The 72,089-nt window shown below is 38.8% G+C and overlaps 1 protein-coding gene across 1 annotated transcript; it reads right to left on the reverse strand.

Annotated features, from left to right (window-relative positions):
- Nucleotides 1-7,880: 7,880 nt before the first annotated feature.
- On the reverse strand, nt 7,881-29,674 carry LOC110609169 (ubiquitin-activating enzyme E1 1). Its single transcript, XM_021748554.2, is given in 7 exon segments — nt 7,881-8,685; nt 8,949-9,381; nt 9,470-10,338; nt 10,568-11,362; nt 28,268-28,485; nt 29,162-29,572; nt 29,575-29,674. Coding segments are annotated over 7 exon segments (3,408 nt in total). The 5' UTR covers nt 29,660-29,674; the 3' UTR covers nt 7,881-8,088.
- Nucleotides 29,675-72,089: the final 42,415 nt, after the last annotated feature.

Raw genomic sequence — 72,089 nt, forward strand, 5'->3', positions numbered from 1 at the left:
GTCTCAAATGTGGGAACATTCAACCTCAAATAATCTGTCATCTGTACCCTACTTCCTCCAGGTGAACTAGACTTAGGTGTTTGGCCAACTGGGGCTACTGATCTACTGGTGGTGGAGGAGGTGCAACATGCCCTGAGGTAGAGTTTGCTGAACTTGGATAACCAAAGAAAGGTGGGAACATGGTATACTGTGGATATGGTGGGTAAAAGGGAGGATAGGGCATAAAGGTGGGATATGGGTTATACCTAGGAAACTCTGATGTACCACCTATCAGATACTCTGCCCCCCACGGGTAAGGTGGATACTGAGGTGGAACAAATCTCGAGGCCTGAGTGCCTCCTTGGGACTCACCCATATCTCCTCCTAACCTACTCACGCCAAAGCTACCATCTCTGCTTTGCTCATCCTCCTCTACGACTCTCATATCCCCTGACATACCACCCTGAACAACACCCCTTCTACTCTCATCAACAGACCTTCTAGGGTCCCTTGATGTACTTCCTCTGCTTAATCTATCTGATGTTGCCCTTTGCAGAACAGGGAGATGGGCTTCCATGCCCTCATTCTCTAGCGGAGCTCCTGTCAATCTAGCAGATCGATGAGTTCCTCTCATCCTGTTTCTGAAAGCACAACATCACGCAAAACATCAAATGATCCATGTAAGAACACATGAATCCACAACACATATAGAAAACATATCAATAATGCACATGTATCTCATCATGGCATTCCACATTAGCATACAAGACAAAACTCCACATCCTATCTTAGTGGACATGATTTTTACCTATTGTGCTTACCCTCCTATACAAAACAACACCTCATTCCGATGTGAACTAGCTCTATTCCTTGAACAAAAATGCTCAACACATCGTACTTTTGAGGCCTATGCTTTGATACCAATCTGTAACAACCCGGAAACCGGTACCCCTCTGTAACGGCCCGAACCATTACTGGCACTAGGATCCAGATCGGCTTAAAGCCGCCGGGACCCGTAGCAAGCCGACTATACTCTCTGTGTTCCTGATAAATCCCATACATGAGACAAAACAACTCAACAATCCTGTAAAACTCAGTAGGCTTAACTACTGCTTCTCAGATATGTCAATCTGAAATGGCCCTCCGGGCCTATACCAGGGACTACTATCTGCTGTGGTTCAAGGGATTAAAACCCTTTTTAATCTGTAACACATTCCACTGGTATCTCATCAAAGCCATACATTAAGCCTAACTCACACATTTCTCATCAAGAAACGTAAAACAGGATCCATGTACAAAGGGATAGATCATACACCACACTAATGGTAAATCAAACAGTAGGGTAAAGCACAATTCTATCCAGTATATGACAGTACATATCTATACATGACATTACAACTAATACATTAATTACATCATGTCCACTATGCTATTACAACATACATTCATGCATAACTTTCCTCTGTACTCTTGCTGACTTTGACTTCCCATAGCTATCTTAGAACCTGCAAAACTGGGATTAAGGGAGTGGGATGAGCTCTAGAGCCCAGTGAGAAGGAACAGTAAAACAGTTCATTAATTACATGCTTTTATGAAATGCATCACATCACAAACATATCATCTCAAGGATGAACTTGTCACCAATAGCCCTTTACTGTATACATATAATAATATGTCCAACTTGCCAGGGGCGATTAGGCCTCACCTGGACTTCTCTTACCTGACTCCATCACAAGGCCAACTATGCCAGGGGCAATTAGGCCTCACCTGGACTTCTCTATCTAAGTCAGGTCAAACTGTCTAACTCATAGTACCAGGAGCGACCTGAACTATCCAGGAGCGACCTGGTATGGCTATCTCATGCCATATCTCATCTGATCTCATAGTATCGTACTGATATCAGGGGCTATGGATCATCCAACATTCATCCACACAAATACAACCTTATGCAATGCAGCATATTCGTGAATTCTAATGCAACACAACCTATTACATAACACGGCATTTTATGATGCATAGATCATGCTAAGAGCGTGTCATTTCTCAATTTAAAATATAAGGTTTAGTTCCACTCACCTGTAGCCACTGTTTGGCTAACTCTGGGCTACCTCTAACTCTGAAGCAGCTACTACTGCTAAAAACCTCGGTTCCTCGGGTCCAACCCTACAATGAAGGACTCAAATGAGGTACCAAACATACTCTATACAAGTGATAAACAACTCTTATTCAACTCCTCAAAACCCCTCAAAACATGCATGCAAAACAATCAAAGGAAGGCTAGACAGAACACTTTCGGCGGCAGGTTCGGCGGCCGAATGTCCTATCCAGAGCCGAAACTCAAGCACCTTCGGCGGCCGAATCTCCACTTTCGGCGGCCGAACCCTTTCGGGGGCAAGGTTCGGGGGCCAAAACACGCTCCAGAGACGAAAGTCTCTATCCTTCGGCGGCACCTTCGGCGGCCGAATCCTCCAAACAGAGCCGAACCTCAAAAACACTCAGGGGCAAGCTGTGGCAACCAAAGCCACCATGCAAGGGGTTCGGCGGCCGAATGCTCCTTCGGCTGCCGAACCTGAGTTCTTCAAGAACTCAGCTTCAAGCTTCAACCAGCCTCCCAACTCTTTCCATACTCCCCAAATCATGCATTCAACCTCTCAAACTATGCATATACTCATGTACATGCTCCAAGGGGTCCAAAACTAACTTAAAACCCCAACCAAACAACACACAACACACATATACAAACTTTCACCATTAAAACACTAAAACTAACCTATATAAGCAACTATACCCGTACCCTTTTTAAAAGCTGTTATAAATCATTAAAACAAGTTAAAAGCTTCCCTTACCTTTGGAAAACAGAAGCTAAACAATCTGAACTCAAAGCTATGCACCAACACCTCTTCTTCTTCACTAAACTACCAAAACTCTCCTTTTTTTTCTCAAAAATGTTTAAAACACTTTACCACCCTCAAACCTGTGCATGGGTGATTAAAACTTTGCAGATGAGTCATAGGAGACGTGGCCTAACTCTCCATCTGTGATTTGAAAACAACACCTGTCCATTTCACCGGCTGAGGAGTGCACAATAGCTGGCTGTCCAACTCAGCTTCGGCTGCCGAATCGCATGCAAAACCATGCAACATTCGGGGGCCGAACTTGAGCTTTCGGGGGCCGAACATTGGGCACTTTCGGCGGCCGAACTTACCTTCGGCGGCCGAACTTGGCCTTTGTCCCCATAGCCTTTTCTCTTCAAAACTCAATCCTATTCTAGTCAAATCCTTCAAAATACTTAAAAACATTTAGAAAATCTTCTAATACCCTTCTAGAAATCTCTGACATCCCTGAACTCCATCGGACGATAGGAATTCCGATGCCTGATTTAGCCGGGTATTACCAAATGTTTTTCTGTAGGTTGACCAACTGAGGTGATAGTCTTTCTCCTCTGGTAACATTTGCCACAGGGTATCTGGACCTGGCTGCCTCGAATTCTGGATCATATCTCCTGGGTGGAATTCCTCTATTATTCCGAGGGGGTAGGACATATTGGCCTATTTCAGAAACCTCAAGGGAAATGGGTTCAGTAGTAAGGTTATTAGAACCAGGGGAAAGTTCAGATTCACATACCTCAGTTGTGTGTTTCTCAGGATATTCTACGGTGTCAGGTTCTGGTTGTGATGTTGAGACCGAGGACTGTACTAGATGGTCAGTGTCTCCCAGTTTTGGTGTAGACTCAGGAAGAGAAGAATGATCAAGTTCTGGCCCCTCCTAACTAAGCCAATTTGGCAGTGGTGGTGATTGTGCCGTTGTCTCCCCTTCACTGCTAGTTGGCAAGGGAAAAAAATATTCCTCTTCTAGAAAAGTGCAGTCCATGGTAGTGAAGAGCCGTTTAGAGATTGGGTCAAAACACCGATAGCCCTTTTTATGGACACCATAACCAAAGAAAACACACTTAAGAGCACATGGATCAAGTTTAGTGCGGTGTGTTTTAGGAATGTGAACATAAACTGTACAGCCAAAGATTTTAGGTGGAAGGTTGAGAAGGGAAGGAATGGTGTGATGAGAGGACAAGGTATGCAAGGGAGATTGGAAATTAAGGACGCGAGACGGAAGTCGATTGATGAGGTAAATGGATGTGGCAACTGCTTCAGACCAAAACTTAGGAGGAACTTGGGCTTCAAACAATAGGGCTCGGGCAGTCTCAAGGATATGTCAATTTTTCCTTTCAGCAACCCCATTTTGCTGTGGTGTATAAGGACAAGTAGTTTGGTGAAGGATCCCATTATCCCGGAAAAAGGTTTGGAGATGGTTATTGACAAATTCCCCCCCATTGTCAGATCGGAGGACTTGAATGGTCTTGTGAAATTGGGTTTTAATCATGCGGAAAAAATCACAGAATTTCTTAGCCACTTCACTTTTTTGTCTTAACAGGTAAACCCAAGTAACACGAGTGCAATCATCAATAAAAGTCACAAAGTATCTATAATCAGGGGAGACAGTTTCCGGGGCAGGCCCCCATACATCAGAGTGTATTATTGAGAAGGGAGTATCAGATTTATTTGTGGATATATGATAAGTACTCTTATGACTCTTAGCAAGCACGCATGAAGAACAAACTAGAATGTCAATGGATTTAAACTCAGGAAACAAAGTACGAAGATAATCACTTGAGGGATGGTCGTAGCGCCGGTGCCAGAGCCATAACTGTCGGGTTGAGGACCCTTGAGCTAAATGAGTTGACCCAGTACTTGAGATCTCCTCCACATAGTACAGTCCATCTTTCTCAGTACCACAGCCCAGTACCGTGCCCTATGAATATCCTGCAAAACACAAAAATGAGGATACATGAGTACTCTGCAATTTAACTGTTTGGTGATCTGACTGACAGAGAGTAATTTGCAAGATAAGGAAGGTACATAGAGGGTGTTGGAGACATTTAAAGTGGGGGTTATAGAAACGGTACCACCACCAATGACCGGGAAAGAGCCACCGGTAGCGTTTAGAATATTGGATTTTGAGGGTGGGGCTGACACAACAAAATCTGAAGAATCATTAGTCATAGTGTCTGTGGCTCCTGAATCAAATATCCACCCACTAGTATTTTGTACCTTGTTAGAATTAAAACAAGCAGAGGCACATTTAGATTTATTTAAAGAGACAGGGGTAGAAAGGTCATTTGCCCTCCTTTCTAACCCTAAAATACCTCCTTTCCGATCATAAGGGACACCCGTGCCTCCTCCTTTTGCGGCTCCTTGTAGTGCCATGATAAACATCTCCATCATCTTTGCCCATACAACATAATTGGAATCATTCAATTTTATGTCGGACGGTGGCTGTGCTGAATTAAGAGTGAATTGGTTCACTGATTTCTGATTTCCATCTTGGCTATTCTGAATTAACTGGAATAGTTTTTGTGACAGGTCTGCTATTGGATCAATTATTGCCTGGGATTGGTCAACCGGGCTGGGGAGGTCGGCCATTGTTGTTTCGGTGAGAGAAAGAAGTTGGGAAGGGTATCTGGTAAAGGATTATTGCAGGATGGCTATATTTTAGACCGGAACCTGCTTTGATACCATCTTGAGATTATAGGAAGAAAACTGTTTTTATTTTCTTACCTCTTGTGTAGTAAGTTACAGAGTTTATATAGTATATGATATGAACAATTAGACCTTTGATTGAGCCCTCAATTATGTCCTAGAATCGTGCTATGCTAAATATAGTAAGATTTGATCACTAACTGATTTACAATCATGACAGAGGATCACTGATTGATTTACAATCATGGCAGAGGATTCTTTCCAACAACTGATTGATTTACAATCATGGCAGCCGAACATGAGATTCGGTGGGCGAACCTGAAAATGTCTCCTTGGTCTTTTTCATTAAAAACTCAATTTCCTTTTTAATTAAAAATCATAAAATACATTAAAACATTTCATAAAAACATACTTTTACACTTCTAGAGGTTTCCGACATCCGAGATTCTACTGGACGGTAGGAATTCCGATATCGGAGTCTAGTCGGGTATTACAAGTCATGTCACATTCGTGTTATAGCTGACTCTATTCTCTTCTTTTTCCAATTTGTATTCTGATAATGTGGTTAGGCATTTTTAGATATCTGGATTCATTTTATGAGACTATGGTTTCTTTGTCTTATACAAGATATTGCTATCACAACTAAGGCAAAACTATTGACATAATCAAGGACACAAATAAAGTTTTTTTAGGAAAATTTGAATCCATGACAACTTATTTGAAGCATCTCATGTAATAAATTGCCTAACTTTTATAGTGGAGTACACAATCATTAATCTTTTAGAACCTTTCATAACATATTGTTTTCCCTTCACAAATTGCATATAAAATCAAAAATAGACTTTCTAATTCAACTATATAATCAATTTTCAAAGTTATAAGATTTAGTAGTTATTCTTCCTTTTTCTTGTGTCAAAAATATTTCAAAATACTTCAATAGTATTTATAGACATTATAAATAAGTACCCACAATTTTAAATTTGGGTGTTATCACCGTATGCTATTCACTACAAACAAATTGATGTGTTATTAAGAGTCAAGGCACGTTGAAAGTTTCAATATCATACTCAATAACAAATGCTTAGAACAAAATCGTCATTGCTTTTGCTCTAACTCATTAGACACAAGAAGCCAATGATTAATTTTTAAATCCTTAGGTCTTGACGAAAAAGGACTAATCTAGTTTTGTTTACGAGCACTAATTTGTTAATTGTCATATTTTATTAATAAAATATCTCTTTGTACATTCATAAAGTAGCTTCCACCAACCTCATTATATATTTCTAGCACCTTGTTGTCCTTTATAATTTCATATGACAAGTTTAGTTTCTCAAATTTTATTTTAAGAATTCCAAAATTTCCTTTAGCTAACATATATTTGAACATTTCTAAGATTATATATTTCTTCATGCTATATTAAGAAATTTAATTTTGACAATCCTTATCAAAATTAAAAACTTGTGTACAAATATATCTTTCCGAAAAATATAAATAATCAATTTTGAAAAACTAATGTTAGAGACATCAATTAATGAGATTAAATTCTACTAAAATGATTTTTAATCCTTTTAATTTGTTGGTTAGATAACTCTTTATCTATTTTTCATTTTCCATAACCTCATCAATCTTCTTGTAGAAACTATTTCTCAAGAATCATAATTTTCATATTAAAACAACTCTTTGTTTTATAGGAAAATTACTTTAAAATCCTAAATCTTATTTAGGAAATGAAACAAACTTATTCTTATTAAATTTTATTTCAAACACCTCTAATCTTAATACTTTCGAGATTTTGTATTCAACCATAGATTATCTCATGTAATTGGTAGAAATTTATATTAAATCAAATATAATAGTAAAGGGATCATAACTATGCATTTTATGCATATTCTTCATAACAAATACAATTTTATAGTTCATTAAATCTCATATAGTGTCCAACACTGTTTTAGTATCAATCCATACATTGTGGTATTCTTAATAAGTTTTAATTGTGACTTATATTTTCATAAAGATTATATCAAATTAAACACTTGACTATCTCTTGTTTTGATCATATCAAAAATCTTTATACTCTTTCTAAATATATTTCTTTATATTTTAGGCTAGAATCTTTTTCTAAATATATTTCTTTATATTTTAGGCTAGAAATCTTTTAATTGTTCACAGAATTTATATTTTATCTTTCAAAAACACAACACCTCAAAGTATTTAGAAGTAAAATCACTCCTATAATGGACTGTATACAAGTTTTAAAAGCTCTTTGATTTTGTCCCTATCATACAAGACTATATCATCTTGTATTTGGAACGATCATTAAAACTAAATTTATTTTAAATTAAAAATGAATTTTGATGAATGTATCAATTAGAAGAAAATAGTCAACCTTTGGATCATAAAATTAATACAAAGGTATACATGGTCCGCGACAGTCTCCATTTAATTCCACAAAGGGAAATATAGAATCTTGTGTACTCTCAGATACAGCATTGAGGAAAGACTATTATCAGATCAAAACGAGTTGTCATCCTAAAAATCACAGCCCCAAGCGAGCATGCAAATGGGAAAACACAACTTAACGGTAGTATATGGATACTGTAGGAATGTCAATGTCATTGTCCTCATCATCTTCACATGCCACAACAACATCGAAATGAGAACGGTACGGAGGCAATTCTACTTTTGCCACTTCCCTAACCAAATCCACAACCTTCCTGTCCATTCTCTCTCTGTGCTTAGGGAACAAGCTATTGTAGAGCAGGCAACTCCCACATGATATGCTATAAGCATTCAACCCCTTGTCCTTGAGCCACTGAAGGAGTTCCCTCAAAGTTGGATTGTTTTTTATGATCCACCTGTCCCAAACAGTCCATTTCATGTCACGATGCTTAATAACCTTAGGTGGGACCGGCTCAGCCATGGAGAACAAAGGTAGTGCTAGATTGGCAAATGTATTGCGATAGTCCTCCAGTTTGTGCCTCCCATCTAGAACCTTGTAAAGCTCCAAGCACACAAGACCAGTTGCCATTGCTGTCGAGGTTGCAATAGCAGGAATGATCCTTCCGGCAATAAACTTGGCTTTCAGCTTGTCGACCTCAGGAATGCTGTAATTTCTTGCTCTCATGTTGGCAAGCGCGGCTATCAGATCCATATGGAAGTTGGTATCATCATCCTGTAGAATCATAGTACGTGAGTTGCCGTGCCAACAAAAAAAGGATTGAATGAAAATAGGACAGAGATTAAGGAAAACAAATGTAAAACAGCATTTTGGTCCACAAAGTGTTTTCTGGTCATTTCTAACAGGATAATTTTAACAACTCTGACCATTTCATACATTCCATGATCAACAGTGATGACCATCAGAGATGTAGCAATCAACACTTTGATAGGGTAATAGAACTGAACAGTAAATATGTTAAGTTGCCAAGAGTGGACCTTCTCAAACTGAATTGGCTTCATCCGGAATCCTCGTGGCAAATTCTTCCTACACTGCTCTAATCTCATGATTAATTCATTGATAATTACTACATCATCTGCAGATGCAGCGGCAAGACTAGTAGCCTTCTCATCTGTCACAATTTTCACGTTCTTCTTTGGTTGAAATTCTGGTACTATAACCTTCTCAACTGCCTCGGCCAGCATCTTAGGATTCTTGACCCAGTCAGGAAGTGGGATGCCAAAAGTCTCTGCTCGAAGTATGGATGCTGACATGATAAAGTGGAGGTGACCAGGATCAGAAGCTGAGAACTCAAGTGGATGAGGAAACCGCTTTGGCGCAGACCAGAACGGAGCCCCAGTACTGGTTGCAGCATCTTCAGGAAATGTAAAAATCAACTGCTTCACACGATTAGCAAAATAATCTTCAAACCTGAGACACTAGCAGCATAGTGTCAGCAACTACAGAAAAAAATATCAACAATCATTTTTCTTAATGTAAGTTTAAATTGGAGATATACTTCAATCGAGCCCATGTAATGCAATCCTGGAATGTCTCACACTTTTCCTTGTCAAAACACTCAAGGACACGTTCCAAGGTATCCCTTGCCTGAGCATCCGCGGCATTAGTCATAGCAGTTGTATATTCGACAGGATTTGATAGATAGGCATTAACTTCTGCTGGAGTTTTCTCAAGCAAACCTTCAAATTCGGATCGAGCCCATGTCAAGCAGTGGTCAATATTGTGTGGGAATGAATGGACTGTGCACATGGGGGCTTGCTTCTCAGGTGGGTCTCTAGAGGCACCATAGTTTTCGGTCAGGTGAGGAATGACCATCTGGGTGTTGCATTTGGCACCCAGGGTTCCGGACTCGAGAAGTGGCTTCTGGAAGTATAAGCATCTCTGATCAACATATAGTCTTGCATTGACATTGTCCAAAGCATTTATAACAACGGTTAAATTCTCCCAGAATGCATCATCAAAGACATTCTCAGTTTCAGGACCCACACGATTTTGCAATGCTTCAATGTTGAGATTTGGATTTATTGAAGCAGCAGCAGCTGCAGCAACTGTGGATTTGGCCTGCCCAATGTTCCAATCACGGAAGAGGAACTGTCTGCTTAAGTTACTTTTCTCTATCACATCATCATCAGTTATTGTCAGCTTCCCTTCCTTACCACATGAAACACCCATTAATGCTACATTTTTCAAGAATTCACAACCTAATGCACCAGATCCAACAATAAAAACATTGGCATCCTCTAATTTCTTCTGGAGCTTAGATCCAAAAACTGAAATTTGCGCATCATAACGACCATTTATCGGTTGAAAGTCACTAGCATCCAAATTCTCTGTAGGAAGTGACTCCACCGAGTCAAAATAGAAAAACTGTGACAGGAGAGAGAGCGAGAGAGTTCAATTACCAATCAAGCAATTAAAAATAAAAATGAAGGCCAACTTCAGCACTGGTAAGGAGAGAAACATGAAGGCAAATCAAAGGCATTACCCATGACAGCAAAAATAAAAAACAGTAAGAAAGAATGAGGGGGGGGGGGGGAGAGAGAGGGGAACAGAGGGGTAGAGAGGGAAAGGGAATAAGTGGAAAAAGAAAAACCACCTGAAATAGAGGGTGAAATTTTCCAGAGCATGCTTTGACAATCTCTTGTCCCACAATACCACCAAACATAGCAGCCATGGGATTCAGTACAGCCCTGGCACCAAAGGCAAACAATCGCACAAGTTTTGGATCGATGTCTTCCACTCTTCCATCTCCCGAGCTATCATTGATGATAGCAGCAAAAGATATAAGCTTCTGTGCATCCTCTTCTGAACCAGCAACAGGGAAGCGACCTAATTCTGACAAAAACTTATCCAGTGCTTGAAATGCTAGGTGTAGGAGAGGCGGGCGATCAAACTTGGAAAAATCACTAAGAAGGAAGTCACCAGGATCTTTAAGTGCTTCCCGCAATGGCTTAAAGTTCAACACCTTTGGTTGTTTCACCTGTGTTACAATACCACCTTTCTCATAGGTAGCAAAGTTTGTGGCATCCTCATCAAGAGTGAACGAATATGGCCTAGCATTTATAATCTTCCTTGGTTTTCCATCATTTAGCTCTGTCATTCCATGAACTTCAGAAAATACAACAAGATCCCCATCCTGAAACTCCAGTCTCTCGTCATCCACACATGACACTAAAGCGGGGTTGTCATTGCTTATGGATGCAATGATACCCGTGTGTGGATCCTCTCCATCAACATCAAAAACGGTGAATTCAGGTCCGAAGTCACAAAACACAGAACCAAAAAGACCTCTAACCTCAGCCTTAATAAAAGAGATAGGAGGCTGATGACTGTGGCAATAGTCATTAAACTCGATGGCTTTCTCAAGGTTGACATCGGTAAAAACAACAGCCTGCACCAATGGAAAAAAAAAAGATATATGCAAAATAAAAATAAGCAAAAACCATTGCATAAAGAACATCCACAAGAGAGAAACTGCATTAGCAAATACACAAAAAAAAACCTTTAAAAATAATACAAATAAACTAATCATGCAATTCTCATTCCCCCAAAATATAGTAATTTGTATAATATAATTACACTGATACTTATTTACCATTTTGGGATAAAACCCACAATCTTGGGGCTCAAACTAACTTAATTCTACTCCAACTGTTCAGTCAGACAAGAAACTGTTGAACATAGTTATTAAAGACTCAAGGTGCACTAAGGCGCTAGGGCATCTTCGAGCCTAGGCACAAGACCCCCTGTGAGTGGCTGCATCTGCAATCTGGGTGGGAAAAAACAGCCATCTTTGAACAGGTTGTGCCTTGCTTGGCTGAGGCGCACCTTAAGCCTGGGTGCGCCTCATTGAAGTCGCCCACCTCAGCTGGTGCAAGGCGCAGGACTCAGCCTCCTCCGCCTTGGGCCTGAGGTGGACCTTTCACAACTATGCTGTTGAACTTTTCTTAGCAGCCATCAGATTAGCTCTACGATCTGAAAGTGGTTATCCAAAATTAGTAGTTTCAGATACAAGTGTCCTATAGCCCTGAACAAGAGGGAATAGCTATTAATTAAAGGTAAAAGGCATAAGAGCCATATGTTGATGCCCCCATCTGTCCAGAAAAATATAAGAGAAAGGCAGCATTAGTAACTGACTTTTACTGTTAAAATGTAGAGGACAGTCGTTACCACCAAGTAACATGCATAACAGCAATTGTAGATTTTCTTTTTTTTCCATAAATAATGGGGATAAGAGTAATGGGGGCTTAAGAACCTGTAATACTGACCATAACATTATGTGACAGTCATTATCTAAAACCGAGCCACAAATATTTTTCTAGAAGTTGCAGCTATTATCTGCATAAAATTACCCAAGTTCCAACTTCTCAGAAATTGCATTCTGGAATCGCTTGACCAATAATGCCACATTAGATTGTTAAATTGATGAACAACATGAGAAAACTAAAATCCCTAGCTATATATCTATAGTGTTTTTGTTTCAAGAGGAAAAAAAAAATTACAAAGAAAAAGGAATATTCATCAACAAAAGGTGTAAAAAGGGACACATCCATGTCCATTGGGTGGACTGAAGCACACAAGTTAGCAAACTAAAAATAGAACTTTCTATAACCAATGTGCTTTAGCTTAGTTGTACTAGAGTTGTCTCTAGGGCTATAAGGTCTTTAGTTCGAGTTCTAAAATAAATAAAAAACTAAAATTATTCATAAAATATACAAGAAAAAAAAATGAAAAAGTTTTCAATTCAGAAATGGGCACTGAATAGCAATTTTTTTTTATCTTAAAAACATTTCCTTTCAAATGTAGTCATATTATGTTCTCTCCATGTGATCAACAAAGACCAAGGGAATGGCATCCCATGGTTGTATTGGCCTTGTTCCAAAACAAGGACTCCCATTACTAACAAAGTTTCACCCTATGTTATTTAGACTTGGATACAAGTGTTAAAAATGAGTGCATATCCCTATCTCTAACTTGTCAACTTTCCATTATGGATCTAAGTTTAGACACAGGGTATTTGGACACTTTATGTTATATAAAATAAACTAGAATAAAAAAATTATAAAATTATATCGTAATAATTATAGTCTAAATAGATTATCAAATACAACCAAATACATCATCCAAAATACAATCAAATAACTATTTCTATCCAAATATATGCTCTTCATCTTAAGAGAACAAAAATACTCTATTAACTATGCATGAATATGCCACTCAAGTAAGTGCATAAATATGTCACTCAAGTGATGTTCTTCATCTTAAGAGAAAAAAAAGTACTCTATTAACTATGCATGAATATGTCACTCAAGTGAGTGCATGAATATGTGTTGAACACACGTCCCATTATTCCATGAAGTGTTGTGCCAAAACTGATACAGCATATGCAGGGTTGGAGTATCAGAGCTTTTACCTTTAAATTTTGTACACAAGTCTAACAAAAACATACCATGCACTAATCATCATAAGGTTCTCACCCTATTATAATAAAGAAGCAAGTATTTTAAGGGATTGCATTTGCACCCGATTCTCAAATAAGAAAAAGAAAACAAAGGAGAGAAAAGCCCTTCACCTAAACTTATCCAATCGCAAAGTGCCTTTGCACCCAACATCATAAGCCCAAATGTGGAAAGGAGGGAATTTTTTATAAATTTGTCTACAAATAGCTTACAATGGAAAAATATTTCTTGAATGGTTTGTTAGTGTGATTGCCCTAAGCCATTATCTTGGACCTTTTATATGTCATTTTGTTTATTAATAAAAGAGATTTTATTATCATTATTATTTGTTTGCATGTTACATAATAATGATTAACAATCCCTGGTTACCTATTATTATAATGATAATAATAAAATAAGGCTAGTATGATTATTGATTGATAATCATGAGATGATTATGTGTATGTTGATATAAATCAATATTTATAGATACTTGTTAGAGAACAAAGTATTGAATAGACCCACATTGAAATCACTACATAAGTTATTGTCATAAGTGAATCTCAAGATAGTTATGTTTTAATCCTTTGATTTGAGATTGTCATAGTTTCCAACATAAGAACTGTTATGTTTTGACATAACCAAACATTGTCTTTAATCAGATAATCATAAAGGTTATGATTGAGTATTATGTAGAGGATTTTGAACAATTAAGATAGAATTTGTCCCTCTCTTTGAGAGAGATATCTTCTGGGCCCCTCAATAAATGAGACTGAGAAATACATGGCCGTACTCAAATAAATTGATAATGTGATCAATATCATTTGGTTTTATCAGTCTACTTAGAAATCGAGAAATCATAAGTTTGAACATTATAAGTTTGATATTGACCATGACTTATGTTCAAACTAGATATCGTGTGACAAAAGATTAATACATGTTCTGTTTATTAAGCTTTATCAGACTATCAATCCTCACATTAATTAGATAGTCATAATGTATTGCAAGAGGCCGCTTATGATTTATGGGCCTTGTTGGACTGGGCCTATTGTCAATTAATATGAGCCTATTGGGTCACACACAAAAAAACATCATTGATGTACTATGTCATATTAATAGACTAAGAGCCCGTTAGTATAATTAATAATATTATTAATAAAGATATTATTATTATTAATATTAATTATTTGTAATTATTATAAAATAATAATATTTTAAAAGATCTGCAGCTTATCTGTAATGGTTACAGATAAAAAAATCTTTTCGTTTTCTTTTAAAAAGTACTTATCGCACAGATATATTGGTATCTGTGATTCTGTGCCTATTACAATGATCACAACTCTTTTACGAAAAGAAGAGTGTGAAAACGAAAAGATTGAGAGAAAACAAGTAAACAATAAACACCTTCTTTGAGAGATTTACAAAAGTGTGAGAAGGATTTTTGTAATCGTTTTTTGTGATATGGATTTAGAGCACATAGCTAATCCATCCGTTCAAAGAGCTAGCACTCCAAACGGAAACATTCGCGTGGATACCATTGAGGGTGTTCATTTCAGAAGCAACACCATCAATCCGGAACAATTTCTTTTCATAAAAAAAAAAAAACCGTAAAGTTATAATCCTGCTAGGATTTTTGAAAACTAAAGGTTAGTTTCTTTTTCCTTCCTTTCAAATTAAAAGAAGCACTCGGATCCTGAAAGGAGAAGTAGAGATCTTTTATTTTTTTGCTGCATATTTTTGGGTTGCACGGACCCATATCCCAAACCGATATGAAATTCAACACACACACCCTCACACCTAAGAATAAACTAGAGTGTGAAATAATTAAGGGAGGCCCAACATTGACTGGGGCCCAAGAATAAACTGGAGTGTGAAATACTTAAGGAGGCCCAACATTGAACGAGTACTCTGATATCATGTTAAATTTGGATTAGATCTAATTCAACCCAAAAGCTAGCTCAATGGGAAAGAGTGCCCAAGACCCTTATGGAGCACACAACCCCTATATCCTAAATGATGACTCAGCAGAAATCTTTGGAGCACACAACCCCTAGGGAGAGACAATTGTTAGTAGATCAAGGATATAGGAAAATAAACAAAGGAGAACAATTTCTTATATTAATGGCTGTAGTTAATCAAGAACAGGCTGATTACAAATAACTAGCCACTCTTACTAGAGTTTACAAGAAAAGACTATCAATGACATGCCCTTCTCATTCTCAAATCCTTTATTTATAAACAATTCTCTCTCCCTAGGATTAGTTATCCTCTCCCCAAAGATTCCTAATGAGTCATCATTCTGTTACTCCCTTTAAGCCTTCTAGAACACACTCTAAATGGTTTGGACTCCTTTGGATCAATAGGGCGACATGATGTACTGCCAAGCTTGAGAATGAGCTAGCAAAGGCTGCAAAAGACCAGGGCTAGCTCAATGCTCTGATTTGCATTCCTTAAACAAATAAGGTCAATAAAAGTGCCTCTTGCACCTCAAATAGGTAGCATGAACGCCCAAATGACCTCCCAAATAGGAGTCATGGCCTCCCCTAACAACATTGCTTGGTTCAGTCTCCACAATAAAAGGCCGAGTGAAATTAGGTTGTGCTAAAACAAGTGTTATAATCATAGCCTCCATGGTGCTAGTGGATACCCGTATAATGCTTCAAAAGATGATATACCAATGGTACTGTGGAGGTATTTATTGTACCACCATTCAGTCAAAGACAGCCAATTGCTCCATTTAGTGGGAGCATTGAAAGTCATACTCCTTAAATACCTTCTATACATTGGTTAAGCCTTTTTGATTGATGGAGTGATGGTATGCTAAACTGAAACACATAGAAGTTCCCAATAGTTTAAACAACTCTTTCAAATAGGCCGGTAAAAATTTTTTCCTCTACCAATGACTATGGACAGGAGTACGCCATGTAATTTTACTACAACATCCAAGAACACCTTAGCAACATCAGTAGCTGAGAATGGGCAAGACATAGAAATGAAGTTAGCATGTCTGGAAAACTCACAAATCACAACCAGTATAGTGTCTTTCCCACCAGATTTAGGCAATTGCTCTATCAAGTCCATAGTTATGTGATGCCAAGCTTGAGAATGAGCTAGCAAAGTCTGCAAAAGACCAGGGCTAGCACAATGCTCTGATTTGCATCCACAATTTTTTACCAATTCCAGGACTACCTTAAACAAACTAAGTTAATAAAAGTGCCTCTTGAGCCTCAAATAGGTTGCATGAACACCTGAATGACCTCCCAAATAGGAGTTGTGACCTCCCCTAATAGCATTGCTTGCATCAATTTCCATGATAAAAGGTTGAGTGAAATCAGATAGTGCTAAAACAGGTGTTCTGGTCATAGCCTACCTCAAAGCTTCAAAGCCGCATTGCGCTTCTTCACCCCACTGAAAAGCATTCTTCCTTAATAAGTCAATTCAAAGTCTGCTATAAGACCATAGTGGTGCACAAATTTTTGTAAGATCTAGTCAGCCCTGAAAAACGTCCCAGCTCCTTAATAGATTTTGGTACAAGCCAAGTGCACATCACATTTATCTTTGTTGGATCAATGGCCATCTATCCTTCGAGATAATATGACCCAAGTGATCAATTGTTTTGCCAAATAACACTTCTTTCTATTAGCAAATAATTGTTGTTGCTAGAGTACTTAAAACACAATAGTTAAAGTGTTGCAAATGTTCTTCCCAACTTAGACTATAAACCAGTATGTCAACAAAAAAAATACTAGGACAAATTTCCTAAGGTAGGGATGAAAATATAGTTCATAAGAGCTTGGAAGGTGGCAGGGGCATTAGTGAGCCCAAAAGGCATCACCTTAAATTCCAAGTACCATGGTGAGTTCTGAAGGTTGTCTTTTGATCCACCATAATTTGATAATAACCTGCCTCAAGATCTATTTTGTTGAAAAGATTTTAGCTCCATGTAATTCATCTAACAAATCACCTATGATAGGGATTAGAAATTTCTTTTTAATAGTGAGGCTATTAAGCTTTTTGTAATCCACACAAAACCTCCATGATAAATAAAACTGGTGAGGAAAAAGGAGTGGTACTAAGCTGAATTATGGAATTATCCAGAATTTCAGTGACTACTCAATCTCATTTTTCTGAAAATGTGGGGCATCTATAAGGTCTTATGCAGAAGGGTTAGGAGTTTGGTAGCAAAGGAATAGAGTGGTTATAGTTTCTAAATGGGGGTTAAGGAAGTAGGTCTTTAAAATACATTTTGGTATTTAACTAACAATAAGTGCAGCTCTTTAAGATGAATACTTGGGTTTGTAACAAGACTTGCCTGGTTCTCCTCCTGTGGAACAACAATACAAAACAGTGGAGACCGGAAATCTGCTCAGAATTATTGCAAGGGAGCAGTTTGGAGGTAGAAGCTAAAGCTCTCTAGACCCTGTAATGTCTTAGGTTTCCCTTCCCTCCTAAAGCACACTGTTAAGTGATAGAAATAAAAAAGGATTGGATAACTTCATCCAATTCACTCCTAATATAATGACAAAGTTGCCATATCCACCACCTTGAGATCAAAGGTAAACTTGAGATGTTGAACCCACCAAGAGAATCCTCGGCACATGTGAGTGTTGGTCTTTTTCATACCATCAACCACTATTACAGCTATCTCAGGGACCTCTACCCTGGCATCCATGATACTGTAGTACTCCCATTCTCTATCAATATTATGAGCTGCCTATTGTTGTATTGCCCAAGAACTCTTATAGTTGCTCCCCTTTCATTTTCCTCCAATGCATTTAAGAAAATAGTCATCTCTTCTTGCTTCTCTATACCATCCTCCCCTTCTAACACCTCATGCCACTCTTCATCCACCTCTACTTCCTAATTTTCCCCTTGTAAAGCCATTAAGGATCTTTATTTGCATTGATGCCCAGGGAAATATTTTCCCTCACATTTATAGCATGGTCTAGGATGCCTTATTCCCCCTTGCAGTTGCATAACATTGGGTTTGTTTTTTATTGAAGTTTGGCTATTATTTGGTTAACTTTTGGTGGCAGTAGTACTTGGTTTGGAACTGGTTCCAGTTTCTTGATTGGGCGGTTTAGGTGGATAAGGATAACTTGTATGTGTTTGGTTGGGCTTGTATTAATATGAAGTTTGGTGTAGGTGTTTGGTTTGGAATAGGATTGGGCTGATTCTTGGAAATAGGCGGTTGTCTTGGCATAACCTAAGAGTTGCTCTTGGAATCTAGCAATATCAAAAGGCATGAGAGAGATCTACAGGTTTTAACATTCGAACCATAGGCCTTATCACATCCCTCAATCCACCAATGCATCCACAAAGTAAATAGTCTTCCTTAAATGAGACATAACACTTTCCATCCTAATTCTTAAATCCTCAAATTTGTATCGGTACTCCACAGTACCCTCTTGCCTCATCTTCATAAATTCTTCCACAATGTCTTCCAACACCCCCAAACCTCACACACAATTCACTCTCAAAATCATCCCAAGAATGAGGACACCTACCTTTAATCCATTATGATACCAAGCATCAGCTCTATCAACTAAAAACAGACTAGCAATCCCTACCTTCTCTTCATTAGGGACCTTGTAAACTTCAAAATTCTCAACACATTTCCTTACCATACTCTAGACTCTTTGAGATCAAAAGTAATTAGTTCAATTTTAGGGAGATATTTCTCCATACCTAGAGATCCAAACATTGCTTATGTTGTGTTTCAGTACCAGAACTTGATCCCTGTTTCTGGTTCCCCATCTCCCTTGGTATGGGTAGAATACCCTAACCTCCGACACCCAAGTTGGTACTGTTGCCTATACTATCTTCATTAGCCACTTCTTTTCCTTTTATCATTCATTATCCAAGTGAGAAGGGATCAAAATTCCTCCATAATGGAGTTCTTAGTCTCAACAACACTGTTTAATCTCCTCCCTCATTAACTCCAGATTTCTTCTAGACTCTTCCTGCATAATTCTCAATTGTTCCTCAAACCCATTCAATCTCACAAAATCGGCACTTATCACCACTGACCTAGTCATATTGCAACACTACTGGAGAAAAAAAAAATTGGCAACAAAACCAGCTTCATAACACAACTCTAATACCAATTGTACTATAGCAGATTGTCAAACAATACAAGAGAAGGGAATCAAGAGGGAGAGAAGAAGAATTTGGAAAGAAAAGTCAGAAATAGAGAAAATAGAGAGGAATAGAGATTGAGAGTTGTATTCATTAATTTGATTGCCTCTCTACAAGTGTGATACTCACTAACAAACTATCAACAGTTGTCTAACTACTTTATAAAACTATACACATATTACCCTTATATTTCCCTCCATAGCTAATTACATTTACTCCCGCCAACATTTCTCTTATTTTTCCTATAATACATGACAGTGGACTTGTTGGATTTATAAGGCTTCTCCTTTACCTATAAAAAGGAAGAGCTTACTGCTGCAAAAGAGAGAGAGAAAGTGAGTATTTTCTATACAGTGTTGCCGAAAAGAAGGGAAGAATTTTTTTTTTGTACTCTATCTTTTATTTATGAAATCTCTAGTTTTTTTCTCTCCATCTTTTTTCTCTCTTTAGTTGTGCGATTTTGAATCTTTGATGATGGAATTGTTAGTGAAGTTTCTAGCTTTTGATCTTTGGTATTGTTGCTGCAACTTTGATGCTGAACCGTGACTCTACGCCCAACTATATGCTTGTAAACTGCCAAGGGCAAGTTTAACTTCAAAATCAAATTCAGAATTTGACCTTCATTGGCATCACAAAAGATCAAATGGAACCTTTAGCATAAAAGAGGCGAGAAACATCATCTACCTCTTTAAGCAATCCACCAATCCTAAACTCATTCAACAACCACCCTTAAAAGAATAACTCCAGACAAGATAAATTTTGTTGCTAAAATTCTACCAAAAAGAAACTAGTATGAGATCCATTAATACGAATTGAGAATCCTGCAATAAATATAAAAACCTCAGACTGTTAACTTAATCCCAAAACCCTTTCTGTTTAACATAGCGAAGAAAGAAAAAGGGGAAAGAGAGAGAGCTACTAGTTTAAAAAGTTGTTTTTCTCAAACATCTGCCCTTCTTCTCATGAATATTTAAGTCCAACTAATTGCCAATTGGAACAGTTATCACTATCAAGAAGCTTCATCCATACAAAAACAACTAAACCTTAATACAAATTAGTTGGAGTTAGCTATATGGATCATTTTGAGCTATTTAGCTCATCTGAAACCAATTCCAAATCAGTATCCAGAATTTATAGATCTTTCAACACTACTTCCCTGCATGTCATTTTATGTCTTATCCTCTCAGGCTCCTTCCACCAATAACTTATCCAACTTCCATTATGAAACACTCCATTCTCTACATTAGATATGACCAATCCATCTTAATCGATTCTTTCATTTCATCAATAATACATGCTACATGCACTTCCGAATATAAATGGTCATTTCCTAATCTTATTCATTAGCATAGTATCAGCATCCATCTTATTATCTCAACTTTTGCCATACTCATCTTATGGGCTTCTTGTACCTTAAATGTCCAATACTTCCTTACAACATAACTAGGCTAACCACAGTTTTGTAGAACTTGCCTTTCATTGTTAGGAACCCAAAAATAACATAGCAAACCAATCACACTCTTCTATCTCATGCATAAGGATTTGATCACATGGTTACATCCTCATTTATTACTGAATTATTCCAGATGATATGCTGGATCTACATGTCTTAATCCTTATTTTGATGCTAATAAGCAATTAGTGTGCTACTACTTGATTTTGGAAGTATTTGTGTGAGCTTGTAGATTTCCAATATAAATTAATGGAATTCCTTTAAATTCAAAAATTAAAAATGCAAATATTGGAAGCTACTTCAAGAAAGGAATCAAACATAATTTCCTAGTTTGTCCCCTGTAAATTTCAATTAATTAATTGTGATAGCTCAAGTTATGATTTATCTTCTTAAATTTATAAATAGACTATTTTTGGGACCAAAATGAAATTTTGCATATGAAGTATTTTCTAAGTTATTTAAAAAATAAAAGGTTTTAAAATGCAAGTTATAACAATTCAAATAGAATGAAAATTGAAAGCCTAAAACCTAAGTTTTTATTTCATAACTTTTAGAGAAACCCAAATAAAATTTTAAAAATGGAGTACTTTTTAATTATTTTTCTATAAAATGGAAGATTTTAAATATAGGTTACAGCAGTTCAAATGGATTGAAGAAATTTTGTAGTTTAAGTTATGTTTTTTCAAAGATTTAAGGAAGAATCTTTTTTGGCCCCTAAAATGGTGGAAGTTAATAGGAATAGAGGCAAAACGCCAAAATTTTGCATTATAAGGGTTTAGTTTCTTGCCTCCAAAGGCTTTGGCACCTAAAGATGAATGTTTGGCCGCCGAACCTGAGTTTTTTATAACCCAAATAACAACTATTTAAGTGCTTGAATAGCATTTTTTGCACTTAATGTACCCCAACAACTATATTTATGTTAAACCTATAAATTGAAATTGATTTTTATCTGAGTAAAGTTACAAGAACTATTTATTCAAGCATTTTATAGTTTTTTTCTAAGCTCTATACGCTCCTCTCTTTAGAACATGAGTTACACCAATTAACTTCCAAAGCTAGTTTTGAGATGTAATTGTTTTTTGTTGAGATTAAAAGAAGGTTATTGAGTAAGTTTATTGAACTAAGTGTGATATTGAGCAAAATTTCCTCTTGTGAGAAAGAGAATTGTAAAAGAGCAAAGGGTTTACTCTAGAATTGTAAAGGGTTTAATCTTCACCCAAAGGAGATTGATTGGTGGAGTTGAACTCATAAGAAAGGCCTTGAGAAAAGGACATAGACTTAGGATAGCCGAACCTCTAGAAATTCATATGTCCATTATTATCTTTCTTCCTTTCCACCCCTTTTAGCTTGTTTTTTTGGCCTTCAATTTTTTATAAATCCAAGTCACCCGCCCTCCGAGTTGCCTCAAGGTACAACATGATAGATTCTAAATACTTGATTTGTTTACATTTTGGCACCAACATTCCACCCAATCAAACATTGATCCCATTCCTTATGTGAGAATTAAACTTGTAGCACATATAATTCATTTTATACCTACTTAATCTATAACCCTTACTCTCAATAGTCATTCTTCACAACTGCAACATTTGATCAACTCATGTACTAGTTTCATCCACTAAAATTGCATAACTTGCAAATAACATGCACCATGGAATGTCATATTGATATGAATAGTTAGCTCATTTATGACCGAAAACGATGATGAAAAAAGGAGAGGGAAGCAGAAGTTTTGAGAGAAAAATGTTTGATGATTCCCCTCAAGCCAATTGGGATATATATACTACTTACAAGAAAACATATTGGATAAGAAAATAAATTAATTCCCTAATTATAGCCTAATCATATTCCAATCATATCACATAATCATATCCCTAATTATGTACACAATCACTACAAATCTAGACTATTTACAGAAAGTATCTCAACACTCCCCTCAAGCTGAAGCGTACATATCATATGCTCCAATCTTATTACAAATACATTTGATTCGTGAACCCAGAAGAGATTTTGTGAAAATATCAACTAGTTGATCATTTGAGTTGATAAAGCTAGTAGAAATGCATCCCGACTCAATCTTTTCCCTAATAAAATGGCAATCCACCTCTATATGCTTCGTTCTCTCATGAAAAACTGAATTTGATGCAATATGGAGGGTAACCTGATTATCACATATCAGCTTCATTTGGCCAGTATCGCTATATTTCAATTCCTGAATTGGCCAGTATCGCTATATTTCAATTCCTGAAGGAGTTGCTTCAACCAAATGAGTTCGCATGTGCCAAAGCCATAGCTCGATATTTTGCTTCTACATTTAATCTTGCAACCACACCCTATTTTTTACTTTTCCAGGATATAAGATTCCCTCCGATCATAATACAATATCCTGAAGTAGATTATCACATATCAGCTTAATTTGGCCAGTATCGCTATATTTCAATTCCTGAATTGGCCAGTATCATTATATTTCAATTCCTAAAGGAATTACTTCAACCAAATGAGTTCGCATGTGCCAAAGCCATAGCTCAATATTCTGCTTCTGCATTGATGGAATTGACTAAACACACTTACAACAAAGGAAATATCTAGTCACGTGATAGTGAGATAATTGAGCTTGCCAACTAATTTTCTGTATCTAGCAGGATCTTTAAGTGGTTCCCCCTATTCAAGAATAGGTTTGACATTTGGATCCATGGGAGTGTCCAAGTGTCTACAGTCTAATATGGATGTTTCTTAATATATATCCAAAGCATATTTCCGTTGAAAAATCACAATACATGTTTTAAACTGTACCACTTCAATCTCCAAGAAATACTTCAATTTCCCCATGTCTTTAGTTTGGAAATGACTAAACAAATATTACTTAAGCTGAGAAATTCCATTATGATCATTTCCTGTAATAACAATATCATCAACATAGACCACTAAGTAGATGTATTCATCGCCATATGACAAAAAAATACGAAATAATCAGAATTACTTCGAGACATTCTAAACTGTTGAACTATAGTGTTGAATCGTCCAAACCATGCTCTTAGAGACTGTTTTAGACCATACGAGGAGCGTCAAAGAAGACATACTAAGCCTAACTTCCCCTGAGCAACAAACCCCGGAGATTGCACCATATAGACTTCTTCAGCGAGCTCACCATAAAAAAACGTATTTTTAATGTCCAGTTGATAAAACGTCTAGTGATTAATTACAGCCAATGAAATAAGGAGGCGAACAGAAGTTACTTTGGCTACTAGAGAGAAAGTATCACCATAATCAAGCCTAAAAATCTATGAAACCTTTATCTACAAGGCGAGCTTTAAGGCGATTAATTTTGCCATCCAGTCCCATCTTAACTGTGTAAACCCACCGACAACCAACAATAGACTTGCCAGGTAATAAAGATACCAGATCCCAAGTTCCATTATTATGAAGAGCAGCCATCTCCTCAACCATTGCATTACACTAGCTAGAATGATCCAATGCTTCTCTAACTGTATTGGATATAGAAACAGCAGACACGGTGGAAACAAAAGTATAATAGGAAGGAGACAAATGATAGTAACTCACAAAATTATAAATGGAATGAGAATTTTGAGAAGAGCGAATACCTTTTCGAAGAGCAAGAGGAGGAGTAGCTATTGTTACTGAAGACATGACCGAAGTAGGTGATAATGGAACTGGAGATGGGTCACTAGAAGTACCTGCATCAAGGAGAGGAATATCATTGTTATTAGCAGATGGATGAGGCCAACATGTGTAGACCTCAAGAGGTGGTGTAGGAGTGGGAGATGGACTAACTTGAGGCCAAGAAGAGATAAGAGTTGAAGGTAAAGGTAAAGGCAAAACTTTAGGAACAAAGGTTTTGTGCGTTGGACTAGAAGAAAAATAAAGGAAGGTTTCAAAAAAGATGACATCTGCAGAGATAAAATATCTGTTAGTAATGGAATCATAATATTTGTAACCTTTTTGAAACCGAAAATAGGCGAGAAAGACACATTTAACTGATTTGGGCTAGACTTTGTCTTTACTAGGGATATGATCATGAATAAAGTATATACATCCAAAAACTTGCAGAGACAACTAGTTGGAGATCTGGTTAGGAAAGAGAACCAAATGAGGACTCTGATGCTGCAAAACAGAGGAAAGCATACGGTTGATCAAGTAGCAAGCAGTAAGGACTACCTCGCTCCAAAAACGCAGCGGAACATTATGATGTATGAGTAAGGTGCAGACTGTTTCAATTAAATGCCGATTTTTTCGCTTGGCAACACCATTTTATTAAGAAATATGGGCACAAGAAGTCTGGTGAGCAATACCCTAAGTAGACAAGAAATGAGATAAAGAAGAGGAAAGATATGCTCGTGCATTATCACTACGCAAAACCTTAATGCGAATACCAAATTGATTATGTATTTTAGCACAAAATTTTTGAAAAATGGAGAATAACACAGAGCAATTCTTCATAAAAAAAAGCTCAAGTGCAACGAGAATAATCATCACTAAAAATAACAAAATATTAAAATCCCAAAGTTGTACTGACACGACTTGGATCCCAAATGTCTGAATGAACAATGTTAAAAATTGAAGTGGCCCTGTTATTGACTCGCTTGGGAAATGAAACCCGAGTTTGTTTCCCAAGTTGACATGACTCACATGCTAGAGAAGACAAAGAAGAAAGACTAGGGACGATTTTCTGCAATTTGAGAAGACTAGGATGTTCCAAATGGTTATGAATAAGCTCAGCAGAAGTGGTAGAAACAAAAGCAACTGGAGAGGTGGAGAAATGGTACAATCCTTGACTCAGATCCTGTTCCAATCATTCTCCCAATACTCTGATCCTACACAACAAAATCAGCAGTAAAGGTTACTGAACAATTAAGATTTTTGATCAATTTGCTAATGGAGATTAAATTATATAGACATTTAAGAGTGAACAAGACAGTAGTTAAGGTAATAGAAGGAAGGAGTTGTACTTTTCCTATTCCTTTAACTTGAGTTTGTGAACCATTAGCTAAGGTGATTTTAGATGGTGTGAGAGGTGAAACAAGAGTAGAGAAAAAATTGTGATTACCAGAGATGTGATCAGAAGAACCAGAGTCTAGAATCCATGAACCAACAAGTAAAGACTTAATTAGACAAGCAAAGGAATTACCGGAGTGAGCAATGCTGGAAGATGAAGGATGTTGCTTAGCTGTTTGAAACTGAAAGTATTTTTTATAGTCTTCTCCAGTTAAAGTGATTGGATCTAGTTCCTGAGATTTATTGGTAAGTTGTAGAAGCGGGCCTTCTTCATTAAATTAGTTAAGATGCACTGCCGACTTGCCAATAATATCAAGTTGATTAGGCTGTGGATGTTGACCATGCAATGCCCAACATGCATCCCATGTGTGATCATTCTTATCACAATAGGAGCAATGGAACTTCTTTCCTTTACCTTTGCGATTTCCTCCTTGTCTTTGATTCCCTTGCGGCACAGCCAAAACTAAAGATTCCATGTCTATACCGTCACTCTTACTAAGAGAAATACATAAGAGCCTAGCTAACACATCTTCTAAAGTTGGAATAACTAAATCAGTCAAAATTTAATCTTTCACATAACAAAGATCAGATCGCAACCCAATTAATGCCAAAACCATAAAGAATTTATCTCAGTTGTTCTTCTAGCGCATCAACATCATCAGTAAAAGATATAAGAGAATTAAATTCATCTTTCCGAGTTTTTACCTGACCCAAATAACTACCCATATCCTGATGATTCTGTTGTTATTGAACTATATCTGACACAACCTTATAAATGTTTTGTACATCATTAGTGTACAATTTTTTTGCCTTAGTCCAAAACTTACAATAAGTTTTGCAAGACTAAAACAAAATAAGTAATTTTGGGTCTATTGAATGCCATAAAAGACTACATAGTTGAGCATCAATCTTAACTCAGTTGGGTTTATCAATAACAGTGATTTCAGTAGCATTTTTTGCTAAATGATCATCATACCCGTCCTAAAAACCATAACTCTACCGATGCAGCCCAAGAAGCATAATTATTACTTCCTTGCAACTTTACAGTAGTAATTGAAAAGAAAGGTTCAAGGGACTCAGAACCTATATTGAGGGTGTTCTGCTTCTCAAAAATGTCGAGAGAGATTCTAGAACAACAAGAGACTGAATAGGGGCTTGATTCTACAAAAAAAAAGATCTGTGCCTGTGAACAGTAAATTCGAAGCTACTGTTCACAAGGGACGTGTGAAGATGAGCTGCGCAAGTGACCGAACCTAATGGACTTGAGTCGCCGGTGTCGGGCGATGCTAGAGGAAGGGTCGCTAGCGTGAAAAGTTTGCCGGAGAACAGTTCACAGTTCACGTGCCGGCGCGTATACCAAAGACAGACAGCTTGAGCAGCACGTGGAGATGTGTGGAGCCTTCCTGTGGCGGCACTTCACCGGGTCGCTGATCGGAAACCGGCGAGAAAGGTGGGCCAGGCGGTGAGACCAACTGATTTCCAAAAAGTCTCCATAGCAAGTTGGCAGATCTGCCACTCACAGCTGAACCAAGTTTCTTGGCTCTGATACCATGAAAATGATGATGAAAAAATGAGGGAAGCAGAAGTTTTGAGAGAAAAATGCTTGATGATTCCCCTCAAAGTAATTGGGGTATATATACTACTTACAAGAATATATACTAGGTAAGAAAATAAATTAATTCCCTAATTATAGCCTAATCATATCCCAATTATATCACATAATCATATTTCTAATTATATACACAATCACTATAAATCTAGACTATTTACAGAAAGTATCTCAATAATGACAATAAAGCATATAACTCATACTGATTCCCAAATCCTCAAAACACCCATTCATATTTCAAATAGCAATTTTTCAAAAATCAAATAACCATCACCCCATCCCCGGAAATGGGGGAAATAAATAAAACCACTATATTGCATCTACTATAGATCTCAAATAATGGGGAAATCCATATTTACCAGCATATCCATACATGCCTTGGTAGTAAATTAGATCACAACCAGTATGCAAATAATGGGATCAACCTAGAGGTTATTTGTCCTTTATGGTAACCTTGATAGATAACCACTAAGAAAATGGCAGAATTATCCAAGAGGTTACTCATCCTTTCTAATAAAGATGGCGTGATCCATTTATTGAAAAAGAAAAAGATTCTCTGGAATATCATCAAAAAATCCAGAACAACATAAATGTCTTTCTTTGGAATAAGACTACTAACAAGAAATTCATCAAAAATGGATGTACCTGGAAATCAGAAAGCTTTTCTTTTACCAATTTTGTAGTTAAGGTGGAAACAACTACTGCATTATTGAGTTCCTGCAGCTTTTGAACAGAAGCCAATGCTCTGTTCTTGCCAACATCATTCTCAGAAAAAATGAAATTACTGGACAAATCCCACAATTCAACTGTCTGTTCATCATGCAATGTTATAGACTTGACCCCAGCGAGAATAAGGTTTTTAGCTGCAGCAAGAGAATGCACACATTTACATGGTCACAAAGATGGCATGAAATAAAATATAAGGCAATAGCTCTCTATTAATCCTTTCCAACTCAAATCATGGCTTAAATAGAATTGGATACGCCAATCTTAGACACATAGAGTTACATGCACATGAAAAAAAGTAGGTTGCATCATCTACTTTGAAGTCTCAAAGAGATTAAAATCTTGTACCAAATGACATCATAGTCACTACAAAGACCATAATGTAGACAGGTGAATACAGTACGAAAACAAGGTTAACAACAACAATATCAACTGAAAAATCTAAGCACAATTTTAGCACTGCGCTTCATAGATTCTCCAAAATAAATAAATAAAAGAATGAAGAAATAAATAAAATCAAAACTCATAGAACTCAGATAATTCACCAATCAAACCAACAGTATTGGAATTTGGGACTTATATGCAAGTCTCAAATATCAAACTACAGCTTTTCCAAGAAAAAAAAACTACAGCTTTTCAGATCTTAGAATCTAGTCAGCTCATACATCCCCAAATATCCACCACCAGTCCATCTTAAACAATATATTCACAACTATAAGTCAACATTAGATTATAATGAAAAAATTAAATTAAATTAAATAAAGGAAAATCGAACAAGATAGAAACAATGGTCATATCATATCACATCCATACCAATCTCAGCACCAAGACCCTGCATGCCCGAGACTAGAACATTAGAGGCAAAAAGCCGCCGCATGGTCTCACGGCCATACACAGCGAGCTGCCGGCTGTGCAGGTCCTCATCAATATCACTCAGATTCGCATCACCAGGAGCCATAATCAAACCGCTGCTACGGTTGCTGCCAACAACGCTACAATTATTGATGGTGGTGGATGTAGCGCTGGTAATTGCGTGTGCCGTTGATTCCAAAACGCAACCGATCCGATGCTTCTTAATGGAGGGAGAACCAGTTGTTTCGCTTCCGTTCTCTTCTTCTTCTGCTATAAGCACGCCTTCAGCTGGTCGCTTTTTTGGAAGCATAAAGTGCAGTAAACTGCCCAACAAGCCACAAAACCCTAATGAAATCGTTACGATGGAAACACCCCAGATAATCTACCACTGGCACACATTAATCCCACAATAACTGGCACCAAAATTATCAACCATAGCCCTAGTTTAAGCTTCCACATGATTCCAAGTCAGAGATGGCAAGCAGAACAAAGATCATTACAAACTAACAAGGAAAGAAACGTACCGACTAGGACTAATAGTAAGCACAACAATTGGACGACAGTAAGCCAACGAGAGAAGTAAATTTGGTTCTGATTCGTAGCTTCAAGAGTAATGTTCAGTGACTTTGGTTTGGGTTTCATTTATACGTAGGGAAATGGGAAAAAGGCGCCATACCCTAATAGTCTATTAGTCTATGGGCCCTCAAAACATAAGTTTAGGATCAATTTTAACGATAGATGAAGTTTGGTCAAAATAATTTAATATATAACACAACAATCACTCAAATAATCAAATCAGTTACTAGCTATCAGATATATAAATATATAGTCTCCACTTTCGCTTAAAAAAAATGAGTCTTCACGTGCAGATCCTATTATTATTGGCTTAAAGAAAATGAGTTTTCTCTTTCACAAAATGACTGACAATTCATAAGTTGCTGTTAAGATTGCTACCAATAAGGGTACTATCATTTCTTTTACTCTAGACAAAACATACCCTCTATAGTCAACAAAATAGATCTCAATAATTTGAATAATGAGCAAGCTCCAATATATCAAAAAGTTACAAGCTACTCTCAAGCAATACAAAACTCAAGAGAGGTATCATTCATGATTCCTAGAAAAAGGAAAGAAACTTTCATTGATACCCCAAGAGCTTGGACAGAAGCGATTCATATACGATCCAAAGAAAAGGTCGAGTTTGAGGAAGAAGAGTCCTCAGAAAATGCTCCAAAAAACGTCGACTAGAAGCTGGTACAGACTATTCAAAGGTACCATAAGGAGCAAAAAAAGGATTACGATATAGATGATGTCTCACCTCTTTCAGAAAAGATTTTGGCAGAGACAACTCCTAAGTTTAGACAAGTGTCGTCTTATGTCATATAAATATAGCATATAGTTTCGTTTATGATATTTCCAAGCTACGATGCGTTCTTTCAGACATCGCCTTATGCTATCTCAAGGTATCGTTATAAATTACCCCAATTGGCATGCCAATTCCCCTCTCAGCTACTAGCTTCCAAGTTAAACATTTTAGGTACTTTGTACATGCTCATATTATATAATTAGAATAATGCCAACTTATAAAACAATTATCATTATTTTTATTTCTCATCTCATTTGCATATTGGACAATCATTCATATATTCTCATACAATCACATGCATACATTTAATGTGAGGCATTTCAATTGCTTAATACTAAGCCAACATCATATTTTTTCTTATTGCACCTCAATTCAATAAGAAAATAGTCAATTGAGCATACAAGGTTGCTGCCCAACTAAAATAGACACATTTCATAATATTTAAATACATTTGCCATGCAAATTCAATGCCATATCTTCAAGGCATATTTTTGTCCTATATTGTAGTCACGTTTTTGAAATTTTAAACGTCTAATTCACTTATGATCTCTTCATAAAAATTGTTCTTCTATATCTTAACTTTTCAACAAGCTAATATTCACCCCATTTGGACCACTAAAACTCATGTTATGCTATAATATATCAAGGCTACCCACAGACCTAGGTAACCAATATTAAAGTTATATTTTTCACATATTCTATTTTTGACAACCAATTAGATAAAGGTAAAGATAGAATTGGGTAAAGTTGTCTTCTAATACCTTTTAATCCTATGTCTTAAGTTTACTTTGAATCAAGGTTTAGGTGATTTGGACATCTATAACTCCATTTATGACTCAATAAATTCAAACTGCCCATAGGACACAATCTCATTGTTCAAACAGTATATGTAATTATAAATTATGATTAAATGATATAGAATTGGGCTTTACTTCGTCCATGAAAGTTTTAAATTATTTTCTTACGGCTCTAAAGAATCTAGAATTATGCAATTTGAATATCTATAACTCAACTTATATTATTTTATTTACAGACTACCATATGCTCAGTTATAGGATCTGATTGATCCAAATTTTAAATTCTAACATCAAAATCGGTCCCTTCCTGATAGAATTAGGCCTATATGTCTCATAAAAGTTCTAAGTCTATGTCTCAAGATTAATTTAGTTCCTGTATTATATTATTTGGACATTTCTACATCAAGTTATGGCTTGATAACTATAGACTGTCCAACTAAATACTAGAAATTCCAGCAACATTGGAAATATTTTTATTCATTATTAATCCAACAAATATCAAATCATGCAAATCATTCATACTTACATATTCATAATCAAGAAAACATATTCACACAAAGAACTAATAGTTTCAATATAATAAAAGAGTTCGTATGTATAAACTTTTTTACCTAGTTAAAGATCTTCTTTTTCACTTTCAATTCACTTCCTCCTTCTCCTTTCCTTTAGAAGATCCAACTCCTAACTCCACTTGTCCTTCAAAAGTAAAGAAAATAATAATAAATCAATACATTATTTTTTTTTATTTTTGCATATAATGAAATGGATTATGGTTTCCTCAAACTAGTATTAACTTACTCTTACTCTTTCTCTTTCTTATCCTAAAGTCATGATTTACCTAAACTTTTCCCTTGAAAATCTTCTTGCTCTTGGTTCCTTTCTTCAATTTTAAACTTGCTATGGTATTTATGTGAAGTGAAAATTGTTAGAAAACCCAAAGATTACTGTAATCCAAAACTACATAGCGGAAGAAAAATCTATGTTTCTCCTTTCAGAATCCGAGTGTTTCGTTTAATTCGAAAGGAATAATAAAAGACTAACTTTTTAGACTTGACGAAAAGGGACTTTTTTGGACTTATGGTGCTGCTTCTGAAACGAACACCCGAAATGGTATCCATAAACTTTTCCGTCTATAGTGCTAGCTCTCTCAATGAATGGATTAGTTATGTGCTCCCCAATCTGCAATCCATAAAAACAATCACCAAAAACCTTACTCCCGCAATTCAAAGAAAGTCTTTTATTCATTTTTTCAGTCTTTTCGTTTTCTACACTTCTTTTCGTAAAAAAGTTGTGTTTATAACCAGCTATCACAATATTGCAGATACTCATATATCTTTTCAAAAGAAAACGAAAAGCCCTTTATCTATAACAGTTACAAATAGACTGTAGATATTTTAAATGTTATTATCTTATAATAACAAATAATTAATATTAATAATAATAATAATAACATCTTTATTATTATTAATTATACTAATGGGCTCTTAGTCCATTAATATGACATAACTAGGCAAGATTGCGCTTGCTTCCCCTATTGGTATCAGAGCCTAGGTTGAACCCGATCCATAACTCTTAGTGAAACCCAAGTCGCGTTTCCTGTTGCCAGAAAACCATAGTTGTTAGGCGTGGTGGAGTAAATCGTTGACAGTGATCTAAGAAAAATGGAAAGGATATTTAACTCAATCTCTGGTAATTCTAGGAGATCTAGCTCATCTAGCTCCTCTAGGTCTATTATCTCAAAAAATAAAAATAAAAATAAAGAAATATTATTAGCAGCCGATATAGATACTAGTTTACAAAATTGGAAATTACCTCCTGTCTCCTCAGATCTGATCTACAGAACTCCTTTTAAACTTCGATCTGATTACATAGTGAAAACTGTAGAGCAGGCTACTCCAGTTCATGGAAACTTACAATCAATGAGTTTATTATCAGAAGAACTCATTCGAAAGCATCAAGAGAAATACTTATTCCTTCATATAGGAATGGTACAGGTAGCGGTAAAACCCGCTACTAGATTGGGGCTTAATACAGCCGCTATGCTCTGTGTCAGAGACAAAAGACACAATAAGTTCAGTGACTCCTTATTAGGAGTAGTGGAATCCTCTCTCTGTGATGGGCCAATCTTTTTCCAATGTTACCCGAATCTTACTTTGTCATTATCCGATCCACACATAATGAAAACTCTTATTCTGGATATAAAGACAATGGGGTATGACATGGTACCAGGATCAGAAAATCTAATTCTAATTTATAGAATTCATTACAAAGCAATGAACACAGTAGTTCCTAATTTGAGGGACAGTGCCACAAAGTTAGTCTCTCCAAAAGGGACGACTACTTTATTTCTGACTAATATGTCAAAAGGGAATTTAATAGTTCCCAAACCAATCCAATGGGATCAGGTTAATTTACCTGATAGCTGGCTTCTAGAAGAAGCAGTACCTCCCAAAAAGGAGGAATCAACCACTGTTCAATCTATTATGCAGTCAAGTGAAGGAGCGGTTGCTATCACCTTCAGCAGAAGCAGAAGTGTTTCTGACAGAAGATCAATGACGGAGTCGTTCTTGTCAGAACCATTACCTCCCAGGACATCGGTCTCAGTACCAGTCCTGAGAAGTACTTCAGTGATTGGGCTCCAAAGATCTGAAGAACAAGTGGCCAAGCCTGTGTACACAAGGCCACAAAGCCCAATAAGGCCTCAAAGCCCAACCCCTTCAGATATGGGCTATGATGCAGAAAGTTTGATTTCAAAGTCCTTTAAAATCATGCTGCTAGAAACAGAAGAAGAACCATTTAATAAATGGTTTCAAATGGAACTTTCTCTCAAAGAACAGAAAATGTGGAACAGAAAGTATGAACTATACAAAACCCAAAAACAGGGAAGTAAAGACTTTCCTGGGTTCCTCAAACACTGCTTCTCCATACTGAAAAGGCCTTACCCAAACCTAGAAGATCCTTCCTTTTTAACCACCCTTGAATCTCATTATAAGACCTTCATAACTTCTCGAAATAAAATCCTCAAAGAAGTGCATCCACCCTTGACCGACATAATGTACCAACCTACAGAGAACACCAAAGTAGAATGCATTCCTTTTTCCCATGACCCTTCAGAAAACCCAGCAGCTAAACAACAAAACTACACAAATCTTAGCCTCCATACTATTGGACAGCAGCTGAATCGAGTTGAAAATCAAGTATCAAAAATAGCAGCTCAACCAAAGGACATTCTTCCAAACAGGGACATAGCAGAATCTTCTACAGGACTAAAAATAGAAGAAAAGGTGCTATTCAAACCAATGGATAGCAAACCCCTTGGTATCAAACTGAACAAAAATGAGGATATGCTGGAAGAATTAACAAAAAGGCTATCTAAGCTAGGTATAAAAGGAGATGATAAAAAGAAGGAAGAGGGAAAATTGAAAGCTATTGCTCCATTAACAATGGAGTCAGAAGCAGAAGAAAAATCAGATACAGATCACGAGTTAATTCAACTCGAACAGATGCTAAAAGAAACTGAACCAGCAGAAGTTAACAGGATAAAATATCCTAAAACTAGAGCAACAATGGAGTTAAAGCCATACTATCCAAGACCTTCGCCAATAAATCTGCAATTTGAAGATACAGGTTACAATTACATGCAGTATGATGGAACTTCAATAGTCGAATGGAATATTGATGGACTATCCGATTATCAAATCAAAAATGTCCTTCAATATATGACTATGTATGCTACTGCGAGTAGAGCTAAGGGTAATGATGACCCTAGCACAGCTAAAGCCCTAATAGCAGGGTTTGGTGGCCAACTTAAAGGTTGGTGGGACTTCGCAGTCTCTACAGAAGGAAAGGAGATAATATTCAAAATGGTTAAACAAGAAGGCACCCAGCAAGTCCCAGATGTGGTTAATACCCTATTATATACTATAGGGTTACACTTTATCGGATCAGTAAATATGCTGATCGATAGAGCCCAAGAGCAGTTAATTAATCTGCGATGCCCGGATCTATCACATTTTAAATGGTATAAAGATACCTTCTTCTCTTTAGTGTTTATAAGAGAAGATAGCAATAATAGTGTTTGGAAAGAAAAGTTCTTGGCAGGATTACCGGCACTATTTGCAGAAAGAGTAAGGGATCAAATACGAAGCAAACATAACGGTAATATACCGTATCATGATTATACATATGGCGAATTAGCCTCTGAAGTAGTCACCGCAGGTGTCTCTCTTTGTAATGAATTAAAAATTCATAAGCAGATGAAGAAAGAGCGCTTTCATGGTAAACAAATTCTTGGAAGCTTTTGTGACCAGTATGGCATTCAACCTTTAAAATTTCCGTCCACGAAATTTCGAGGGGGTAGGGGAGAGCCGACACACAAGCAGGCACACAAACCATACAAACCCTACAAGAAAAACAGGCGCTTATATTACAAGAAACCCTGGAAAGAAAAGGGAAAACCTGTAAAGGTTAACAACCCAGAGAAGGGAAGAAAGAGGCCTGATCAGAGCAAAGCAGAGAAAACTATAGTCTGCTACAGATGTGGAAAAAGAGGACATTATGCCAACAAATGTCGAGTGAAGCAGCAAATACAGGCATTGACTATAGATGAAGACTTAAAAGAAGCATTAGCAAAAATCTTGCTAAACGAAACAGACTCTGAACAGGAGACAATGGAAATCAATGCAGTAGACTATACCACTGAAGAGGAAAGCAGCACAGAAGTAGAAGAGCACCAGAAAGAGGATTGTGATGGACAATGTGATTACTATAAATCACTATGTGCGATGAATGGTCTTATGGTGTTAACCAAAGAGGATAATTTCATCCTCGATTTAATAGATAACATCGAAGATCCAGAGAAGAAGAGAGAGAAACTAGAGACTTATATTGATCTCTACAAAAATACAGGGGTAACGACCCCTGTACAGACTCAGCAATCTGAGAGAAACCAGTCTCCATATAATCTAAAAGAGATACTGGAAAGAATTAAAAATTCCAAAAATCAGAAAGAGCCAACAGTGGCAGAATTACGTTCAGAACTCAACTCAGTAAAAACTGAGATTAGAGAGTTAAAAGAAAGAATAGGTGTTTTAGAGCTGTTAAATGAACAGCAGCAATTAGCCATAGAAGAACAAGAGCTAGATGGAGAAACAAAAGATTTAAATAATCTCCATTATATCAACATGGCAGACAGGGTAATAACCCATAAATGGCACACCAGGGTGACTATAGTAGTACACAAGGAGTGGGTGTTTGAAACCAATGCCTTGATCGACTCTGGAGCTGATCTTAACTGTATTAATGAAGGACTAGTTCCTTCAAAGTACTTTTCAAAGACACTCGAAGAATTGCATACAGCGGATGGAAGCAAGATGTCGGTAAGATACAAATTAAACAATACTGCCATCTGCAATCAAGGTACATGCTTTGAGATCCCCTTTCTTATGGTCAAAGGATTATCTCATCCTGTCATTTTAGGGAATCCCTTTTTACATATGCTATACCCTATTAGGCAGATAACTAAAGAAGGGATAAGTACAGAGATAAATGGAAAAGTAATCACTTTTCATTTTACTTCTCAACCAAAATTAAAACAAATAGATGTGTTAAAAAACACAATAGAAAGTAAGACTAAGTTTATTAACTCTTTAAGACAAGAAGTTGTCTATAAAAGCATAGACCAAAGGTTAAAAGAACCTAGAATGCAACAAAGGATTAAAGAAGTCCAGGAAGAGTTAACAAGGAGCATTTGTGCTGAAAGCCCCGATGCTTTCTGGTCTAGGAAAAAACATGTGGTAAATTTGCCATATGAGCCTGATTTCTCAGAAAAGGCTATTCCTACAAAGGCCAGGCCCATTGCAATGGGACAAAGGCATTTAGAGATTTGTAAAAAAGAAGTTGCTGAGCTAGAGGCTAAAGGGTTAATTAGAAAAAGTGATAGCCCATGGAGTTGTCCGGCCTTTTATGTAGAAAATGCAGCCGAGTTGGAAAGAGGAGTACCCAGACTAGTCATAAACTATAAGCCCTTAAATAAGGCGCTTAGATGGGTTAGATATCCTCTACCTAATAAAAGAGACTTGCTAAATAGGCTTTATGAAGCCACAGTGTTCTCTAAATTTGATATGAAGTCTGGATACTGGCAAATCCAGATTGCAGAAGAGGATAAGTATAAAACAGCATTCACTGTGCCTTTTGGGCATTATGAATGGAATGTCATGCCCTTTGGACTAAAAAATGCCCCTTCTGAATTTCAGAAAATTATGAATGAAATTTTTAACGTTTATTCAGCGTTTTCAATTGTTTATATTGATGATGTCCTAATCTTTTCCAGGACAATAGATCAGCACTTTAAGCATTTAAAAATGTTTGAGAAAATCGTTAAAATAAACGGTTTAGTTGTTTCTGCAAAGAAGATAAAAATCTTCCAAACAAAAGTAAGGTTTTTGGGTCATAACATCTTTGAAGGAACCATCATCCCAATAGACAGAGCGATAGAATTCGCTAGTAAATTTCCAGATGAAATAAGAGAAAAAACCCAACTTCAGAGATTCTTAGGAAGTCTGAATTATGTCTCTGATTTTTATAAAAATTTAGCCCAGGATGCTAAACCATTGTTTCAAAGGCTTAGAAAGAATCCTCCTGAATGGACAAATGAATGCACGATAGCTGTAAAGAAAATTAAGGATAGGGTAAAAACTCTACCTTGTTTAGCAATTCCACACCCAGAATCTTTTAAGATTGTAGAAACTGATGCTTCTGATAAAGGTTATGGAGGAATCCTTAAACAAAGGATGAATGATAAAGAAACTTTAGTCCGATTTACTAGTGGAATCTGGGTTGGACCAAGAGTAAATTACTCTACGGTTAAGAAAGAAATCTTAGCAATTGTTTTATGCGTACAAAAATTTGAATCTGATTTATTAAATCAGAAATTCCTAATAAGGATTGATTGTAAAAGTGCTAAGGAAATACTCCTTAAAGATGTTAAAAACATTGCATCCAAACAGATATTTGCTCGATGGCAAGCAATTCTATCTGTTTTTTATTTTGATATTGAGTTTATAAAAGGAGAATTTAATTCATTACCTGATTTTCTAACAAGAGAATTTCTTACAGGAAATGAGTTCAAATACTCCGGTGAAAAGGCCATTTGATGACATGACACCCACGCCGGTTAAAGAATCGGATCGGGTTAGAGAAGATGCTTATAAAATAAGTATCAAACCAGTAAACGAGAAAGAGGTAAATTACCCATATATTCCTATCAGCTTTTACACCATGAATCCGATTGAAAAAAGGTATGAAAACCTTAATCCTTGGGAAATAGCTGATTATTATACTGAACATCATTCGGGAGCACCATTCCTCCCAAAGACCTTTGAGTATTATCAAGCTATACTCTCTGAAACTAGGTCAGTAGAGATTATCCCTACAGAAAGAACAGGTCATCAGTGGGCATACAGTAAATTCCTAATAAAGAATGTTATTACCAGCGAACAATGGGGTGATTCGCTGTTAAGACAGAAGGAATTACAATATGGTAGACCAAAATGGTATAGTTATTTTGACTATATCCAAGCCTGGACAGGAGCTCTCTTATATGAGAATCGACAGAAGAAATTCAGCTGGTTTCTCCAATTTCAGCTTGAAAAGGAAATTAAAGAATTTCCTCCCTGGTTTCATGATTGGTTTTTTAACTGGGGAATTTTTCCAATTATGTTACCTGACAAGGTCCGATCTGCTTATAAGCAGTTTACTGAGGTTAATGAATCTCTTGAAAACCCCAGATTGGATTTTACAATTCAATACAGAGTTCCATGGATAGCTAAATGGGATTATATCCTGACCACTAAACGATCTAAAAAATTTGAAGAATTTACTATTGCCAATATAAAGTGGTTAACTCGAAGAGTCATGGTTAAATGGTGGGATAAATTTGATTTCTTTGGACCATCATCTGTCTATTACTGCAGAGGACTTATTCAACTGGTTAAACAACCAGAAAAGGCAAAAGCATCTGACAAGTCTAAACTGTCGAAATTACTGAAAGAATTCTTTCATTCCCTGCCAAAAGAAGAATTGAGGAAACGATTGTCATCTGCACTAGAAGAATTAAGTGACCATGAAGCTTCTAGTGAAAGGCCTAAGGACAAGGGAGAGTGTTCCAGATCAAAGTTTAAACGCTCTAAAAGCAGCGATTCATCCGATGAAGACATGTTGTCAGACTCTCTGTTCCAAGACAGCCAGAATCCTGAAGATCCAGATGAGGCCACTTGGCCATAATTATGCTTGTACTCTTATGTATAATTATGAGTGTACTTTTTATATTTTGTCCAGATGTAATAAGTGTGTTTTGTCCTTATCTGTTCATGATTCCAGCTGTAACGGAAAAGAACGTAGTGGACGATGGGGCCCATAGCGCACCCGCACTACATCTTAGCCGAAAGGAATCCTTTGCTTTATACTTTTAGTTAGTGCGCCACGCGTCCTACTAACGCTGGTTAGTTTAGATTTTAAGATAAGGAAGAATCTTTCAACTTGCACAACGAGTTGATATAAATAGAGGTAAGATGAGAAAGGGGAGATAGGTTCTTTTTTTCGGAATTCTCTCTGAACTCCTTGCTTCTCTTTGCTTTTGTATTGTACTACTAAGCTTTGAATGAAAAATACTTTTTCTAAATTTGAATCTCGTTCTCTTGGAAAGAAATTGTCTCAGTTATCCTTAAAGTCTGAAACTGCCAAAATCTGCAGAAAAAGAAATCTTCCGGTCAACAATCTAATCGGAGTACAAGACACACTTGGAGAACATACCGGCAAATTCGATTACTTGGTCTGGTATACTAAACCAGAGTCAGCCGAAATCCCTTTCTCATCCATCAAACCAACAGGTTGGGGAGTTGAATTCGCAGAAATTGATCAAGTAAGTAATTTATGTCTTATCATATTACTAAAGCTATAGAACATTTACTCTTTTTAGATTTAACTAATAGAAACGAAGTAGTGCAATTTAAGACTGCCATTATAGCTGAAGGTAGCGAATTGTTCACTTATCATTCTGTTAATCATAATGAACACTGTGACTGCCGAGAATATCAACGAACTTTGGCTTTGTTTAATGTTTTATTAAATTATTTAAATCAATTAATTAGAAATAATAATTTTTAATAGACTACCTGTTGAACACCTCTTGCTAAGTAGGCAAGATTGCGCTTGCTTCCCCTACAGAAGGAAAGGAGATAATATTCAAAATGGTTAAACAAGAAGGCACCCAGCAAGTCCCAGATGTGGTTAATACCCTATTATATACTATAGGGTTACACTTTATCGGATCAGTAAATATGCTGATCGATAGAGCCCAAGAGCAGTTAATTAATCTGCGATGCCCGGATCTATCACATTTTAAATGGTATAAAGATACCTTCTTCTCTTTAGTGTTTATAAGAGAAGACAGCAATAATAGTGTCTGGAAAGAAAAGTTCTTGGCAGGATTACCGGCACTATTTGCAGAAAGAGTAAGGGATCAAATACGAAGCAAACATAACGGTAATATACCGTATCATGATTATACATATGGCGAATTAGCCTCTGAAGTAGTCACCGCAGGTGTCTCTCTTTGTAATGAATTAAAAATTCATAAGCAGATGAAGAAAGAGCGCTTTCATGGTAAACAAATTCTTGGAAGCTTTTGTGACCAGTATGGCATTCAACCTTTAAAATTTCCGTCCACGAAATTTCGAGGGGGTAGGGGAGAGCCGACACACAAGCAGGCACACAAACCATACAAACCCTACAAGAAAAACAGGCGCTTATATTACAAGAAACCCTGGAAAGAAAAGGGAAAACCTGTAAGGGTTAACAACCCAGAGAAGGGAAGAAAGAGGCCTGATCAGAGCAAAGCAGAGAAAACTATAGTCTGCTACAGATGTGGAAAAAGAGGACATTATGCCAACAAATGTCGAGTGAAGCAGCAAATACAGGCATTGACTATAGATGAAGACTTAAAAGAAGCATTAGCAAAAATCTTGCTAAACGAAACAGACTCTGAACAGGAGACAATGGAAATCAATGCAGTAGACTATACCACTGAAGAGGAAAGCAGCACAGAAGTAGAAGAGCACCAGAAAGAGGATTGTGATGGACAATGTGATTACTATAAATCACTATGTGCGATGAATGGTCTTATGGTGTTAACCAAAGAGGATAATTTCATCCTCGATTTAATAGATAACATCGAAGATCCAGAGAAGAAGAGAGAGAAACTAGAGACTTATATTGATCTCTACAAAAATACAGGGGTAACGACCCCTGTACAGACTCAGCAATCTGAGAGAAACCAGTCTCCATATAATCTAAAAGAGATACTGGAAAGAATTAAAAATTCCAAAAATCAGAAAGAGCCAACAGTGGCAGAATTACGTTCAGAACTCAACTCAGTAAAAACTGAGATTAGAGAGTTAAAAGAAAGAATAGGTGTTTTAGAGCTGTTAAATGAACAGCAGCAATTAGCCATAGAAGAACAAGAGCTAGATGGAGAAACAAAAGATTTAAATAATCTCCATTATATCAACATGGCAGACAGGGTAATAACCCATAAATGGCACACCAGGGTGACTATAGTAGTACACAAGGAGTGGGTGTTTGAAACCAATGCCTTGATCGACTCTGGAGCTGATCTTAACTGTATTAATGAAGGACTAGTTCCTTCAAAGTACTTTTCAAAGACACTCGAAGAATTGCATACAGCGGATGGAAGCAAGATGTCGGTAAGATACAAATTAAACAATACTGCCATCTGCAATCAAGGTACATGCTTTGAGATCCCCTTTCTTATGGTCAAAGGATTATCTCATCCTGTCATTTTAGGGAATCCCTTTTTACATATGCTATACCCTATTAGGCAGATAACTAAAGAAGGGATAAGTACAGAGATAAATGGAAAAGTAATCACTTTTCATTTTACTTCTCAACCAAAATTAAAACAAATAGATGTGTTAAAAAACACAATAGAAAGTAAGACTAAGTTTATTAACTCTTTAAGACAAGAAGTTGTCTATAAAAGCATAGACCAAAGGTTAAAAGAACCTAGAATGCAACAAAGGATTAAAGAAGTCCAGGAAGAGTTAACAAGGAGCATTTGTGCTGAAAGCCCCGATGCTTTCTGGTCTAGGAAAAAACATGTGGTAAATTTGCCATATGAGCCTGATTTCTCAGAAAAGGCTATTCCTACAAAGGCCAGGCCCATTGCAATGGGACCAAGGCATTTAGAAATTTGTAAAAAAGAAGTTGCTGAGTTAGAGGCTAAAGGGTTAATTAGAAAAAGTGATAGCCCATGGAGTTGTCCGGCCTTTTATGTAGAAAATGCAGCCGAGTTGGAAAGAGGAGTACCCAGACTAGTCATAAACTATAAGCCCTTAAATAAGGCGCTTAGATGGGTTAGATATCCTCTACCTAATAAAAGAGACTTGCTAAATAGGCTTTATGAAGCCACAGTGTTCTCTAAATTTGATATGAAGTCTGGATACTGGCAAATCCAGATTGCAGAAGAGGATAAGTATAAAACAGCATTCACTGTGCCTTTTGGGCATTATGAATGGAATGTCATGCCCTTTGGACTAAAAAATGCCCCTTCTGAATTTCAGAAAATTATGAATGAAATTTTTAACGTTTATTCAGCGTTTTCAATTGTTTATATTGATGATGTCCTAATCTTTTCCAGGACAATAGATCAGCACTTTAAGCATTTAAAAATGTTTGAGAAAATCGTTAAAATAAACGGTTTAGTTGTTTCTGCAAAGAAGATAAAAATCTTCCAAACAAAAGTAAGGTTTTTGGGTCATAACATCTTTGAAGGAACCATCATCCCAATAGACAGAGCGATAGAATTCGCTAGTAAATTTCCAGATGAAATAAGAGAAAAAACCCAACTTCAGAGATTCTTAGGAAGTCTGAATTATGTCTCTGATTTTTATAAAAATTTAGCCCAGGATGCTAAACCATTGTTTCAAAGGCTTAGAAAGAATCCTCCTGAATGGACAAATGAATGCACGATAGCTGTAAAGAAAATTAAGGATAGGGTAAAAACTCTACCTTGTTTAGCAATTCCACACCCAGAATCTTTTAAGATTGTAGAAACTGATGCTTCTGATAAAGGTTATGGAGGAATCCTTAAACAAAGGATGAATGATAAAGAAACTTTAGTCCGATTTACTAGTGGAATCTGGGTTGGACCAAGAGTAAATTACTCTACGGTTAAGAAAGAAATCTTAGCAATTGTTTTATGCGTACAAAAATTTGAATCTGATTTATTAAATCAGAAATTCCTAATAAGGATTGATTGTAAAAGTGCTAAGGAAATACTCCTTAAAGATGTTAAAAACATTGCATCCAAACAGATATTTGCTCGATGGCAAGCAATTCTATCTGTTTTTTATTTTGATATTGAGTTTATAAAAGGAGAATTTAATTCATTACCTGATTTTCTAACAAGAGAATTTCTTACAGGAAATGAGTTCAAATACTCCGGTGAAAAGGCCATTTGATGACATGACACCCACGCCGGTTAAAGAATCGGATCGGGTTAGAGAAGATGCTTATAAAATAAGTATCAAACCAGTAAACGAGAAAGAGGTAAATTACCCATATATTCCTATCAGCTTTTACACCATGAATCCGATTGAAAAAAGGTATGAAAACCTTAATCCTTGGGAAATAGCTGATTATTATACTGAACATCATTCGGGAGCACCATTCCTCCCAAAGACCTTTGAGTATTATCAAGCTATACTCTCTGAAACTAGGTCAGTAGAGATTATCCCTACAGAAAGAACAGGTCATCAGTGGGCATACAGTAAATTCCTAATAAAGAATGTTATTACCAGCGAACAATGGGGTGATTCGCTGTTAAGACAGAAGGAATTACAATATGGTAGACCAAAATGGTATAGTTATTTTGACTATATCCAAGCCTGGACAGGAGCTCTCTTATATGAGAATCGACAGAAGAAATTCAGCTGGTTTCTCCAATTTCAGCTTGAAAAGGAAATTAAAGAATTTCCTCCCTGGTTTCATGATTGGTTTTTTAACTGGGGAATTTTTCCAATTATGTTACCTGACAAGGTCCGATCTGCTTATAAGCAGTTTACTGAGGTTAATGAATCTCTTGAAAACCCCAGATTGGATTTTACAATTCAATACAGAGTTCCATGGATAGCTAAATGGGATTATATCCTGACCACTAAACGATCTAAAAAATTTGAAGAATTTACTATTGCCAATATAAAGTGGTTAACTCGAAGAGTCATGGTTAAATGGTGGGATAAATTTGATTTCTTTGGACCATCATCTGTCTATTACTGCAGAGGACTTATTCAACTGGTTAAACAACCAGAAAAGGCAAAAGCATCTGACAAGTCTAAACTGTCGAAATTACTGAAAGAATTCTTTCACTCCCTGCCAAAAGAAGAATTGAGGAAACGATTGTCATCTGCACTAGAAGAATTAAGTGACCATGAAGCTTCTAGTGAAAGGCCTAAGGACAAGGGAGAGTGTTCCAGATCAAAGTTTAAACGCTCTAAAAGCAGCGATTCATCCGATGAAGACATGTTGTCAGACTCTCTGTTCCAAGACAGCCAGAATCCTGAAGATCCAGATGAGGCCACTTGGCCATAATTATGCTTGTACTCTTATGTATAATTATGAGTGTACTTTTTATATTTTGTCCAGATGTAATAAGTGTGTTTTGTCCTTATCTGTTCATGATTCCAGCTGTAACGGAAAAGAACGTAGTGGACGATGGGGCCCATAGCGCACCCGCACTACATCTTAGCCGAAAGGAATCCTTTGCTTTATACTTTTAGTTAGTGCGCCACGCGTCCTACTAACGCTGGTTAGTTTAGATTTTAAGATAAGGAAGAATCTTTCAACTTGCACAACAAGTTGATATAAATAGAGGCAAGATGAGAAAGGGGAGACAGGTTCTTTTTTCGGAATTCTCTCTGAACTCCTTGCTTCTCTTTGCTTTGTACTACTAAGCTTTGAATGAAAAATACTTTTTCTAAATTTGAATCTCGTTCTCTTGGAAAGAAATTGTCTCAGTTATCCTTAAAGTCTGAAACTGCCAAAATCTGCAGAAAAAGAAATCTTCCGGTCAACAATCTAATCGGAGTACAAGACACACTTGGAGAACATACCGGCAAATTCGATTACTTGGTCTGGTATACTAAACCAGAGTCAGCCGAAATCCCTTTCTCATCCATCAAACCAACAGGTTGGGGAGTTGAATTCGCAGAAATTGATCAAGTAAGTAATTTATGTCTTATCATATTACTAAAGCTATAGAACATTTACTCTTTTTAGATTTAACTAATAGAAACGAAGTAGTGCAATTTAAGACTGCCATTATAGCTGAAGGTAGCGAATTGTTCACTTATCATTCTGTTAATCATAATGAACACTGTGACTGCCGAGAATATCAACGAACTTTGGCTTTGTTTAATGTTTTGTTAAATTATTTAAATCAATTAATTAGAAATAATAATTTTTAATAGACTACCTGTTGAACACCTCTTGCTAAGTAGGCAAGATTGCGCTTGCTTCCCCTATTGGTATCAAAGCCTAGGTTGAACCCGATCCATAACTCTTAGTGAAACCCAAGTCGCGTTTCCTGTTGCCAGAAAACCATAGTTGTTAGGCGTGGTGGAGTAAATCGTTGACAGTGATCTAAGAAAAATGGAAAGGATATTTAACTCAATCTCTGGTAATTCTAGGAGATCTAGCTCATCTAGCTCCTCTAGGTCTATTATCTCAAAAAATAAAAATAAAAATAAAGAAATATTATTAGCAGCCGATATAGATACTAGTTTACAAAATTGGAAATTACCTCCTGTCTCCTCAGATCTGATCTACAGAACTCCTTTTAAACTTCGATCTGATTACATAGTGAAAACTGTAGAGCAGGCTACTCCAGTTCATGGAAACTTACAATCAATGAGTTTATTATCAGAAGAACTCATTCGAAAGCATCAAGAGAAATACTTATTCCTTCATATAGGAATGGTACAGGTAGCGGTAAAACCCGCTACTAGATTGGGGCTTAATACAGCCGCTATGCTCTGTGTCAGAGACAAAAGACACAATAAGTTCAGTGACTCCTTATTAGGAGTAGTGGAATCCTCTCTCTGTGATGGGCCAATCTTTTTCCAATGTTACCCAAATCTTACTTTGTCATTATCCGATCCACACATAATGAAAACTCTTATTCTGGATATAAAGACAATGGGGTATGACATGGTACCAGGATCAGAAAATCTAATTCTAATTTATAGAATTCATTACAAAGCAATGAACACAGTAGTTCCTAATTTGAGGGACAGTGCCACAAAGTTAGTCTCTCCAAAAGGGACGACTACTTTGTTTCTGACTAATATGTCAAAAGGGAATTTAATAGTTCCCAAACCAATCCAATGGGATCAGGTTAATTTACCTGATAGCTGGCTTCTAGAAGAAGCAGTACCTCCCAAAAAGGAGGAATCAACCACTGTTCAATCTATTATGCAGTCAAGTGAAGGAGCGGTTGCTATCACCTTCAGCAGAAGCAGAAGTGTTTCTGACAGAAGATCAATGACGGAGTCGTTCTTGTCAGAACCATTACCTCCCAGGACATCGGTCTCAGTACCAGTCCTGAGAAGTACTTCAGTGATTGGGCTCCAAAGATCTGAAGAACAAGTGGCCAAGCCTGTGTACACAAGGCCACAAAGCCCAATAAGGCCTCAAAGCCCAACCCCTTCAGATATGGGCTATGATGCAGAAAGTTTGATTTCAAAGTCCTTTAAAATCATGCTGCTAGAAACAGAAGAAGAACCATTTAATAAATGGTTTCAAATGGAACTTTCTCTCAAAGAACAGAAAATGTGGAACAGAAAGTATGAACTATACAAAACCCAAAAACAGGGAAGTAAAGACTTTCCTGGGTTCCTCAAACACTGCTTCTCCATACTGAAAAGGCCTTACCCAAACCTAGAAGATCCTTCCTTTTTAACCACCCTTGAATCTCATTATAAGACCTTCATAACTTCTCGAAATAAAATCCTCAAAGAAGTGCATCCACCCTTGACCGACATAATGTACCAACCTACAGAGAACACCAAAGTAGAATGCATTCCTTTTTCCCATGACCCTTCAGAAAACCCAGCAGCTAAACAACAAAACTACACAAATCTTAGCCTCCATACTATTGGACAGCAGCTGAATCGAGTTGAAAATCAAGTATCAAAAATAGCAGCTCAACCAAAGGACATTCTTCCAAACAGGGACATAGCAGAATCTTCTACAGGACTAAAAATAGAAGAAAAGGTGCTATTCAAACCAATGGATAGCAAACCCCTTGGTATCAAACTGAACAAAAATGAGGATATGCTGGAAGAATTAACAAAAAGGCTATCTAAGCTAGGTATAAAAGGAGATGATAAAAAGAAGGAAGAGGGAAAATTGAAAGCTATTGCTCCATTAACAATGGAGTCAGAAGCAGAAGAAAAATCAGATACAGATCACGAGTTAATTCAACTCAAACAGATGCTAAAAGAAACTGAACCAGCAGAAGTTAACAGGATAAAATATCCTAAAACTAGAGCAACAATGGAGTTAAAGCCATACTATCCAAGACCTTCGCCAATAAATCTGCAATTTGAAGATACAGGTTACAATTACATGCAGTATGATGGAACTTCAATAGTCGAATGGAATATTGATGGACTATCCGATTATCAAATCAAAAATGTCCTTCAATATATGACTATGTATGCTACTGCGAGTAGAGCTAAGGGTAATGATGACCCTAGCACAGCTAAAGCCCTAATAGCAGGGTTTGGTGGCCAACTTAAAGGTTGGTGGGACTTCGCAGTCTCTACAGAAGGAAAGGAGTTCTTTTAAGTCTTCATCTATAGTCAATGCCTGTATTTGCTGCTTCACTCGACATTTGTTGGCATAATGTCCTCTTTTTCCACATCTGTAGCAGACTATAGTTTTCTCTGCTTTGCTCTGATCAGGCCTCTTTCTTCCCTTCTCTGGGTTGTTAACCTTTACAGGTTTTCCCTTTTCTTTCCAGGGTTTCTTGTAATCCACTTGTCCTTCAAAAGTAAAGAAAATAATAATAAATCAATACATTATTTTTTTTTATTTTTGCATATAATGAAATGGATTATGGTTTCCTCAAACTAGTATTAACTTACTCTTACTCTTTCTCTTTCTTATCCTAAAGTCATGATTTACCTAAACTTTTCCCTTGAAAATCTTCTTGCTCTTGGTTCCTTTCTTCAATTTTAAACTTGCTATGGTATTTATGTGAAGTGAAAATTGTTAGAAAACCCAAAGATTACTGTAATCCAAAACTACATAGCGGAAGAAAAATCTATGTTTCTCCTTTCAGAATCCGAGTGTTTCGTTTAATTCGAAAGGAATAATAAAAGACTAACTTTTTAGACTTGACGAAAAGGGACTTTTTTGGACTTATGGTGCTGCTTCTGAAACGAACACCCGAAATGGTATCCATAAACTTTTCCGTCTATAGTGCTAGCTCTCTCAATGAATGGATTAGTTATGTGCTCCCCAATCTGCAATCCATAAAAACAATCACCAAAAACCTTACTCCCGCAATTCAAAGAAAGTCTTTTATTCATTTTTTCAGTCTTTTCGTTTTCTACACTTCTTTTCGTAAAAAAGTTGTGTTTATAACCAGCTATCACAATATTGCAGATACTCATATATCTTTTCAAAAGAAAACGAAAAGCCCTTTATCTATAACAGTTACAAATAGACTGTAGATATTTTAAATGTTATTATCTTATAATAACAAATAATTAATATTAATAATAATAATAATAACATCTTTATTATTATTAATTATACTAATGGGCTCTTAGTCCATTAATATGACATAACACATCAATAACGTTTTTTTTGTGTGTGACCCAATAGGCTCACAAGGCTCATAAATCATAAGCGGCCTTTAGCAAGATAATATGACTACCTAATTAATATGAGGATCGATAGTCCGATAACCTAATAAACATAACATGTATTAATCTATTTGTCATATGATATCTAGTTTAAACATAAGTCATGGTCAATGTCAAACTTATAATCTTCAAACTTATGATTTCTCGATCTCCAAGTAGACTGATAAAATCAAATGATATTGATAATATTATCAAATCATTTGAGCATGACCATGCATTTCTCAGTCTCACTTATCGAGGAGCCCAAAATATATATCTCTCAAAGAGATGGACAAATTCTATCTTGATTGTTTCATATCCTCTACATAATATTATGCTCAATCATAACCTTTATAATTATTAGATTAAAGACAATGTTTGATTATGTCAAAACATAACAGTTCTTATATTGAAAACTATGACAATCTCAAGTCAAAGAATTAATACATAACTATCTTGAGATTCAGTTATGACAATAACCTATTTTGTGATCTCAATATGGGTCCATCCAATACTTTATTCTCTAACAAATATCTATGATTATTGATTTATATCAACATACACATAATCATCTCATGATTATCAATCAATAATCATACTACTCATATTTTATTATTATCATCATAATAATAAGTATTAAGGGATGTTAATCATTATTATGTAACATGCAAACAAATAAATAATAATGATAATAAAATCTCTTTTATTAATAAACAAAATAACATACAAAAAGATCTAAGATAATGATCTAGGGCAAATACACTAACAAAAACGTGGTTTCATGTAAAAACTTGATGGGATTTAGTGATTGGAAGATGATTAGGGCTGTAAATGAGCCAAGCTATTCGTGAGCTACTCGAGACTCGACTCGATAAAAGCTCGACCGAGTTCGGCTCGTTTTTTAAACGAGCCAAGCTCGAGCTCAATTTTGAGACTCGTCACTTAAATGAGCTGAGCTTGAGCTCCATAGTATTCGGCTCGTTAAGGCTCGCGAGCTGGCTCGTTTTTAGCCTCGCGAGCTGGCTCGTTGAGAAGGCTCGCGAGCTGGCTCGTTGAGAAGGCTCGCGAGCAGGCTCATTGAGAAGGCTCACGAGTAGACTCGTTAAATAGGCTCGTGAGTAATATTGTTTAAATAAATTGGTGAACCAATTCGTTAAATAAATTTATGAACAAGTTCATATATTATTAAAAAAATAAAAATAACTATAAAGTTATAAAATTTAAACTATTATAAATACTTGAAAATTATAGTATTGAAAATTACAAATAATTAAGATTAATTATTATAATTAATATTCTTTAAAATTAAATTATAAAAATCTTTTGTATATAATTATTATAATAAGATTCCATAAAATTAATGTATAATCACAAATAATTAATATTAATTATTATAATAAATATTCTTTAAAATTATAGTACTACATTATAAATTGAGTTGTAAAAATTATATACATTTTAAAATTAAAGTATAATTATAAAAAAATTTTTGTATATAATTAAGCATACAATATGAAAGATGATAATAATTATCAAAGTATATTAATAATAATTAATTAAGGTTATATGGATGTTGAAGTTGAAATTCAAGTTAACTAATTGAACAAGCATGTAGATGATTATGAAGATAATTAAATTATATTAGCTTGTTTCAACTGTTGGAAGTTGAAATCAACTTTATTCGTTTGATATTAAATTTTGTGTGTAATCTAATTTTATTATGTTGTTGAATTTATATTTATTTGTGTTATTTTAGTTATAAATTATGTTACGTAATTTTTTTTATGTACACTCTCTTTTTTTATATTATTTAAATTAATGATGATTAAAAACTGATTAAAGTGTAATTATTAATTCGAGCTCGAGCCTGAACTTGAGTTCAAACCAAACTTTTTAATTTTGAGCTCGGTCTCGAGCTTTTTTAACGAGTTTCTTAATCGAGTTTTTCGAGTTCGAGCTCGAGTTTTATTAACGAGCTTCTTAATCGAGCTTTTCGAGCTCGAGCTCGAATTAGGCTCGTTATTAAATCGAACGAGCCTTTCACGAGTCGAGCTCGAATCGAGCTCGATTATAATATTTAATTCTCGAGCCGAGCTCGAATCAAATATTAGAGCTCGAGTCGAGCTCGAGCTCGAACTCGAACTTCCAAACTTTTTTAATAAATGAGCTTGAGCTCTACAAAGCTCGGCTCGGCTCGGCTCGATTACACCCCTAAAAATGATAGAAATGGAGGAAATGGGAGATGGGGTTTTCGGCAACTTGGTTGAAGAATGGAGAAGATGAGATCTTTTCTCTTCTTGTGGCTCTTACGTCTCAAATGGATGGCTTTATGGAAAAATTAGGAGTATAAGATTATGGAGACTTCACAAGGAAGATGTTGTGTAGATGGAGAGTTTGTCTTTAAACTAATAAACATCCACTCATACCCAATTTTTGTACATCCATATATGCTATAATTTTGCCATGCCAATTTCTTGAAGAAATTGTTGTTTGTCTTTTAGTTCATAAATGTCCACTCATACCAATTTTAGATACCTTTACATACACCATAGTTTTACCATAACAACTTCTTGAAAAAGTTGTTTTATCCTTTAGTTAATAAATGTCTACTCATACCAATTTTGGATGCCTCTATATATACTATAGTTTTACCATAACAACTTCTTGAAGAAGTTGTTTTTTTTTTTATTTCATGAATGTTTACTCATACCAATTTTTGGGAGCCTCTACATATACCATAGTTTTTTCTTTACTGAAAATTCTAACTTTTATTTAACTAATCAAATCCTCAATTAATTAAATAGATTAATAATTTCATAATATTATCTTAAACCTAATTATGTAAATTTCCCTTTTTGTCCCTTATTTCATTTTTTTTAATTTAGCCCTTTTTCTCACTTACCTATAAGCTACTTCTAGTCCCTATAGCACTAATTATATTTATATAACGATGTATAGAATATGGGTCATTACACACAACGTCAAGTTCATTGATTCCCTAATTAAGAACCCAGCTGCTATGTACCAACAGCTAATGGACAAGACCCAAAAGTATATCAGGTTGGATGACGAAGTCCAAGCATTAAGAGAGGACAAAAGGACAAGTCAAAAGTAAATCCAAAAGCCAAAGAGGTGAGGATATGAAGGAGACCATAGAAGTTATCCAGTCTCCCAAAGGAGGGATGATCAAAGTAAGTATAAGAATTATACTTCATTGAATGATTCATTTACACGCATTCTAATATGGATCAAGAAGAATGACAAGGAAGTCAAATGGCCTTCCAAGCTCAATCTAAAGAGAGTCGAAATGCGAGATATGATTAAGTACTACCATTTTCACGAAGATCACAGACATATAACGAAGGAGTGCCGGCAGTTGAAAGATGAGATTGAGAGATTAATAACGGACGCCACACTTTGAAAGTTTTCCAGAAAGAATAGAGAAGAGAGGAGGCTCGAACATAAGGTAACAACTCCTAAAGCTCCTCCGAACAGTGAACCTGTAGGGGTTATACATGTAATTGCAAGAGGACCCATCAATGGCAAAGGAAAAAAAAAAGGTGTTTCACAGAAGACATTCTATCGGTCAAGCAGGAACCATATGCCAAATAGGAAGTAAGGTTTAGACCTACAGACAAACTAATAGGGTTTTTTCAAAATGATCCGTTGATTGCTAACATCCATCTAAACAGGTATGAGGTGAGGCGAGTCTCGGTGGATACAGATAGTTTCATTAATCTCCTCACCTTATAGGTTTTTAATAAATTGGGCTTGGATAAAAATAACCTTGTTAAAGTATCCTATTCGTTTGTAGGATTAGGGATAAAACCGTGGCAGTGTTAGGCACTATCAACCTCCCCCTTGTACTAGGTGATGAGAAGCATAAGTGGAGGCTGTATGTGGAGTTTGCGGTGGTAGATATCCCGCTTGTGTACAATGTGATACTCGGTTACCCAGTTCTGAACTGTTATGGTATAATTATTAACATGAGTGCTATGTGTTTTAAGCTACCAACTCTAGAGAATTAGCTGTAATTTGAGGAAACTAGAAGTCGACCCAATACTGTTACAAACTCTCTACAAAAAGCCTCGGGAAAGTGACGATGCCCATTGACATGTTAGAGAAGCCTGAATCCCAAATAAAACCAGAGTGAATAAACATAGTAGAAGAGATTCAATTAGGTAAGGATCAAAAGATATGGTTCAATACTGCATTAACTGGTGAAACAAGAAATTGTTTAATAGAATTACTAAGGTGTAGAATGACCACTTTCGCCTGGTCTCTAGAAGATGTGACGGGGTGGACCTGACTTTTATCACCCATAAGTTGTTTATCGAAAAAACACTAAAATCAATACAATAAAAGAGAAGGAAGTTTACTCCGAAGAGACAATAGGTGATCAATGAGGAGGTTAATAAGTTGTTAAGTGTAGGATTGATATAGGAGGTCTAATATCCTACATGGCTCGCCAATATAGTACTGGTAAAAAAGGCCAACGGGAAATGGAGGATGTGCATGGATTTTACCACCTTGAATAAAGCATGTCTAAAGGATCATTACCCACTCCCATCTATCAACAGGTTAATGGACTCGTCCTTGGGTCATGCAATGATTTCTTTTTTTAATGCCATTTTAGGTTTCCACCAGATCATGATGGTACCAAAGATGCAAAAAAGACTGCGTTCATCACCGATATAGAAGTATTTTGCTACAAAGTGGTATCGTTCAGACTAAAGAATGCAGGGTTGACTTACCAAAACCTAGTGTCATGAATCTTCAAAGACTTAGTGGGGTTAACAGTCGAGGTGTACGTGGATGATATGGTGGTAAAGAGCCAATCCTTAGAATATCATCCAGATGATATTTGAAAAGTTTTTGAATAAAACTAAACCTTGAAAAATGTACTTTTGAGGTGAAAGCGGGAAAGTTTTTGTGATATATAGTTTCAAAAATAGGCATAAAAGCAAATCCTGAAAAAATTAGTGCCATCCAAAATATGGAGGCACCCAAAACTATTAATAAAATATAAAAGTTGAATGGGTAGGTCATAGCTCTTGGCTGGTTTATATCATGCTCAGCCAGAAGGTGTCTTCCATTTTTTAAAGCCATAAAAGGCAAAAATAAGTTTGTTTGGGGGAAAGAATGCGGAAAAACATTTGAAAGTTAAAAAACCTTTTTATCATCTCCCTTTTTGCTAAGCTTGCCCTTTGAAGGTGAAATTTTGTTTCTATACTTGTTTGTGACACAGGAAACAGTAAGCTCGGTACTCGTTTGTGAGAACAAAGGGGAGCAAAGCCTAGACTATTACGGTAGCCAAGTCTTGAAAGGAGCAGAACTAAACTATCTTCCTCTCAAAAAATTGGCATTCATAGTCCTAATGTCAGCCAGAAAGTTACATCCATACTTTGAGTCACACATCAGAGAAGTAAGGACAGGTTATCCATTGCAAAAGGTTTTACATAGGCTGGAGTTGTCAGCACGATTGTCCACATGGGCGGTAATACTATCAGCTTTTGATATCAGTATGTCCCAAGAAAGGCCATGAAAGCCCAGGCAGTAACTGATTTTATTGTAGAAATGACCCCGCCATTAGAGCCTTCAATATTTCCTGAATCAACCATTAAGGAGTGGAAGATTTGGGCGGATGAAGCTTGTGGAGCGTAGGGTTCTGGAATTGAGATCCTCTTGCAGAGTCAAACCATGATAAAGCTTTATAAGCGACAAAACTCGCTTTTAATGCTACCAACAACGTAGTTAAGTATGAGGCTGTGATAATGGCTTTGAAAATCAAGAAAACATGTACACAGAAATTTATTATTTTTAGTGACTCATAGTTGGTTGTTAATCAGTGCCAATGATAGTTCAAAATTTGAGATCCAAACCTTATCAAATACGAGGAAAAGTGTAACGACCCGAAAATCGGACCGCTACCGGCGCTAGGATCCAGATCGGCTTAAGGCCGCCGGGACCCGTAGCAAGCCTGACATATAACCTGTAAACCTGTATAATCCCATACATGATCCACAACATACATAAAAATTAAAACTTTTCTTTACACGAACATCAACCAAACTCAACCTGTGCATAAACATTAACATAACATTGATCCCTCTGTGGGATCTCATCAGTGCCCCCAAATGGGTGACATAACATATGTTGAGTTGGTTTGCATAAACATCATAAAAATCTCTAAGATCATGTAATTAACAAGGGATAACAACAATCTATGGTCAAGCACAACTCTAACATCCATAAACCTCATTACATAACTATACTGTACTTTTACATTACAATTTGATCATGTCCATTGCTAGCTATTACATAAGCATGACTTCTTTACTCTATCCGGACTCCCGCACTATACTGTACCTGCAAGCCTGGGGTAAAGGGAGAGGGGTGAGCTAAAAGCCCAGTGAGCTGAACTATAAAACATTTTAACACTATGCTTTAATGAAATGCATCATAACACAGACAATTCACATAAGGGTTGGGTGAACTTGTCACCAATTAGTCCAAGCTAACATGGTGCCAGGCCGTAGCATGGGGTCCTGGTCTTCCTGTCATACATACATTACTTACCATTATTCCAGGGCCTCCTCTGGACTCCTGGTCTTCGAGTCCACAATCGTGCCAGGCCGTAGAATGGGGTCCTGGTCTTTCATTTCCGTGCCAGGCCGTAGAATGGGGTCCTGGTCTTCCTGTCATGGACTAATTGGGTCATCCAACATTCACCCACATCAACAACACATGATGCAATGCGGCATATTCGTGAAACTAATGCAATCACCCTATTGCATGATCATGATGCATGAAACATGATAAAACATTTAATCTAAAAGATATAGTTTAGTTCCACTCACCTCTGGCAGACTCTGACAGCACCGAAGCAGCTGGACTCACTGCTGGGGTCCTCGGTTCCTCGGGTCCGAACCTACACAGGTGGACTCAAATGAGGGACCAAACATACCTGAACATAACCATAAACTACTCCCCAAAAACCCCCTAAAACACCATGAAAACATCACATAAAAACATGCAAGAAATGGCTGAACAGGGCACTTTCGGCGGCAGGTTCGGCGGCTGAAAGCCCCTCTAGAGCCGAAAGTCGGGCACTTTCGGCGGCACCTTCGGCGGCCGAAAGTCCCAGACAGATCCGAAAGTCTTCTTTCGGGGGCAAGCTTCGGCAGCCGAATGCTGCCTCCACAAGGGGGTTCGGCGGCCGAAACTCCCTTCGGCGGCCGAACCTGGTTTCTGCCAGAAGGGCAGAAACTTGGTTCACATGAACCCCTTGCCTCCTAAAACCTCAAATCATGCATAAGTCTCAACCAAAACATGCATACAAGTTCCTAGGGGTCTCAAACAGTCATATACCCCAACTACAACACTTCAAACACACACAATCAACACATATTGTCCAAAACATCAATATTAACCCATAACTCAACATATAACCTAACATGCATTTCTACCCATAGATCTTGCTTAAAACTTATTTAGAATACATAAGGAGCTTAAGATCGGCTCTTACCTCTTGAAGATCGAGAGGGAGACGACCTAAACTTGGAGATCCACGAAAATGAGCTCCTGAGTTCCCAAAGCTCCAAAACTTGGTTTAAATGCTCAAAACTTGCAATGTGAGTTTAAAACTCAAGAAAAATGGAAGAGATTTGGAGGAAGAACACAAGAGTTGCAAAGGGAAGGTCGGAAGCTTGCTGTGGCCGAAAATGGGAGAAAACTCGCCCATTTCGGCTAAGTGCCCCTTTTATAGGTGGCTGGCCAGGCCACGTTCGGGGGCCGAATGCGCTTCCGCGTCCATGCAATGTTCGGCGGCCGAACTTAAATTTCGGCGGCCGAACCTGGACTTCCCTAACTCATGCTTTCGGGGGCCTAACGTGCCTCCAAAATGCATGCATGTTCGGCGGCCGAACTTGATTTTCGGCGGTCGAACCTGGGTTTTCCTCCTATGACTTATCATGCAAAAACTCATTTAATTTCATACTTAAAATCATAAAACACATTAAAACATTTTTATAAAACATGATTCTACCCTTCTAGAGGTTTCTGACATCCGAGATTCCACCGGACGGTAGGAATTCCGGTACCGGAGTCTAGCCGGGTATTACATTCTCCCCCCCTAAAGAACATTCGTCCCTGAATGTTCCTCAACTAGTACATGCATAGCAAACAACATAACATACATATAAAACACATAAAGATCTAACCTTAAAAGAGATGGGGATATTGCTGGAGCATGGACTCCCGTGTCTCCCAAGTGCACTCTTCCATATTGTGGTGGTTCCAGAGGACTTTCACCATCGGGATTTCCTTGTTTCTTAGCTTTCTGATCTGAGTGTCTATGATCCGCACCGGCTGCTCAACATAGGTGAGATCCTCTTGGACCTCTACATCAGGCTCACTAAGAACCTTGCCCGGATCTGACACAAACTTCCTTAACATTGAAACATGGAAAACCGGATGGATTCTTGCCATTGAAGCAGGCAAATCTAGCTTGTACGACACATTCCCAATCTTCTGCAAGATTTCAAAGGGTCCGATGTATCGCGGGGCTAGTTTACCCTTCTTCCCAAAGCGAACCACTCCCTTCATTGGAGACACCTTGAGCAATACCAGATCCCCCTCCTGAAACTCTACCTGTCTTCTGCGGATGTCTGCATAACTCTTCTGTCTGCTTGCAGCAGTCTTGATTCTCTCTCTGATTAAGGGTACCACCCTGCTGGTGATCTCTACTAATTCAGGCCCTGCCAAGGCCTTTTCTCCAACCTCTTCCCAGCAAACAGGTGACTTGCACTTCCTTCCATATAAAGCTTCATATGGAGCCATCCCGATGCTAGCATGATGGCTGTTATTGTAGGCAAACTCCACCAAAGGTAGATGCTGCCTCCAAGAACTGCCAAAGTCCAGCACACACATTCTCAGCATATCTTCTATGGTCTGGATGGTCCTCTCTGACTGTCCGTCTGTCTGTGGATGGAAGGCAGTGCTGAAATCCAATCTAGTACCCATGGCATCCTGCAGACTCCGCCAAAACCTGGAGGTGAACTGGGGTCCTCTATCTGACACTATAGAAACAGGAACCCCATGCAGTCTGACTATCTCATCAACATACACCTGCGCCAACTTGTCCACAGAATAGCCACTCCTGACAGGGATGAAGTGAGCAGATTTGGTGAGTCTATCCACAATCACCCATATGGAGTCCAATCTGTTGGACGTTGCCGGTAACCCCACTACGAAGTCTATAGCTATATTCTCCCATTTCCACTCTGGAATAGGTAGCGGGTTAAGCATTCCAGCCGGCTTCTGATGTTCCAGCTTCACCCTCTGACATACTTCGCAGGCTGACACAAACTGTGCCACTTCTTTCTTCATAGCTGGCCACCAATAAACTTTCTTCAGATCCTGATACATCTTGGTGGCTCCGGGGTGAATGCTGTATCTTGCATTATGAGCCTCTCTCATAATGTCTCCTTTTAGCCCAATGTCATCTGGTACACACAATCGACTCCCATAGCGGAGGATCCCCCTATTGTCAAATCGAAACTCATTGTCTTTGCCTGACTGAACAGTCCTGGCAATCTTCACTAATTCTGGGTCCTCATGCTGCTTCTGAGCCACCTGCTCCAGAAACACGGGTGTCACTTTCATCTGAGCAACTAAAGCACCTGTACCAGACAACTCCAACTGTAGACCTTCCTCAATGAGCTTGTAAAACTCCTTCACCACTGGTCTCCTCTCTGCCGTGATGTGGGATAGACTGCATAGTGACTTCCAGCTTAGAGCGTCTGCCACGACATTCGCCTTACCCGGATGATACTGAATCTTACAATCATAGTCACTCAGCAGCTCCACCCATCTCCTCTGCCTCAAGTTCAAATCCCTCTGACTCAAGATGTACTGCAAGCTTTTATGATCTGTGAAGATCTCACATTTTACCCCATAGAGGTAGTGCCTCCATATCTTGAGTGCAAAAATTACTGCTGCCATCTCTAGGTCATGTGTGGGGTAATTCAACTCATGCTTCTTTAGCTGCCTAGAAGCATAAGCAATCACCCTCTCATTCTGCATCAGTACACAACCCAGTCCCACACGGGACGCATCGTAGAAGACTGTAAAGTCCTCATCACTAGATGGCAGAGCTAAAACTGGTGCTGAAGTCAACCTCTTCTTAAGCTCTTCAAAACTCTCTTCTCACTGGTCGGTCCACACAAACTTCTGATTCTTCCTGGTTAACCTGGTTAGAGGAGCTGCAATTTTCGAGAAGTCCTGAACGAACCTCCTGTAGTAACCTGCCAAACCCAAGAAACTCCTGATCTCTGTTACTGAAGTGGGTCTAGGCCAGTTAGCTACAGCTTCTACCTTCTTGGGGTCTACCTCTATCCCATTCTCTGATACTACATGCCCCAAGAATGAAATGCTCCTCAGCCAGAACTCACACTTAGAGAACTTGGCATACAAGCCATGTTCCCTCAAGGTCTGTAGAACTAACCTCAGATGATGGGCATGCTCCTCTGCATTCCTGGAATACACCAAGATATCATCTATGAAGACAATAACGAAGTGATCCAGGTACTGGCTAAACACTCTGTTCATGAGGTCCATGAATGCTGCAGGGGCGTTGGTTAACCCGAACGGCATTACAAGAAACTCAAAATGCCCATATCTGGTCCTGAAAGCTGTCTTTGGTACGTCCTCTTCCCTGATCCTCAACTGATGGTACCCCGATCTCAGATCTATTTTGGAGAAACAACCCGCTCCTGCTAGCTGGTCGAATAGATCATCGATCCTTGGCAATGGGTACTTGTTCTTGGTAGTGACTTTGTTCAACTGCCTGTAGTCAATACAAAGTCTAAGGGATCCATCCTTCTTTCTCACAAATAAGACTGGAGCACCCCAGGGTGAGGTACTCGGTCGGATGAAGCCCTTGTCTACCAGCTCCTGCAACTGTTCCTTCAACTCTTTCAACTCTACTGGCGCCATCCTGTAGGGAGGGATAGAGATCGGTCGGGTTCTAGGCATCAATTCTATCTCGAACTCTATCTCCCTAGCAGGTGGTAAACCTGGCAGCTCGTCTGGGAACACATCTGCGAACTCTCTCACCACTGGCACTGAGGCGGGCTCTCTAACCTGATTGCTAAGCTCTCTCACATGAGCCAAATACCCCTGACATCCCCTCCTAAGCAACCTACGAGCCTGAAGAGCTGATATCAGACCTCTAGGTGTACCCCTCCTGTCTCCTCTGAAGACAACCTCAGACCCATCCTGACCTCTGAACCTGACTACCTTGTCCCTGCAGTCCAAGGTAGCACCATGGGTAGATAACCAGTCCATCCCTAGAATGACGTCAAAATCTGTCAAATCTAGAACCACTAGGTCGGCGGACAAGCATCTTCCCTCAACAAACACACGACTACACTGGCAGACTGACTCTGCCACAGATGGATCACACTTGGGTCCACTGACCCAGAGAGGACACTCTAACCCAGAAGTCATCAGACCCAACCTCCCCACGGCTCTCGGAGCAATAAAAGAATGAGATGCGCCAGGGTCCATCAAGGCATACACATCTGAACAACCAATAATTAAGTTACCTGCCACCACGGTGTTAGATGCATCTGCCTCCTGCTGAGTCATTGTGAAGATCCGTGCTGGAGCTGATGGACCTTCACCTCTGAAACCCGCTGAGGAAGAGGCTGCCCCTCTCCCTCTGCCTCTGCCACTGGCCTGAGTCATGGCTGGAGCTGCTGGTTGCGCTACACTGCCTGAAGCTGTCTGCTGGGACTGAGCCATCGGGACTGCTCTTGGACAATCTCGAGCCATATGCCCCTCTTGACCACATCTGAAACAGGTGTTCGTCCCAAACCGACATACTCCCCTGTGTGGCTTACCACACCTCGCACAAACTGCATTATCCGCACCAGAGCTTGAGCCACTCCCAAATCCCAGACTAGACTTGACTTTATTCCAGAACTTGTTCCTCTTACCCTTGGGCTTACCCCATCTCTTACTGCCTGAAGCTGCTGCACTCAGGGTAGAGGGATCTAATCTTCCCCCACCCGGAGTTTTAGAACCGGAAGACTGTGCCACTGACTGCTTAACTGTCCCCTGAACGATGGCACTGGCCTCCATTTTCCTGGCCATATCTACTATGGCATGGAAGCTCTCCCTGTCCACTGACTGAATCAAGGAGGAATACCTGGAATGGAGTTTCATGACGTACCTCCTTGATCTCTTCGAATCTGTATCCAGACTCTGCCCAGCAAAAGGCAACAGCTCCAAGAATCTGTCGGTGTACTCCTCTACACTCATTTCCTCCGTCTGCCTCAACTGCTCAAACTCTATCATCTTCAGCTCCCTTGAACTATTGGGAAAAGCCCATCCTGCAAACTCGTTTGCAAACTCTTCCCAAGTCATGCTGTCCACTCTCGGGTTCACATAATTCTTGAACCACTCCCGTGCCTTCTTGCACTTAAGCGTGAACCCGGCCATCTGAATGGCTCTACTGTCATCAGCCCCAATCTCATCTGTAATCACTTTAACCCTTTCAAGATACACAAATGGGTCATCCCCTTTTTCATACTGAGGAGCACCCAATTTCATGTAGTCAGTCATCTTAACCTTGCTCCCACTGGCCGAGCTAGGTCTAGGTGGCTGAACAACTGGGGCTGCTGGTTCTGCAGGTGGTGGAGGTGGTGCAACATTTTCTGAAGTAGGGTTTGCTGGATTTGGATAGTAAGGTGGGGGTGGATACATTGGGTACTGAGAGTATGGTGGGTAGTATGGTGGGTATGGCATCTGTGTGGGATAAGGGGTGAAACTAGGGTAATCCGATGTACCTCCCATCGAATACCCGGGATGTTATGAGAAGTGTGGGTAGTGGGGTGGCTGAACAAATCCCGAGGCCTGAGTGCCTCCTTGGGACTCTCCCATTCCCTCTCCTGACATACTGACTCCCAAACTGCCATCCCTTCTCTGTTCTACATCCATATCATCCCCCATGCCCTCAGACATTCCTCCCTGAACTGTTCCCCTCACTGATCTGCTTCTACTCAGATCCAAAGACCTTCTAGGGTTTCTCACTGCTCTGTCCCTGTTGGACCTGCTTGACATTGCCCTAGGCAATATAGGAGGACGGGCGCTCATGCCCTCATCCTCAGGTGGTACTCCAGTCAATCTTGCTGATCGACGAGTTCCTCTCATCCTGTTTTCTGAAAAACAGTACACAGCACATAAACATTAGCATCATATGGTTCATGTGGGCACACATGAACCCGCATCACATATCACATATCATAGCATATCATTAATGCACATGCATATTATCATGGCATTTCACATTATCATGCAAGACAGGACTCCACATCCTATCCTAGTGGACATGATCCTTCCTATTGTGCTTGACCTTCTATAACATCTATGAGCCCGATATTCTAGGTCCGACCATATGAACCTAGAGCTCTGATACCATTCTGTAACGACCCGAAAATCGGACCGCTACTGGCGCTAGGATCCAGATCGGCTTAAGGCCGCCGGGACCCGTAGCAAGCCTGACATATAACCTGTAAACCTGTATAATCCCATACATGATCCACAACATACATAAAAATTAAAACTTTTCTTTACACGAACATCAACCAAACTCAACCTGTGCATAAACATTAACATAACATTGATCCCTCTGTGGGATCTCATCAGTGCCCCCAAATGGGTGACATAACATATGTTGAGTTGGTTTGCATAAACATCATAAAAATCTCTAAGATCATGTAATTAACAAGGGATAACAACAATCTATGGTCAAGCACAACTCTAACATCCATAAACCTCATTACATAACTATACTGTACTTTTACATTACAATTTGATCATGTCCATTGCTAGCTATTACATAAGCATGACTTCTTTACTCTATCCGGACTCCCGCACTATACTGTACCTGCAAGCCTGGGGTAAAGGGAGAGGGGTGAGCTAAAAGCCCAGTGAGCTGAACTATAAAACATTTTAACACTATGCTTTAATGAAATGCATCATAACACAGACAATTCACATAAGGGTTGGGTGAACTTGTCACCAATTAGTCCAAGCTAACATGGTGCCAGGCCGTAGCATGGGGTCCTGGTCTTCCTGTCATACATACATTACTTACCATTATTCCAGGGCCTCCTCTGGGCTCCTGGTCTTCGAGTCCACAATCGTGCCAGGCCGTAGAATGGGGTCCTGGTCTTTCATTTCCGTGCCAGGCCGTAGAATGGGGTCCTGGTCTTCCTGTCATGGACTAATTGGGTCATCCAACATTCACCCACATCAACAACACATGATGCAATGCAGCATATTCGTGAAACTAATGCAATCACCCTATTGCATGATCATGATGCATGAAACATGATAAAACATTTAATTTAAAAGATTTAGTTTAGTTCCACTCACCTCTGGCAGACTCTGACAGCACCGAAGCAGCTGGACTCACTGCTGGGGTCCTCGGTTCCTCGGGTCCGAACCTACACAGGTGGACTCAAATGAGGGACCAAACATACCTGAACATAACCATAAACTACTCCCCCAAAACCCCCTAAAACACCATGAAAACATCACATAAAAACATGCAAGAAATGGCTGAACAGGGCACTATCGGCGGCAGGTTCGGCGGCCGAAAGCCCCTCCAGAGCCGAAAGTCGGGCACTTTCGGCGGCACCTTCGGCGGCCGAAAGTCCCAGACAGATCCGAAAGTCTTCTTTCGGGGGCAAGCTTCGGCAGCCGAATGCTGCCTCCACAAGGGGGTTCGGCGGCCGAAACTCCCTTCGGCGGCCGAACCTGGTTTCTGCCAGAAGGGCAGAAACTTGGTTCACATGAACCCCTTGCCTCCTAAAACCTCAAATCATGCATAAGTCTCAACCAAAACATGCATACAAGTTCCTAGGGGTCTCAAACAGTCATATACCCCAACTACAACACTTCAAACACACACAATCAACACACATTGTCCAAAACATCAATATTAACCCATAACTCAACATATAACCTAACATGCATTTCTACCCATAGATCTTGCTTAAAACTTATTTAGAATACATAAGGAGCTTAAGATCGGCTCTTACCTCTTGAAGATCGAGAGGGAGACGACCTAAACTTGGAGATCCACGAAAATGAGCTCCTGAGTTCCCAAAGCTCCAAAACTTGGTTTAAATGCTCAAAACTTGCAATGTGAGTTTAAAACTCAAGAAAAATGGAAGAGATTTGGAGGAAGAACACAAGAGTTGCAAAGGGAAGGTCGGAAGCTTGCTGTGGCCGAAAATGGGAGAAAACTCGCCCATTTCGGCTAAGTGCACCTTTTATAGGTGGCTGGGCAGGCCACGTTCGGGGGCCGAATGCGCTTCCGCGTCCATGCAATGTTCGGCGGCCGAACTTAACTTTCGGCGGCCGAACCTGGACTTCCCTAACTCATGCTTTCGGGGGCCTAACGTGCCTCCAAAACGCATGCATGTTCGGCGGCCGAACTTGATTTTCGGCGGCCGAACCTGGGTTTTCCTCCTATGACTTATCATGCAAAAACTCATTTAATTTCATACTTAAAATCATAAAACACATTAAAACATTTTTATAAAACATGATTCTACCCTTCTAGAGGTTTCCGACATCCGAGATTCCACTGGACGGTAGGAATTCCGGTACCGGAGTCTAGCCGGGTATTACAAAAAGGTTCCCTCTCTAATGGATAGGATCAAAGATAGGCAGGGCAACTACGAGCTTCACCAGGTGGATAGAGATGATAACAAATAGGCTGATTTTCTGGCCAAAATGGCGGTGGCAGGAGAACAACACTTAACACAACCATTTTAATTTGAAGAACTGCACACTCCTGCAACCGATGAGGAAGAGTCTTTTCCTATAGAGGAAGGAGAATCATAGATGACGCATGTGTACAAGTTTTTAACATAGGATGATTTGTCACCCGATGAATTATCAGCTAAATAGGTAATAAGAAAATCCTCTAAATATGCACTAATTGATGGTTGGTTATACAAGAGATCCTCAACTCAACCATGGCTGCATTGTGTAACCGAAGAATAAGGCTAGGAAATCCGAAAGGATATTCATGAAGATGATTACGGGAGCCATGAAGGAGCTCAGACGATCGCCTGGAAAGCATTCAAACAAGGGTACTACTGGCAATGATAATTCAAAATGCAAAGCAGCTTGTCTAGAAGTGTCAAAGATGTCAAGTACATGTGAACATTCCAAGGATACTGGTAGAGATGCAAGCGGCAATTAGAAGCCCCTAGCCTTTCTTTCAATGGAGGATAGAAATCCTTGGCCCATTCTTAAAGGCAGATGGGTTAAGGAGATTCGTGATTGTGGCAATGGATCATTTCAATAAGTGGGCTAAGGATGAGGCAGAGGCAATTCAGTCCATTACCACCCAACAAGCGATCTCTTTAATTAGGAAGAACACCTTTACTCAATTTGGAATCCCAAAAGTAGTAATTACTGACAATGGAACTCAGTTTGCAAGTTCTAAGTTTAAAGATTTCTGCAGGAAAATGAGAGATTGACTTAAGGTTCAGTTTTGTCTATCACCCACAGACTAATGGAATGATCAAGGTTACAAACAGGACTATCCTACAAGTTGTAATACCCGGCTAGACTCCGGTATCAGAATTCCTACCGTCCGGTGGAATCTCGGATGTCGGAAACCTCTAGAAGGGGTAAAACCATGTTTTCATAAAATGTTTTAATGTATTTTATGGTTTTAAGCAAGAAAGAAATTAAGTTTTGAATGAAAATGGTCTTGTGAGGAAGACTCAAGTTCGGCCGCCGAACCTCAAGTTCGGCCGCTGAACATGCATGCACTTCAGGAGTGCTTTAGGCCCCCGAAAGCATAAGTGAGGGAAGTCCAGGTTCGGCCGTCGAACCTTGTGTTCGGCCGCCGAACATGGCATGCATGCGGAGGCACGTTCGGCTCCCAAATGTGGCCTGGCCAGCCACCTATAAAGGGGTCCCTTAGCCGAAATGGGCGAGTTTTCTCCCCATTTTCGGCCAAGGTGAGCTCTCCGCCGTCCCTCGCCGATTTTGAGTCCTTTTCTTCAAATCTTTCATGATTTTTATAAGTTTGCAACTTTGTTTTGAAGATCTTTGAGCATAAAGCGAGTTTTGAAGCTTGGAAGACTCAGGAGCTCTCTCCCTCCGTTCTCCAAGTTTAGGTCGCCTCCCCTGTCGATCTTCAAGAGGTAAGGGTCGATCTTGAACTCTTTTTATATTTTAAACAAGTTTTATGAAGATCTATGGGTAGAAATGCATGTTAGGTTATATTGAAGTTTTTGGGTTCATGTTTAGTTTTTGAGCAATGTATGATGTTTGTGGTTGTTTGATGTGTTGTAGTTGGGGTTTAAGGTAGTTTGAAGCCCCTAGGAGCTGATGTATGTTTCTATGCATATTTTGGTTGGGTTGGATGCATGATTGAAAGGTTGGGAGGCATTTGTGCATGTTGGAGCTGAGTTTCTGCCACTTTGGAGAAACTCAAGTTTGGCCGCCGAAGGGACTTTTGGCCGCCAAACCCGCTTGTGGAGGCAGCATTCGGCTGCCGAAGCCTGCCCCCGAAAGAGGACTTTCGTCTCTGGAGGGCAGTTTTGGCCGCCGAAGGTGCCCCCGAACATGCATGAGTTTCGTCTCTGTCTGGGGGTTCGGCCGCCGAAGGTGCCGCCGAACCTGCCTGACTTTCGGCTCTGGAGGGACTTTCGGCCGCCGAACCTGCCGCCGAAAGTGCCCTGTTCAGCCTTCCTTTGCATGTTTTCTATGGATGTTTTGAGGTGTTTTAGGGGGTTTTTGGGGAGTACTTTAGAGTCATGTTTATGTATGTTAGGTCCCTCATTTGAGTCCACCTGTGTAGGTTCGGACCCGAGGAACCGAGGACTCCAGCAGTGAGATAGCTGCTTTTGAGTCTTGTCAGAGCTAGCAAGAGGTGAGTGGAATAACTCTCTATGATTTCAAAATAAATAATGAATGTTTTAGCATGATTCACGCATCATGAATGCCATGAGATATATTAGGGTGCTTGCATTAGAATTCACGAATATGTTGCATTGCATATTATGTTGTTGATGTGGATGAATGTTGAATGATCCATTAGCCCTTATATGGTATGATATGACAGACTATGGAAGTCCGGGTGAGCCTGCACTACGCCCCCGGCATGATTGGATATGTATGTTATGCTATGGAAGTCCAAGTGTGCCTGCACTACGCCCCTGGCATGATTAGACGGTATGGAGGGCTAAGTGGTGAGAAGTTCATCCTTGACGTGAAATGTTTGTGTTGTGATGCATTCCATGATATCATATGTCTTAAATACTATGTTTTATTATTCTGCTCACTGGGCTCTAGTAGCTCACCCCTCTCCCTTAACCCCCAGGTTTGCAGGTACAGGGTAGACCAGGAGGTCAGCAGGAATAGAGCCTTGTGTATGTAATAGTTAGAAGTGGACATGAATATGATGTAATGTAAAAGTATAGTTGAATGTAATGTAATGATGTTATTGAGGATAGAATGTGCTTGACCATAGTATGTTGAAATCCCTTTTTAGATACATGATCTCAAAATGTTTATGGATGTTTATGTTTAACCAAACTTAATGCATGATTATGTCACCCCATTGGAGCTTTGATGAGGACTCCAAGGTGGGTTTAATGTTAATGTCTATGTATGGTGTATGCATAGGTTGAGTTTGGTTTATGAATGAAAAAGAAAAGTCCAAAATTTTTATGTATGTGTTGATCATGTATGGGATTAAACAGGTTTACAGGATGAATGTTAGGCTTGCTACGGGTCCCGGCGGCCTTATGCCGACCTGGATCCTAGCGCCGGTAGCAGTCCGGATTTTTGGGTCGTTACAGAATGGTATCAGAGCCCTAGGTTCATATGGTCGGACCTAGAGTGTCGGGCTCATAGATGTTATAGAAGGTCAAGCACAATAGGATAATCATGTCCACTAGGATAGGATGTAGAGTCCTGTCTTAAATGATGATGTGAAATTCCATGATTATATGCATGTGCATTGATGTTATGATATGATATGTGATGTATGTGATGCGGGTTCATGTGTTTGCACATGAACCATTTGAGGCTAATGTTCCATGTGATGTGTGCTGTTTTTCAGTAAACAGGATGAGAGGAACTCGTCGATCTGCACGATTGACTGGAGTACCACCCCAGGACGAGGGCACTGACGCCCGTCCTCCTGCATTGCCTAGGGTAATGTCAAGTAGGTCCAGCAGGGAAAGAGCAGTAAGAGACCCTAGAAGGTCTTTGGATCTGGGTAGAAGCAGATCAGTAAGGGGAACAGTGCAAGGTGATATGTCAAAGGATGTGGGGGATCAGATGGATGTGGATCAGAGGAGGGATGGCAGTTTAAGAGTGAGTATGTCAGAAGAGGGAATGGGAGAGTCCCAAGGAGGCACTCAGGCCTCGGGATTTGTTCAGCCACCTTATTACCCACCCTTTTCACATAATCCCGGGTATTCGATGGGAGGTACATTGGATTACTCCAGTTTTAACCCTTATCACTCTCAGATGCCATACCCACTTTTCTACCCACCGTACCCACAGTACCCTATGTACCCACCCCCACCCTACCATCCAAGTCCAGCAAACCCTACCCTAGGGGATGCTGCACCTCCTCCACCATCAGCAGCACCTGCTGTCCCAGCAACCCAAGACCCTAAACCTAGCTCATCTGGAGGGAGCAAGGTCAAGATGACCGACTACATGAAGCTGGGTGCTCCCCAGTTTGAAACCGGTGATGACCCGTTTGCGTATCTTGAGAGGGTCAAGACAATTACAGATGAGATAGGAGTTGATGACAATAGAGCCATTCAGATGGCTGGGTTCACATTAAAATGCAAGAAGGCCCGAGAGTGGTTTAAGAACTATGTGAACCCGAGGTTGGATAGTCTATCCTGGGAGGAGTTTGCCAATGAGTTTGCAGGATGGACTTTTCCTGACAGTTCCAAGGAGCTGAAAATGATTGAATTTGAGCAGTTGAGGCAGACAGACGAGATGAGCGCAGATGAGTATACAGACAGATTCTTGGAGCTGTTGCCGTATGCTGGGCAGAATCTAGATACAGATCAGAAAAAGTCAAGGAGGTATATCATGAAGCTCCATTCCAGGTATTCCTCCTTGATTCAGTCAGCAGAAAGGGAGAGTTTCCATGCTGATGATCTGAGATCCAATAGAATAGGGTTTTACCAGGGTTTTTCTATTACAGAATAAGGCTTAAGCTTTCTGAGGAGGGGACTCCTCTTTTATACATTGTCTTGCTTGCTGGTGACGTGTAAAGGTCTCTCCAGGATTGGGCCACGCGTCTCTGCCATGCGGATTCGGAGGTACTGGGGTATCAGCCGCCTGCTCCATGCGTAACGGCCTCTGATTCTCCCCGTGCGTACGTTCGAGCGGATCTGCCAGGTTGTCTGGTGAATATTTTTCTGGATCCTGGGCTGGACCGAGAGTTGGGCCGGGTGCTAAGCCTGAGGGGAGAGGGCCTGCTCCGTGCGGACCGGGCCGGCTTGAGTGAGGAAGATGGGTCGAGCCCGACCTTGAAGGTTGGATGAGCCAGGCTTGTTATGTATATCAGGTGTGTGGGCCTCTACGTCATGGGCCTTGGGCTGTGGTCAAGCCCCTGGTCCGGGGTGAAGGAATCCAGCGGTCATCAATTGCCCCTTCACCTTCTCGGCAGTTATTGCTCCAACTGCCGAGGGGGTGAATACCAAGAACTATTATGATCGCGTCTATTCGGGTTCAGGTGCCTTAATAACATCCTTTCATCTTTCAGTCGTTGCGCAGTTTCTGAATTCTATCTGCTCTTTCCTCTTTCTGTCTTTTCTCTATTCTTCTTGTCCTCTGCCGCCTTTACTTTCTTGTCATCATTATCTAGACATCTCCTTTCTTTCCTTTTCTGTGAATATCTTTTAGAAATCTGACACCATTAGCTTAGAGTCTAGTGTAGCTCTGCCCCGTGCTAAGTCCTCAGGCTCCGAGTATATATCGGCTCCAGCTTTTCTTCATTCGTGAGCCTTCTGTTGAAGCGAGAAATTCTTGTTTTATCTGTGACAGGTCTATCCGACGCCTTTTTCAAACAGATTGCCTTGTGCCCCAGAGGTTTGCCGTGATTGTGCTCTTATCATCTTAAGGGAGAACTGTTTCTGACTTGTCCCTGTTTTGAAACTTTTTGTAGTTCCTGAAATAAAAATGGGTCAGTTCAAAATTCTTGAGAATTTGATGTTACCTCTAAGGCGTTTGGATAGTGCATTGAAGATCCTTCGGGTATGGCAGTCGAAGGGCGGGACCATTCGGCAAGCTGCTGAAACTGCTTTACCCAGGTCGTCTGGCCGGCCTCCTCCTCTGCTTGTTGTCCGGGCTCCAGAGAAGTTCTGGGCTGTTGAGGGGTTCGCTCTAACTTCGCCTTTTTCCGCAGAGAAACAGGGAATTTCCTCGATGCCCATGTTGTCCTCTTTTGATATAAATGGGAGTGGCGCCGGCGCTCAGCTTGTTGTTCTTTTTGATGTGAAGTACCAGTATTACGTGAGACTGGGATCTGCTGCACTCAGTCAGGTCTCCGGCGATTTCTTCGAATGTGTACTTCGCGATCTCTTCGGGGCCGTAGCCTCGAAGACTTATGTTTTTCATGTGTGGTGCACGGTCGGCATACAATATCTGAAATACCCGGCTAGACTCCGGTATCGGAATTCCTACCGTCCGGTGGAATTTCGGATGTCGGAAGCCTCTAGTAGGGTAGAAACATGTTTTATAAAATGTTTTCATGAATTTTAATGGTTTTAAGTATGAAATTGAATGAGTTTTGCATGAAAAAGTCTTTGGAGGAAAACCCAGGTTCGGCCGCCGAAAGTCAAGTTCGGCCGCCGAACATGCATGCGTTTTGGAGGCACGTTAGGCCCCCGAAAGCATGAGTGAGGGAAGTCAAGGTTCGGCCGCCGAACCTCATGTTCGGCCGCCGAACATTTGCATGGATGTGGAGGCACATTCGGCCCCCGAACGTGGTCTGGCCAGCCACTATAAAAGGGTCCCTTAGCCGAAAACGGGCGAGCTTTTTCCCCATTTTCGGCCAAGGTGAGCTTCCCGCCGTCCCTCACCCATTTTCAATGTTCTTCCTCTAAATCCTTCAATATTTTCACTTGTTTTCACTTGGTTTTGAAGTTTTGAGCATTTAAACCAAGTTTTGGAGCTTTGGGAACTCAGGAGCTCATTTTCTTGGATCTCCAAGTTTAGGTCGTCTCCCTCTCGATCTTCAAGAGGTAAGAGCCGATCTTAAGCTCCTTATGTGTTTTAAGTAAGTGTTATGCAAGATCTATGGGTAGAAATGCATGTTAGGGCATATGTTGAGTTATGGATATATATTGATGTTTTGAGCAATGTGTGTTGTTTGAGTATGTTTGAAGTGTTGTAGATGGGGTATATGCATGTTTGAGGCCCCTAGGAACTTATATGCATGACTTGGTTGGAGTATATACTTGATTTGTGGTTTTGGGAGGCAGGAGGTTCAAGTGAACCAAGTTTCTGCCCGTTTGGCAGAAACCAGGTTCGGCAGCCGAAGGGAGTTTCGGCCGCCGAACCCCTCTTGTGGAGGCAGCTTTCGGCTGCCGAAGGTGCCCCCGAAAAGAGACTTTCGTCTCTGTCTGGCACTTTCGGCCGCCGAAGGTGCCGCCGAA

Source organism: Manihot esculenta, chromosome 2 (genome assembly GCF_001659605.2).
Source record: "Manihot esculenta cultivar AM560-2 chromosome 2, M.esculenta_v8, whole genome shotgun sequence".
In the NCBI taxonomy this organism is placed as follows: Eukaryota; Viridiplantae; Streptophyta; class Magnoliopsida; order Malpighiales; family Euphorbiaceae; genus Manihot; species Manihot esculenta.